The sequence below is a fragment of the Solanum verrucosum genome, unplaced genomic scaffold (assembly GCF_900185275.1).
Source record: "Solanum verrucosum unplaced genomic scaffold, falcon-dt-bn FXZP01000198.1, whole genome shotgun sequence".
In the NCBI taxonomy this organism is placed as follows: domain Eukaryota; kingdom Viridiplantae; phylum Streptophyta; class Magnoliopsida; order Solanales; family Solanaceae; genus Solanum; species Solanum verrucosum.
The window spans coordinates 1,836,534-1,908,622 of NW_026020173.1; the positions used below are offsets into that span (position 1 = coordinate 1,836,534).

At 33.6% G+C, this 72,089-nt stretch overlaps 1 protein-coding gene across 2 annotated transcripts; it reads right to left on the reverse strand.

Moving 5' to 3' along the window:
* Nucleotides 1-21,541: 21,541 nt before the first annotated feature.
* On the reverse strand, nt 21,542-52,024 carry LOC125828809 (probable magnesium transporter NIPA3). 2 transcript variants are annotated; one of them, XM_049508135.1, is made up of 9 exons: nt 51,606-52,024; nt 50,142-50,198; nt 41,631-41,721; nt 41,349-41,509; nt 41,130-41,257; nt 40,851-40,988; nt 22,664-22,756; nt 22,104-22,209; nt 21,542-22,016 (listed from the first exon to the last, which is right to left on the reverse strand). In XM_049508135.1, the coding sequence occupies exons 1-9, from the start codon at nt 51,760-51,762 to the stop codon at nt 21,910-21,912; spliced, it is 1,038 nt and encodes a 345-aa protein (XP_049364092.1). In that variant the 5' UTR covers nt 51,763-52,024; the 3' UTR covers nt 21,542-21,909. The 2 variants fall into 2 exon arrangements, with proteins under 2 accessions (XP_049364092.1, XP_049364093.1); XM_049508136.1 differs by lacking the exon at nt 22,104-22,209 and having other exon boundaries at nt 21,957-22,066.
* Nucleotides 52,025-72,089: the final 20,065 nt, after the last annotated feature.

Sequence of the window (72,089 nt, forward strand, 5' to 3'; positions counted from 1 at the left end):
TATCATCATTTGCTAAAGTGGATCCACTATCTAGGTCATTTAAGATAGTCCTACAGGTCCACATAGTTTGGGACTAGGGGTTGTTACTAGAAACTATCCTATTTGAGACTCCCCCTTAAAGCCCTTTTGGTACTATGTCTAAATTCTAGTGTAATAGATAAAAGTCAAATATCATTTTAACACAGGAAAGTAAATGATCAATACCAATCCACAACTTTTAAGATCAAAACATAGAATAACTCCTTAAACACAATTCAACATAGATGAAAAAACCTTTCACCAATGTGAATTCATTTGTGAGAAATACCTTTCACAATGATGATCATCATAGTAAGGGAGAAATCCTTTCACAATAATGAAGAACTTAAGATACACTAAGCTCGAATAAAATATAACTGGAAGAGTCTGAGAAAATAGTTTCCAGAGAATAAGAACAACAGACTTATCTTGTATTTAGTCAGTCAATGATCTTATATAGAATTACAATTTTAATAGAGTCAACCACTAAATAAATCCACTAACCTAACTCTCCTAAACTTTAGGGAAAGCTATCTGCTACTCTAGAAAATAATAGAACACCCACGTACTAATAAAATATCAAACTAACAACTAAACTAAGAAATAACTATACTACAGAATTGGTCAAATTAAACTAGGAATGATGTTTTCAACTTTAACAAATAACACCAATGCTTTTATTTCAAAGCATCATCAATTCATTTACAATATCTTCATAAAAACATGCATATCTTCATAACTTCATTATTCATACTTCATTGGTTCATCATAGAATCATGATTGAAAAGCATAACTTAGGCATGGGTAAATGAAGTTTCAATTAAATATCATAGATTAACATCAAATAATACATTAGAAGACTTAATTGATTATAATTAACCATAATTGATCATAATTGAATAAAATCCACATTCATTGAATTGAAACCCTAACTTGATCAATTATGACTTGGAAATTGAAATACTTAGGGACCCCATGGAGGAAAGGACTACATTGGTTAATAAACACATACGTTGATCCTTTACAACCAATAAAATGGAGAATTTGGAGACTTTATTGAAACCCTATCTCTTCTTCTTCTTCGTTAGACTTAAGAGAATTTGGGAAGATGAATTTGGTTAAGTTTATAGAATTTAGGAGAATGAGTTGAAAATGGTTTTATTGGAGCTTAAAACATTTATATATGGATTAGGGTAATATGTAAAACGACATAGTATTGAGTTAAAGTAATTAGGAAAAACACCCAAAAGCCTTCTTCAAAATAATTGTCGAGCCTTACCTATGACTTAGACCAGCGGTTTGTAGATCCTTTTATGGCCTGTACTAGTCAATCGTAGATAGGTTACTGGGACCCTGAATTTAACCATCTTTTGATGGAAGCCACGTATGGCTCGTAGGATGTCCTACAGTTTTTACATAAGCAACTTTGACCTTTAAAATTTTACGAAGTTAGAGACTCACCTACAAGACCTACCTACGACTCATTAAAAGGTTGATGGACCATCCCGGTGAACCATAAAGAGGGCTACTTGGAAATGATTTTAAAAACTTATTTTCATCAATTCCTATGGTCGCCATTTATGGCCCGTAGAGGCTCCTATACATAGTCCGTAGATGGATCCCAAAAATTGCATTTTTCTCCCTTTCCAAATCCTAGGTGTTATAGAACTGCAAAATCATATATTAAATTTGTTTTGTTGAGATTTTTCAGTTGATGAGATCAGAGATGATAATTAGTCCTAAAGATTTAATGCACAAAATTTTATAAATATTATAGCATTAACAAGGGATACATGTATAATGCACAAAAGGCACACAAGATGCACGGGTGACACATAATTGATGGTAGTAAGTAAGATAATTACTCAACAAGAGTGAGGTCGGACGAACAATTCAGTGGAAAATTGATGACTTCACTAGTGGTTCTTCGTAAAATCCGAGCATGTCTAGCTCGGTCTCTAACGACTAATTCGTCAAATTTAGTGGCATGAATTGTTGGTAACAGACTCTCTAGGTGCAGTACTCCCATAGCACCTTAAAGAAAATTTCAAAAATATGCATCATAAAAACTAAGAAAGTACTTATGGAAAACTGTATAACCCTAATTGAAATGACTAGATATTACTATAAATAACAAAATCTCATCTGAAGACTAGTACTCCTCCCGTTACTTGAATATTTCATTAAACTTCAACAGAAATGAGAAATAAATTAATTATAAAAAACTAATCAATCAATGGCAAACATGCATACATACAAACTAATTATCTTACCACATCAGAAGAAGAACAAAATTGGTTACACAAGGCTAGTAGAAATAACATCCAGATCATGATCATTATTTTAATTTCTTCTAGAACGAACTACAAAACCATATATTTAACTTTATTATGTGAAAATTTTGCAGTTCATGATATCAAATACAACAATTATTCCTAAAGAATTAATGGCACACAATTTTATAAAATGCTATATAATTTACAAGAGATATACATAAAAATGTACAGAAAGCACACAAGATGCATGTGTGACACATAACTGATGATAGTAGGTAAGATAAATACTCAACGAGATTGAGATCGAAAAAATTGTTCAGTGAAAAAATGATGACTCCACTAGTGGTTGTTCAGAGAATCCGAGTGTGTCTAGCTTGGTCTTTAGCCACTAATTTGTCAATTTTAGAGAAGTGATTTGCTGGTAACAGACTCTCCAGGTGCAGTACCCTTGCAACATCTGAAAGCAAATTTCAAAAACAAACATAATAAAAACTAAGAAAGTATTTATGACAAACTCTATAGCTCTAAATGCAATGACTAGATATTACTATAAATTGTAAAAACCTCACTTGAAGAATAGTACTCCTCCTCCATCTTGAATACTTCTTTAAACTTCAACACAGATGAAAAAAATAAAGTTAATTATAAAGAACTAATTGATCAATGAAAAACATTCATGCATACTATCTAATTATCTTGCCACTTTAGAAGCATATAACTAGCTACATGAGTCTAGTAGAAACACTATCCAAATCATGATCTTTATTTTACTTTCTTCCATAACGAGCTACAAAATCATACATTAACTTTTTATGTTGAGACTAATTAATCCTACTTTATCCTTATTAACATATAAATTAAGATCATGACCCACTCATTTTTACAAATAAAAATAATCATTAGTTAAAGTTATCTTCATTCATTAAATTGAGTTATAACATAACTTCACTCATTATTCATTTCAATAAAATTATGAGTAATATAAAACTATAAGAAAACTTATCACATAATTACACCAAATTCCATAAATAAATTAAGAGAGATAAGGTTAAAGGTTCTTAAAAATTATAGTCGGCGCATTTAGTTGGATTTCCAATAGCTTCCTAAAAATGTTAAATGTTCCTTTATTATGGACAAGTGACATTTACCGTCCATGAGGATCCTCTATGCAAAATCATATTTCTTTGTTAGTTAAGTAGTCTCTCGGAGAAGGATAAAGATTTATTATGTATTTTTCCCTTTAGATTCCTCCTCCATTTCGACTATTGTAAAGATCAAGAGGTAAGGCTTTTTGTCCCCCTCTTATGTACAAATAACTCCTAAAACCCTATAACCATATCATAGAATTTATGGCCCTAACAGGGACCAAGACCAAAAGTAATATATGTGAAATGGAAACCCAACAAATGGCTACAAATTAAACATTGACAGATAATCCATTGGAAATCATGGTAAAGGAGGAACTGACAGAATAATAAGTGATACGACAGGTAAATGAATTGTGAGATTCATAGGTAACCTAGCCATATGAAATAACACTAAGGAAGAACTTATGACACTCTTACAGGGACTACAACTTGCCAATCAGACAACCTGGTTTCATTAGAGGCCATTATTGCGAAACAAACATTGTAGAAGATACACTTGCAAAGGAGGGTGTCAGCCTATAGATGGACAACATGTTCACCATTTTGAAAATTCCGCCCTTGTGTTTTTTTAAAAATTTGAAGTAGACAAAGCTGGGACACTTTTTGTCAGGGTAAAACGGTCAATATTTTCATCAAATAGTTGTAATAGTATTAGTATTTCCCCCTCCCATAATTGTAATAGCAGACAAGTAAATCTGTCACAATTTTGTAATGATGCATATTAGTTATTAATAAAAATAATCTCTTGTTTATAAAAAAAAAAACTACTAAAAACTTTAAAAAATAAAATTAAAAATTAAGAGATAAGGAAAAGTTGAGTGATGCAATATCTCAACCGAAGGTTGATTAGAACACACACAAACCCGAAAACTTTAAAAAGTCGCCTTTTCTCACGGTTGAAACTCGGTAAGTGATGTTTGCCAATTAGATAGGGTTTTCTGATGGATAATTTAAGATGGGGGGATCAGAAAATATCTCTAAAAAGATTAGTTGTGGATGGAACTTGGGACTGGATTGGCGTTTATCGGCTTCAAGGTGAAACTTTCGACGTTGACCCTATTGATGTCGCCATAAATATCTCGAGCTCCCTTGAAGAATTACGATGAATTTTTTTTCTCTCTCCAAATGGAGCTTTTAATCCGCAAATGATATCTCAACTAGGGTTAAAAAATGATTCTTATGACCTTATCACATTTTCTAGAAAAGTGATTTTTTTTTTTAGTTTGTTGGATTAGTAGGGACGCGGCTGGACGAGGTTTAAATTTTAGTGAATTTCACTATTATGGTACAATTACTGTTTAGATGTTTTGGATTTGGTTTCTGTAAAGTTTTGATGTTACTTGAGTTAGCTTTTTTTAGTGATGAAATAATGAGAGGCAGAGGAAGGGAAGAGCGGAGAAGAAAACTATTTGTCATTCTTTCTGTTAAATTTAACAAAAATCATTATGTTTTAGGTTTTAGGATTGAAACGATCACATTTTGCATATATGGAGGACTATTTCAGTTAAGTAGTATATATCAAGGAACATAACACTTCAAACCCCCCTACATTAAAGACCATTTTGATCATTTTCTCGGTTGTATGTAGTGGTATTTGTATGAAAATAATGAGAAAGGAAGAAAATATGTAAATATGTTGGGGACTATCAAATGGAGCTACGTGCTAGAAGATCATCCCTGACGGCAGCACTAACGGGTCGTCTGCCCTATGAGTGACCGTCAGTTGCCTCGTCAAACATGTAGTAAGCTCATGAGTGTCAGAACACTTTGATGATGATTGCGATGAGTCGTTAACCCTGTGATGAGCCTTCATCACTAGTGTCACATCAACAGGAGTTAGACTAAAGTTGCAGAAGATTTTCACGGCAACTCTAACAGACAATCACTACTATGACAGTCGTCAAGGCCTTCGTCAGACGTACCTCTAGAACTATACTTTCTATTTTTAAATTTGAGTTTTTTCGGAACTTTAATATTTTTTCTAGGGTTTTTATTTTATCATTGTGTTTTTGAGAGATTTTGGTGTTATTATTGAGTAACATAATACTTTTGATTAAGTTTTGAAGGAGATTTGAAGAGTTTATTGAAATCATTATCGTCGATTGGTCTCATCTCTGGTAAGTTTCTAATTTTCTTGAATGAATGCAATTAGTATTTTTATTTCATTAAGCATGAGCAGCTAAACTCCACAACCAAGGGTTGTGGGATCCATGACTACTAAACTTAAAACAAGGGAATTTATGGACAAAAATCTGCACTGTAAACATACATCTCGTTAACTCTTTCTTTTAAATAAGTTTCTAATGGTTGCAAACATTAAGAACTTCCCTAGGTTTGACTAGTTTGAGTATAATAGTGTAAAAATTGGGAAAAGAGTCAATGACACAATTCGGAGATTTGAACCCGTCCAATAGTTAATGTTGTAGCAAGATTACCTACATGAGTTACTGTCATCGAGTCGAGATAAATACTTTTAGTTTGAGAGAATGAAAGTGATATGCAATTGATATGGTTGAGAGACTAATAACTGTTATTGAGGTTGATTAACTGGTATATACATAGTGCGGAGTCTAGGTCTATAATTTACCCGAAAGTTGGTAAAAAAGTCAGGTTGAACACAATCCTTGTTAATTGTCAAGTGTTATTGTTAAACGTTACTGGTTATGACTCGAATTACAACTAAATCCCAAAACTTCTCCCATTTTCCATTTTGTTTCAGAAATAAGTACCTAATAGTCAAATAACCACATACGACTCTCACCTTATTTCTGGTGGGATTCGACCCCAACCTTGTTGGTTTCTATTTTTGAAAACGATTTCTTTATACTTGATCATTGAAGTGTAAATTTAGGCGTATAAGTTTTTTGAAAAAAAATAAAATAAAATGTGAGTCTTTTTTTTTTTTGTTGTGCATGAGAAAAACTTTTTTTCTCGCGTGTGTTTTCTTCTAGTAAATAAATAAATCATCAATCATATTGTTCTTGGTAATTCGATTCGAAAAGTATTTGTAGCTCATAATTTTGTAAAATAAATTATGTGATGAGTTAGCTTATAAATTGTTAAATACTAATTATCTTGTATTGCTATAAGAAACACGTTTATAATATGTCTTAAGTTTTGAGTCCCTACTGGACGGAAGATAATAAGAGTTCACTTTGTAAAATTCTATAGATTTCAGGTTACATATTTGATGTATATATACTATTTAGTGTTATGTTGTATATAAGGGTAAATAAGCTCCCTAGATTCACTTGAGGTATCTCATGTCCCAGAGAGACCATTTAGTTTTACAACAGCCCAATAATTTCTAAGTTAAGACCCAAATTAGTCTTCATTTACGTATAAGATCATGTTAGATGATTATTAAATTGTGCTTAGGTGTTAACGTCAATTAATTAGTGTGAGAATAAATTTGGAGACGAATTAAGGTCACAAGAATCTCCTAGCACAAAGTTGAGTTGAAAGCTTCTTTACCAATTAAGTTTTGATATATAATTCTACGTAGGAAATTTCAAACGATTATATCTCTTAGAATATGAAGAGGTAGGCGGCCCATATATTATAAAATTAAAGTTATTTTAGTCTTCTTTCCAACGCCACCAAGTTTGCATAATTCGAAGTTTGAAGTAGAGAGTTGCGATCATTTTACTAATCTGGTGCATGCATTGACGTTTTGGCCGACGAGAAAACACTAAAAAGAGTCAGTTTTTGTCTTTTTACCTCAGGAAAAACCCTAAAATGATTTCTTGATTCTTAAAAGGCCCTAAACAATCATATTTTCATATATTAATTTCTCATTCTCTTCTCTTTCAAACCCCAAGGCAAAATCTTAAGGAAAATCAAAGCATGCGACTTTCAAGCAAGATTCTTTCAAATATTTTTCAAGATTCTTTTTCAAGGTAAGCCCTTCTCTAAGAATTTCATAATTTCCAACTCACTTCCTTCATACAATTATGAATCATTAATAGAAATCGGAATTCTTGGTCATAGGATTTTCAAGAATTAAACAGAAGAATCTCAAGAAAGGTTTTATTGACTATTCTTCTCCACGTTAAGGTTCTTCTTCAAGATTCACTTTTAAGGCATGTAAGACTTCAATGAGAGTATTCCTTTCGCTCTCATGCCTAAATTGTTTTGATTATATGAATAATTATGTTTAAATCTAGGGTTTTACCTAATCATCTTTAACCTATGAGTTTTATGCAAAATTTAGAGTTTCTATGAAAGTTTTCTCATGCATATCAATGAATTACTATAAACTACATGTTTTATTATATGATTATGAGTCCCCAAGCATGTGTCAAGATTATTTATGAAGTTATGAAAGCTACTTTTGAGTATTTGCAGTTTATGCATGATTTCAAGTAAGTTGTCTCATGCTTAAAGTCATATACATAGAAGTAAAGATATGTTTATGAAGAGATATTTGAGCACTGCCTCACAACACTACTATTCATGATTAGTATTACAATTGGATATGTCATCAATGTTTAAAAAGTATGACATCTAGATATGTCATCAATGTTTATGCAGTATGACTTCCCGAGTTATGAATGATCAGATCACAATATGATTTTAGATATAAATTTCATGATTAAAACCTAAATACAAGTTATTTCAAGAGTTCTAAGGGAACTTAAATGCAACACCTCGTATGCTAGAAAAAATAAATTGCAGAAAATCAGAAGTTGCAGGGGCTACCAACGTGGACCACCCACGGTCCGTAGGGTGACCCACGAACCGTAGGTGGGGCCCGTGGTTCACCACCTGCAGCCCTTCCCCAAAACCCATAAAACCTCAGCCAAGTGTCGACCCACGCCAGGACCTACAGACCGTAGGTCAAACCATGGTCCGTGGTTCAGACCCTCCAGATCCCAGTCTTTGAAGCCGAACGATGGCTGACCGAGATGGACCGCAAGTCCATCCACAGGTCGTCGGTTGGCCTTGACATGTCAGGGGTTGTTTGGTATTTTTTCTATATGTTGGGCACCTAAACTACGTCGTTTAACCCTTAAACTACGTCATTTTGGTCAGTTTTAGCCTAGTAACTTAATTAGAATCTATCCTAAGCGATTCATTCACCAATATTTAGAAAACTCAGAGCAAAAGAGGAGAAAGAGCCGAACAAACCCCTCTCAAAGAACGCAAAATGTTTTTTTCAGTTCCAGCCCCGAAATCAAAAGATTTCTCCATGGAATTCATCACCGGGTATGTGGGATTTCACTAGTGGGTTCCTTTCACCCATTAGGTCCCTAGAATTTAGTTAGATTCTTGATTCCCTTCATTATGTTCAAACTTAGGGTTTCTAGAACTTTTGATTATTGTTGTGATTTAGCTGTTAGATTAATCGAAATCAGAATATTACGTTTTCGTAACTATGTTGCTTAATCCTTACATGAAATTTAGAACCCTAGTTATGTAGATACGCTTAGTTCATGAATTACACTTGCTAGGTTAGTTAATACATATATACATGCATTAGTTTTCAATTGTTTCATTATCAGTACTTAATGTTGCATTTTCAGTTAGCATGTTAGAATCTTGAGCTATCCAGTTTATTGCATTTATGTTGTATTTTATACATTCTATTGGGAGTATGATTAATACCGAGTTGGACTAGGGTCAGCACCCTCATAGTCCCAGAACTACGTGCCCCCGCAGGTAAGTCCCCTCTATGGGCATTATACTTAGTGATCACTCCAGTCATGCCTTTATACCCCTGGCAAGGTATATTGGGTTGTCTCGATGGGGAATATACATCGGAATCCACATTTAGCTCACGTGGTTTTATGTTGATTATTAGTAGCTCCCACAGTCAGATTCTAGTGCATTGACCAGGTTACCAGTTATATGTTCAGTATTCAGTTTCAGTATGTTATGAACTTGGTCATTGAATTCAGTGTAGTTCATGTTCATTATATTCAGTATATGTTTCATGTTCATCTTATATCATTGATCAGTATGCTTTATTCAATTATGTATTTATTGTTCAGCTTTATCATATATTGTATGATCAGTACCTTTCAAGTATTGATGCATACTCTGCGGTACATCTTCTCGTGATGTAGGTTCAGGTCCTTAGAATTCAGATCACGCATAGATCGGAACCCGATCTCCAGTTTACCAGTATCAGTGGTGAGTCCTCATTCTTCGAGGACGATAGACATTTTTTCTTTTACTTTCAGTCTTTCAATTTCAATTTTGCTAGAGTTAGTTGGGGGAATTTCCCAGCATCTCTAGTCAGTTAGAGGCTTTTATTCAGACATAGTTAAATTCAGTTTTAGCTTAGAGTTTGATCTTTCAGTTGTCATTAAACTCACAGTCTATATATTCAAATAGTATTGGGTATTCCCCATTTCTGTTTGTATCATGTTTTAAGCTTCTGCACTGTATTTCTCATTTCAAAAAATATTTATGTATGCTTATGATATGCCAGCAGAGTTAGCTTGGGGTCACTCGTGATCCTAAGTCCCGTGTTTATGTCAAGGGGTAGCCTCGGAGCGTGATAAACTTGATATCAGAACACTAGGTTTATGATTCCTAGGATGTCTGAAAAGCCGCACTAAGTAGAGTCTCTTTCATAAGTGTGAAGCAAACCACACTTATGAGGGGGAGGCTCCAAAGTGTTTTAGGAAAATCTTCACTTTCTTGATATTCTTATCATGTGTGAGTATGATCTTATTTCTAACTTGATGTTATGCATTTCAGATCATGTCTCCTCATAGAGCTTACGCAAGGAATGTTAATGCCCGCAACGCTAACGCATTTCCTCCAGTCCCAGATCATAAAGTTTCGAATGTTGAGTTTCAAAATGCCATTCAACTTTTGGCCCAGAGTGTAGCCAACCAAAACAATTAGCATGTTCCAGTTCTTGCAAATGCTAGTTATGGATCAGTGGCAGCTAGGATCCGTAACTTTGTTAGGATGAACCCGCCTGAGTTTCTAGGGTCGCAAGTTGGTGAAGACCCCAAGAACTTTATTGATGAGGTCAAGATCTTTTGAGTTATGCGAGTAACTGGAAATGATAGAGTAAAGTTGGCGTCCTACCAGCTCAATGATGTAGCTCACATTTGGTTCACTCAATGGAAGGAAAATAGGGGTGAGAATGTAGCTCCTGTGACTTGGGAGTGTTTGACTGGAGCTTTTCTGGACAGGTTCTTTCCCATAGAGTTGAAAGAGGCTAAAGCTCATGAATTCATAAATTTGAGACAAGGTTCTATGTCAGTCCAAGAGTATGGACATAAGTTCACCCAAATCTCCAAGTATGCTCCACATATGGTTGTCGATCCCAGGGCGCAGATGAGTAAGTTTCTATTTGGAGTATCTGACTTGGTGAAAACAAAGTGCAGAAATGCTATGTTGCTGGAAGATATGAACATCTCTAGGCTCATGACCCATGCTCAGTAGGTTGAGGGAGATAAGATTAGGGAACAAGCAAAAGATAACAAAAAGGCTAGGACAGGAAACTATGAGTACTCTCAGCAGAAATTGGGTGGTGGAAATCGCTCGCAGTTTCAGCAAAGGTCTTCAACTCCAGCACCTTCATCAGCTAGTGCTCCAACCCCCAGGTTTTGATAGGATCAGAAAGGTACCGCATCAGGCTCTAAGTCTCAGGGAAGTGTTTCAGGTACTAGAACCTACCCAACTTGTCAAAAGTGTGGTAAGAACCATCCGGGCAAGTGTCTTATAGGGAAGGATAGATGTTTTGGGTGTGGCCAGACTGGTCACAGGTTGAGGGATTGTCCTTCTACTAAACAGGGACAAGGAGGTAACACTAGTAGGGCTCAGTCTATAGCTCCAACAGCACCAGCAGGTCGCCCGACTCAGCAGGGTGCTTCATCTGGTACAGGTGGCAGTCAGCACCAGAACAAGTTGTATGCTCTCCATGCTCCCCAGGATTAGGAAGATTCTCCTAATGTGGTCACTAGTACGTTACGAGTCTTACACTTAGATTTTTATGCTTTGTTAGATCCAGGGGCTACTCTTTCCTTTGTAACTCCATATATAGCAGTAAACTTCAATGTTAGTCCAGAAATTCTCTCAGAACCCTTCTCAGTCTCTACTCCAGTTGGTGATCTAGCCATAGCTAGACGAGTATACAAAAATTGCCATGTCACAGTCTCCCAGAAAGTCACCTCAACAGACCTTGTAGAGTTAGAAATGGTAGACTTCGATATCATTCTAGGCATGGATTGGTTATATTCCTGTTATGCCTCAATTGATTGTAGAAATAGAATCGTTCGTCTTAAGTTTCCAAGCGAACCAATCTTAGAATGGAATGGTAATATCTCAGTGCCTATGGGTCGATTCATTTCTTACCTTAAGGCCAGAAAGATGATCTCTAAAGGGTATCTCTATCATCTAGTTCAGGTTAAGGATTCAAGCTCTGAAACCCCAACTCTTGAGTTAGTTCCAGTAGTTAATGAGTTCCCAGAAGTGTTTCTAGAAGATCTTCTTGGAGTTCCTCCCAAAAGGGAAATCAACTTTGCAATTGATCTCCTTCTAGATACCCAGCCTATCTCTTTTTCTACTTACAAAATGGCTCCAACTGAGCTTAAGGAATTGCAAGAGCAGTTGAAAGACCTTCTAGATAAGGGCTTCATCACACCCAGTATTTCCCCATGGGGTGCACCAGTGTTGTTCGTGAAAAAGAAAGATGGGTCCCTCAGGATGTGCATTGACTATCGGCAGTTGAACAAAGTCACAATCAAGAATAAGCACCTTATCCCCAGGATTGATGACTTGTTCGATCGACTTCGGGTGCTAGTCATTTTGAAAAGATAGACCTCAGATCTGGTTATCATCAGCTCAGAGTCAGAAATAGTGACATTTCAAAAATAGCCTTCAAAAATTGGTATCGTCATTATGAATTTGTAGTTATGTCATTTGGACTAACCAATGCTCTTGCAGTTTTCATGGACTTGATGAACAGGGTGTTCAAGCAGTATTTGGACTTGTTCATTATCGTCTTTATTGATGATATCCTCGTTTACTTTAGGAATGAGAAAGAACATGCGACTCATTTGAGGGTTGTCCTGCAAACTCTCAAAGATCACCAGTTATTCGCTAAGTTTAGCAAATTGTGAGGTTTGTTTGCAATCAGTTGCTTTCATTGGGCATATTGTGTCTACCAAAGGGATCCGAGTAGATTCTCATAAAATAGAGGCAGTGAAACAATGGCCCATACCTACCTCTCCTACAGATATCAGAAGTTTCTTAGGTTTGGCTGGTTATTACAGAAGGTTCGTGGAAGGATTTTCATCTATCGCTTCACCATTGACTAAGTTGACTCAGAAAAAGGTTAAATTTCAGTGGTTAGACGAGTGTGAGAAGAGCTTGGCAAAATTGAAAACTAGGTTGACTACAGCTCATGTTTTGACTCTACCAAAGGGTTTAGACGGTTATGTGATCTATTGTGATGCATCCAGAGTCGGCCTAGGTTGTGTGTTGATGCAGCGAGGTAAGGTTATAGCTTATGCTTCTAGAAAGCTTAAGGTACATGAGAAGAACTATCCAACTCATGACCTCGAGCTTGCAGCAATAATATTTTCCCTAAAGATTTGGAGACATTACTTGTATGGTGTTCACGTAGATGTGTTCATAGACCATAAGAGCCTTCAATATGTGTTCACCTAGAAAGAGTTGAATCTTTGCCAGAGGAGATGGCTTGAGTTCCTTAAAGACTATGATATAAATGTGCTTTACCATCTTGGTATGGCCAATGTAGCAGTTGATGCTCTTAGCAGACTATCTATGGGTAGTGTAGCACATGTTGAGGAAAAAAAGAAGGAATTAGCAAAAGATGTTCACCGGCTTGCTCGCTTAGGAGTTTGCCTTATGAACATATCAGATGATGGTGTGATAGTTCAGAATGGGTCAGAATCTTCATTGGTAGCGGAAGTTAAGGAAAAACAAGACAGTGATCCTATATTGCTTCAATTGAAGGGTGCAATTCATCAGCATAAAGTTGAGGTATTCTCCCAAGGGGGAGATGGTGTACATCACTATCAGGATCGTTTATTTGTTCCTAAGGTGGGTGAGTTGAGACAGCAGATCCTTACAGAAGCCCATAACTCCAGGTATTATATCCATCATGGTGCCACTAAGATGTATCGTGATCTGCGGGAAGTCTTTTGGTGGAATGGCATGAAAAGAGATATAGCAGATTTTGTGGCTAAGTGCCCTAATTGTCAGCAGGTGTAGGTAGAACATCAGAAACCAAGAGGTATGACTCAAGAGATTAACATTCCTACATGGAAGTGTGAAGTGATAAACATGGTTTTCATTACAGGTTTACCTCATACTCGCAAACAACATGACTCCATTTGGGTGATAATAGACAGAGGTACTAAGATTGCTCGTTTCTTGGATGTTAAGACTACAGATTCGGCGGAGGACTATGCCAAGCTTTACATTAATGGGATAGTCAAGTTCTATGGGGTTCCATTGTCTATCATCTCAGATAGAGGTCCTCAGTTTACCTCTCATTTCTGGAAGTCATTTCAGAAAGGTCTTGGTACTCAGGTTAACCTCGGCACAGCATTTTATCCACAGACGGATGATCAGGCATAGCGTACCATTCAGACCTTGGAGGACATGTTGAGAGCTTGTGTGATCGACTTCAAGGGAAGTTGGGATGATCACCTTCCTCTTATAGAGTTCACCTACAATAATAGCTACCACTACAGTATTCAGATGGCCCCTTATGAGGCATTGTATGGGCGTAGATGTAGATCTCCAATTGGTTGGTTTGAAGTAGGTGAAGCAGCCCTAATAGGACCAGATTTGGCTCATGAAGCTATGGAAAAAGTTTAGCTCATCAGAGATAGACTTAAGACAACCTAGAGTCGTTAGAAGTCCTTTGCAGATGTAAGGAGAAGGGACTTAGAGTTCCAAATTAATGATTGGGTTTTCCTGAAAGTGTCACCTATGAAGGGGGTGATGAGATTTGGCAAGAAAGGGAAGCTCAATCCTAGATATGTATTCCCTTACAGGATCTTCAAAAGAGTTGGAAAAGTGGCTTATGAGTTAGAGTAACCAGTAAAACTAGCAGCAGTGCATCCGGTCTTTCACGTTTCGTTGTTGAAAAAGTGTGTGGGTGATACAGCATTCACAGTACTATTGAAAAGTGTGGTTGTGAAGGACAGTCTCACTTTTGAGGATGTGCTAGTTGAAATTCTTGATCGTCAGGTTCGAAGGTTGAGAAACAAAGAGGTCGCTTCAGTTAAGGTTTTGTGGAGAAGTCAGCCCATGGATGGAGCTACTTGGGAACCAGAAGCTGCAATGAAGGGCAAGTATCCTCATCTCTTTCCTTCCAATTCCATTCCAGCTTGAGGTAATAGTTTATCTCTAGTCTTTCAGCTACTCATGTGTAAATTCAGTCTTAGTATCATGTTCCCTCAGTTATACTTACATTTTCAGCATATTTGCATGTCTTGGAACTTAGTTCAGTCAGATTTCAGTTTCAAGTACTTAGTGGTAGGGACTGCAACTCTTTTCCTCTATATTCAGCTAGTTTAGTCTTTATTCAAGGACGAATAATCCCAAGGGGGAGATAATGTAACACCCCGTATGCTAGAAAGACCAAATTGCAGAAAATGAGAAGTTGCAGGTGCTACCAACGGGGACCACCCACAGACCGTAGGTAAGGCCCATGGTTCACCACCTGCAGCCCCTTCCCAAAAACCTAGAAAACCTCAGCCAAAGGTCGACTCACGCCAAGACCTCAGGACCATAGGTCAGACCACAGTCCGTGGTCCAGGCCGTGGTTCAGACCCTCTAGATCCCAGTCTCTGAAGTCGAACGACGGCTAACCAGGACGGGCCGTAGGTCCATCCACGGTCCGTCGGTCAGGCCCGTCAGTTGGCCCCTACAGCTTTTAAGTCAGGGGTCGTTTGGTCTTTTCCCTATGCATTAGGCACCTAAACTACGTCGTTTAACCCCTAAACTACATTGTTTTGGTTAGTTTTAGCCTAGTAACTTAATCAGAATCTACCCTAAGAGATTCATTCACCAAAATTTAGAAAACTCAGAGGAAAAGAGAAGAAAGAGTCGACCAAACCCCTTTCACAGAACGCAATGGGTTTTCTTCAGTTCCAGCCCCAAAATCGAAAGATTTATCCATGGAATTCGTCACCAGGTATGTGGGATTTCACTAGTGGGTTCCTTTCACCCATTAAGTCCCTAGAATTCAGTCAGATACTTGATTCCCTTCATTATGTTTAGACTTAGGGTTTCTAGAACTTCAGATTATTATTGTGATATAACTGTTAGATTAATCCAAATAAGAATATTATGTTTTCGTAACTATGTTGCTTAATCCTTGCCTGAAATTCAGAATCCTAGTTGTGTAGATTCATTTAGTTCATGAATTACACTTTCTAGGTCAGTTTATACAGATATACATGCATCAGTTTTAAAATGTTTCTTTATTAGTACTTAATGTTGCATTTTCAATTAGCATGTCAGAATCTCGAGCTATCCAGTTTATTTCATTTATGTTGTATTTTATACATTCTATTGGGAGTAGGCTTAATACCGAGTTGGACTAGGGTCAGTCACCCTCATAGTCCCAGAACTACGTGCCTCCATAGGTAAGTCCCATCTATGGGCATTATACTTAGTGATCACGCTAGTCATGCCTTTAAACCCCTGGCAAGGTATATTGGGTCATCTCGATAGGGCGTATACATTGGACTCCACGTTTATCTCACATGGTTTTGTGTCGGTTATTAGTAGCTTCCAAAATCAGATTCTAGTGCATTGACCAGGTTACCAGTTATATGTTCAGTATTCAGTTTCAGTAGGTTATGAACTTGGTCATTGCATTCAGTTTAGTATATGTTTCATGTTCATCTTAAATTATTGATCAATATGCTTTATTCAGTTATTTATATAATGTTCAGATTTATCCTATCATGCATGCTCAGTACCTTTCAAGTACTGACGCATACTCTGCGCTACATCTTCTCATGATGTAGGTTCAGGTCGTCGGCATTCAGATCACGCATAGATCGGTTCTCGATCTCCAGTTCAGCAGTATCAATGGTAGTCCTCATTCTTCGAGGACGATAGACGTGTTTTCTTTTACTTTCAGTCTTTAAGTATCAGTTTTGCTAGAGTTAGTTGGGGGCATGTCCCAGCATCTCTAGTCAGTTTGAGGCTTTTATTCAGACATAGTTAGATTCAGTTTTATCTTGGTGTTTGATCTTTCAGTTGTCATTAAACTCACAATCTATATATTCAGATAGTATTGGGTATTCCCCATTTCGGTTTATATAATGATTTAAGCTTTTGCACAGTATTTCTCATTTCATAAAATCTTTAATTATGCTTATGATATGCCAGCAGGGTTAGCTTGGGGTCAATCGTGATTCTAAGTCCCGTGTTTACGTCAAGGGGTAGCCTCGGGGCGTGACATTAAATGATCCCAAATGTATTATTTTCACATTGAAAAAGAGAGTACTATTTTTAGAAAAGAATAAAAAGTTTTCAGACAGATTTAGTTACCTCTTAAAGAGATCCTTTTGAATAATTATCTCAAACTAGTAAGTATTTTACATGAGCATAAAATTATATATTTTGGGAGTAGTACCGAGCACTGATTTGGGTGAGAGTTCAGATAACTTATAACCCTATAAACCACGTAGTTAGTGTGGGATGAAGGCCTATTAGATGGATTCATGAGTTAAAGTTGTGTATCAAACCCTGGCAAGGTATAGGACGTCTCTAGCAATGTGGGTAAGACGTTGTATCATCACGAGGCTCATAGTGATGGTTGTCAGTTAGAGAAACTCCCAATAAAGTAAAGTTAAGTAAGATCTTAAATGATTTTAGCATCATGATTTATACTATATTTTAGTTGAGTTACGATCATTCTTTTCAGTTCAGTTATTTTTTATTCATCTATATTACATACTCGTACATTCTATGTATTGATTCATTTGATCTGCATCTTTTTATGATGCAGATTTAGGTATTCAGGATCCTCAACAGGAGTTCTGTTGAGATCAATTCATTCGCGCGTGAGTTTTTTAGTGAGCGTCCTTTCTTCTAGAAGACTCTAGTTTTTATGAGTTGTTAGTAGGAGCATTTTGAGGTGTTGTGGCTCTTGTCCCGGCCTTTATTTTTATATATTAGAGGCATCGTAGATAGACAGTTTTGGAGGGTCTTTCAGTTTCACATATCTTATTCAAAACTTATGTGTTATATTCATTATATTCATAGAGTTTTGAGATTCAGTAAACTGTTGTTAAATGTTTCTTTCAGTTTAATGTTTGTGTATGCTTGAGTTAGTCTTCTGCTTATAGTCAACCAGGATGAGGGTTCGCTTGGGGACCAATAATGGTTCTTGAGTGCTGGCCACATCTAGGATGTAGGCTCGGGCCATGACAAACTTGGTATCATAGCACAAGGTTCAAGTGTCCTAGGGCGTCTATGAAGTCGTGTCATTGGAATCTTATTTATGGTTGTGAGAGTCCCACTTCTATAAATAGGGGACAACAAACATTTAAGAAAATTTTCCCTTTCTTTCGTACTCTAGATCGTGCAATAGAACGGTGCCATAAGAAACTTGTTCAGAGTCATGCATTTCTAAAATTTATTCAACTACCCCTCATACTCAAGATTGTTGAAATATCAAAATGCAAATCATTATCGATGAGTTACTCTTAGAAAAAGTCGTCAAAAAGTAAAGAGATTGCATAGGGCTTGAGAGGAGCCTATTATAGAATGATCCCTTCATCATATGAATCCTAAGTACAAGCTAAAAGTAAGATGTGTTATCAAATTCTCTTCTCTAAACCTTGTTTCAGGTGAGACCCTTAAGAGGAAAGTGTGTTTTAGAACTTTGGCAGTATTGTTGCTTGAATGATAGTGTGATTTGCATTATTATAAGCCAGTAGTAGTAGAAGTGACCAGAGTTAGAAGTATACATTTATAAGTGTAGTAACATAAGGGATGGGGATAATTATTGAGTAAAGTATGTGGTTGCAGTCATGCACCCAGAAAGTCATTAATGAGGAGTTTTCTCTTATATATAGGCTGAGGAGTAAAAATGTTGTGTGAATTTCATGATAGAAGGTAGATAAATAGTTACAGGTTAGGATGAGTTAGAGTATACTTGAACTAAAATTGAGTTTATGTTGACGTGTCATTGTGTTAGTGAAGACCAAGTATAGGTGTTGAATAGAAGAATATAGTATTTATGAGGTGATAGATCTAAGCTAGGCTTATTATTTTTTATGGAGAACCCCATTATATTTAGAGGTTTATAGAGCTGATTAGGCAATGATGCATAGTGAATGGGTAAATGGTACTTAAGTTGTGAAAGGGAATGTGATGGTAATTTGTAAATAGGCTGACTGGGAGATAAAGATTGACCTACATGTCATGTGGTTTTGGTAGGTGAGTGTTTCTTAATTCTAGCTAGTAGTCAGAAGTTAGTATAGTATGTGATAAATTATATTGTTATCTGTGTTTAGTACTATAGACACTAAGATTGAATTTAAGATAAGTGGTGTGATAAAAATGATAGCAACATAAGGGTGATGATACTAGTTTTGAGGTTTGATCTAGTAGATTTGACATAAAGTAGGTGAGGATTCAAGAACTACTAATCAACAAATCAATCAATTACTAGTTGAAGATTGGTTTTAGGAATTACGAGAATGAACTAGAATCAAGAAAAACACTAAGAAATTATAACTTGAGATAGGTCAAAGATATACGAACTCACAATATCTTGGAATGCCTTGGATCGACAAACTTCAATGAGGTCAGAGGTGACTTTGGTGATGTTATCTCCCTTCGCCAAATTTAACAGATTATCAACTTAAGTTTGGAGATGTTGTGTCACTTTGGCGATATGCCAAAGTGCTCGCCAAACTTGATAGTTTGTGCACCTGAAGACCTCAAATATTGTGCCTTTGTGGTCCCACTTATACTCATTCCCTTATTCCCTTCTTTGATATTTTTCCTTGTGTACTAAAACTAATTCACCTTATCTTTCTTCTTCGTTTGGATTAAAAACCTTTTGAAAATTTGAATATCATCCAAGAACTCTATGAACAAGATGAATATCCAAAAATCAGACCCTTGTCATTTTTGGCTCTGAATATCACAAAATTTGAGATCTAAGTTCACTTTGATAAAGGAAAAAATTTCCAATACTTTTTATACTTCAATTCATTTAGAAATCCTTGATATTCAAGACCCATTTCTATTCCCTTCAAGCTTCTTCAATCAACAATGGTGCCAAATCTCATAATCCGCTCAAAAAATACTATAGAAAACAAATCTAGTAATAAAAACTTCAAATAAGACTCAAATCAACAAAAATATATTTGATATTTTCTCGAAACATTTTGGACTCTATTTGTTTTTATAGTAACAAATCCAAGACTAGACTCATTGGGACAAATCTAAGCATGACTCTCATACCAAATGATTTAATTCAAACCACCAACAAGAACACAAATGCAAAAATTAAAGACAAGTAATCATAAATAGATAGACACAAAAGGAGGAAATAGAAAGCAACCAAAAGGTATATTTAACCTTAAGACATCAATCCGACAATCCTACAAGATACACCTAACTCTTACAATAACCTCAAGAGAAATCGATTCACCTCACGACTAATGTTTCTAAACCAGTTTCAACCAAAAGCTTGTACCAAGCTCACAAACACTCTCTCAAGAGGTTCACAATATCAATATTCAATATCAAAGCAATTTAAACTCAACTGAGAACTAAACTAGCTATTTATAGTTTTAGGCTAATTACTACACAATGCCCTGACTCACGAAATGTAGTTTTGCCAAACACTTTGGCGGATCAAAAGGGATAGGCCTCCGCCTAGCCCTCAACCATCAATAGTTAAATTGGGTAAGTAGTTTGGCATGTCGCCAAAAGTTACAATGGTGACGACAAACTTGACAGCTTCTTCCATCGCCTTCCCTTCATCCATTCAAGCGATATTTAAGACATGGAATCCCTTCTGTCATTTAAACAAGCTCAAGGACCTCTAGCTTCATGAATTATCCATGCATTCTTTGAAGGTCCCAAGCTTGGTTTTGAATGAACAACCTTCCGGCAATCCATATTGCATCATGTCATCTATTAAACTAAAGTCCTTGATTTCGACAAGTTTACAATCATCTTCAAAATCACTCATTTAATGTATCAATCTCTTCTCTAACTTCCTCTCCTATAGTTTAACCTTTATTTTATAGCTCAAGCTTGTAGGAACTACAAAATTATTGATCTCCTTCACAGTTACATAAAGCACATAATCAGTAAAAATTGTTTTTTTTTCTTCTTCAATTGAATATAAACCTGAACACCAATATCATTATGGATTAAGATGTGCGTCAAAACATCCTTTAGAAGTAACTTAATTCATAATGCATTCAACTGACTATCAATTCCGATTTGTTTTAAACCAAATTTTCAAAATTGCATGTAAACTCAATAACAACACAATCAACAACAAATTTGACAAAATTGTTGTCATTATCTGATTGACCACTATGAAGAAGATATACATAATAATTCTCCATTGAGAAGATGAATTGCAGCAAGAAAAAAATAAACTGATACCTAGAACTGCAGGAAAAAAAATGAAAATAATTGCTAATTTTTTTCACCGCAATTGAAGTTCTCGAAGCTGATTGGATCTGATATTGCATGAATATGTATGTATATGAAGTTTCGAAAGAAGAATAAAGTTATGAATTGGCAATATAAAAGAACACAGATCACTGAAAATAAGCGATATAGCAGGTAAAGAAATCACAGATTCTTAAATAACAGAACTAAGGTTAGTTATTGGTGATGGCCATATTCTGTTTGGACTAAAGAATCGCAGTGCAACTTTAGGACCATAATTTTGCAATGTAAGTTAGCTGGTTGTATTGTTATTAAATTTTCCCAACAAGTAATGCTTGCTTATTCTACGTGTATGAGACGCATAATACTAGTTTTTCCTGCTCCATACAAAAGTGAACTACTAATACAAATGTCAAACAACTAGCCCAATTGATACCTGTTACACGAAGTAAGACAAAGCTATCATATCAATGGTTGATGGAGCGTACAAAAATCCAACTGATTTAGTTATTGTTAAACAATCAAATATACTAGTTATTTTTACAGGTATGTCAAGATAGTGCGCCTGAAACCAATCTGCTCAGAAATACATTAGGAACTGAGCTTCTGTAACTAGACAACAGGCTTTGCAATCACATGAACAAGTTTCTGATGATTCTATCAATACAAGATGGGCGAGAAAGCGCCTTCATTTCTCTCGCTGAATATGACAAAAGAGTCCCCCAATTGTATACAATCTGAGTGTGGTCTCTCTGAGAAGTAAATACTATGAGAATGGACTGGTGCAGCTGAATTGGGCAGTTAAATAGTTGGACAGGTTGGTGGGGAATAGGAAAGGAAAATAAAAGAATCATACATTATGGTAATCTCAACGAATCTTGCCGCCTCAAGGGGATACCCTCTTGCCCAAAACCATTCTCATCATCGCCATGCTTGGGAAGTCGCACAGGCAGCATGGCAGGACCTGTATTAGATTCCATTAAAAGACGCTTTGAGAAATTGGCTAGACCAGTCCTGTTCACTCAAACAAAAGAAAAACAACAGAACATACCATCAACCATGTCTTTGGTTTTGTGAAGAAGAAAAGTTCCAGAAAGAATAGTCACAAATCCACACATTTCTGTTACTATTTGAGTTGGGTTTTGCCTATCCCAGTCCTGTTCACTCAAACACAATGAGTAGAATAAGATACCTTGAAGCTACCATGAAAAATAATAAATATGGATGCTCAAAAAGCTTCACACTGTCCTAAAGACATGTAACAAATTGCCTTCAAGGATTAATTTCAAAAAATAAAAAAAATAAAAAAAATTGCCTTCAAGGATTCACCACTCAAGACCTCAATATGTTGTTAAATGGCCTGCTAGTTGAATATGCCGAACTTCATGCATGTCCCTGTTTATTGTGTTCAAATGGACTGAAAGAAGAAAATCATATTTGGGCACCCCCCCCCCCCTAAACTGGCCAGAACAGAGACCAATTATATAATGAAACAACCAGGAGAAGGCTTTGGCAAACTTGATGTGTCACCGAGTTCAGTTGCAGCACATCACGTATTTACTATTCACAAAGCAAAACTGAACATTAAAATGTCTAAGATCAAAGAATCACCTTGAACATGATTATACTGGCTAAGATAGTCAAAGAGGTAAACATGACATAGTATATAGGAGAGACAACTGCTGTATTGAATGTATCCAGGGCCTGCATTGAAGATTCATCAAAGAAAGTCAGGGATTAGATAAAATAGTGACTAAAGAGCATCCAAGGAAAACATCAGTCTTTCCTTCGAGAATATATCCTTAGTCAAGCAAAGCTTAAACCTTACTAAGTTTTGCTCAGGTTGATTCCACCATGGTTAACTATGGGAATTTAAGCCTAACAGTAAATTATCCTGTACTAATAAAGGTCTCCTCCTTGTACTGTTCCTCTGTTTTTCCAACTTGTTCTTTTTACTGTATAATGTTTCTTTTTTTTGGTTCCACCTTATATTTACTTTTTCTTTTGTTGATTCCATCTTAGGCCTCATTTGTTTGCTTAATGGAGATCTGAACCAGTCCATTAAGTGTGTTTGTTTTTTAGGTTTGAATTCTAATCGTTCAGATGAATATCATTAAGTCTATTTGTTTCCCTTTTTTTAAAAAGCTTCTTAATGGATCTGAATGAATCAGATTTATAGGAGAGTCTTAACAATATTCAGATTTATTTAATAAGCAACAAAATAATCATGTTGTCTCTCTCTTTGCGGGCAGCTTTTCCTCTCTCTTGCTATCGACTTTCTTCCTCTCTTTTCTCAATCAAAAACCATTTTTTTCCTCTTGAACTAGTAAATTTTTGTAATCTTTTTACAAGTATTATGTTTGATATTTTTTTTATATTAACAATTTTTTTTGGGGGTGTATTGATGTTTGTCAAGAATTATTGTTGCAGTAAATTTTTTCTGGGTGTACGATGTTTATCAAGAACTAAAGATTTTTGAGTGAAAAAATACTCATCATGATTAAAAACAATAATTATGTATATACTTGAGGTCTCTTATTAAAAGTTTTGATTTAGGCCACTAATTTTATTGAGATTTTTGAACATCAAACGTGTTTGTATGATCAAACCCACCACTAAACATATTATTATTGTTGAATTTTGTTTTAGGCTACTAATTTTATTTAACTCTTTGATCATCAAACCTGCTTGTGAAATTATACTAAATATATTATTGTTGTTGAAATATGTATATACTTGAGATATCTTGTAAAAATTTTGTTGTTGGATAAATTTTTTTATTAAAAGATGTGTATATGTTGAATTCTTAAAAAGAATCATGCTACAATAATTTTTAAATTGATATATAATTCATATGCACATTCAAATATTGAAAACAAATAGTTTTAACAATCATATTAGAGACCACATCTTAATATTCAGATGTTTATTCAGATTCAGAGGTTTCGATCTTAATGGAAACAAATGAGGCCTTAACCTATATCAGAATTTTTAGAGAGTGTCAAAAACACACCTAAACTGTCTCTTTTATTTTTTGTAATATAACTTTTAACTAATACTAATAGTTTATTTAATTTGTCAAGGTGAAATGTTTTATACATGTGGAATGTCATGTGACAAGGTTTTTTTAAAATAAAAGTGTGTTACACACACCACTGAGTAGGGGTGTTCACGGGTCGGTTTGGATCGATTATTCGTCAAAACCAAAACCAAACAAACTTAATCGGTTTTAAAATTATCAAAACCAAACCAAACCAAATATAATATACACTTATCAGTTTGGTGGTTATCGATTTCGATTTGGTTTGGTTCGGTTCGATTATTCGGTTATTAACCATACACAAAAATAAAAGAAACAATTCATTCAAAATGTTAAAAAAGTGACAACAATCAATTCAAAACGAAAAATAGTTAGAATGACTTATATTATTGAACTTTCGATCACTAAATTTACTATCAATAAAGCTTTAAAATTTACTATATTGGCCTAGAAGGAAGAGACAATAACATTTTCAGTCCCACAAAGAATTGTCATAGACACTCATATACATGAAATCAATAAGATAAATATTTCATCTTGGGCATTTTTGCTTTCAATAAGTAAATTATAAAGAAATTTTCATGAAAATATGTATGAGATCTTTAAAATTGTTTATAAAAACAATATATTAAGTATGTTTATTTATTAAATATATGTATATAATTCATCGGTTCGGTTCGGTTATTTTTTTATATTTTCGAATAAAACCATAACCAAACCAAATACTATCGGTTTTCAAAAATCTAAAACCAAACCAAACCAAACCAAACCCAAATAAAATCGGTTTTATTTTATCGGTTTGGTCCGGTTTTTCGATTTGAATCGGTTTTTATCCAAACCGTGAACATCCCTACCACTGAGGTGTGTTTCTCAAACTAATGAGTGATAGTTTAGGTATGAAACTTAAAAAAGAAGAAGGTTTACATGTGTTTTTGATACTTCACTCAGATTTTTATGATTTGACTCTCATATCTTCTATATATATATATATATATATATATATATATAAAAAAAAAATAAAGGAGAGTAGTTTGCAATGTGGTTAAGCAAAGTGATAAGCTATTGAAAAGCCCATTGGCAATTTTTAGGATAATTTTTAATTGTTAAATTTGAATTAAAAATATAAATTTACATATTAGAGATAGTAATTATCATGGTAAAAGAGTTCTAAGTGATCTCTTATTATAGTCTAACTATCCTATCAAGACACCTATTCCATCAAACTTAACATAAGTTCAGGAAAGTAGTTTTCCTCCTAATAATATGATAGTTATCTCTATTCACGCATGAATCATGTAATTTTTTGGAATTCTGTATTTAAATTTTAAAATTTGAGATAAACATAAGAAAATTTAATTAAATAAATATTCTGAATTTAATTGAAAGTGGTTAAGTTAATTTATTTTAAAAACTCAGAAATCACGATCCATTATCACTAAATTAATTTGTACATTATAAAAATTAAAGATAAAATTTTTAAATTAAAAATAAAAGATAAGTTCAATGCAATATTAGTCTAGCTATTTATCAAAATTTGTTATGCACACACGTACCTCCATTCCTCATTTTTGAAACGGAAAAGGGCCAAAAATATCACTGAACTATAGGAAAAGATTTAAAAATACCCTTCATCCACCTTTTGATCTAAAAATACCCTTCTACTCATCTTTTTGGTATAAAAATACCCTTCCATTCACCGACTTGACTCACTTGTACCTTTGAAACTAACAACTCTCTCTTTATTTTGCTTTTTTATAAATATTTATTATGTGTCATTTTTTTGTTGGATGAATTATAAACCCCACCTCTACTAGATTTTTTTTTACATAATTTATCCAAACCAAAATAATATACCTCTTCAGGACCCCCAAAAAAAGTTCTAAGAAAATCTTGTAGTTTTTAGTACTGAAAATTTCAGAAATAGCAAAAATAATAAACATAATAAGGTTGTATAACACTATAGTTTCGATAATTGTGCTCCATAGCGATAGTTTCGTTCGCTATGCAGGCTACAATTTGTACATTTGGTGCGTTTCTATATTTTGCTTGCCCATTTGTATATTTCGCAAGAAATGGGGCAAGTATATACAAATGTTGTGTTTATACATTTAGGATTTTTTCAGATCTCCGTTTATATATTTCGCATGCCAATATATAAATAAGGTATTTTATTGTGAATTTTCACAAATCATATACAAATAACTAGGGTAAGCATATACGAATTCTGGATTCATAAAATCAGAAACTGAATTACACAAAATTCTGATTTAGACAATCAGGCGAATTATATAATTTACGTGAATTATACAAATTAAACAAATAGCCAGATTTAAGGAAACTATGGTTGCGAATCACAATTTTCCAAAACATAGCATTTAATATCATTTAAATTTTTGTTATTCTGCACAATTTTCCCTTTTCAATATTAGTTGTACCTTTTTTTTTAAAACGGAGAAGGGTCTAAATAGACCCCTCAACTATTTGAATTGGTACAAAATTACCCCCAATCCATCTTTCGGCCTTCAATTACCCCTGACGTTAACCTTTTGGATCAAAAATATCCTCCATGTAAACCTTTGGCTCATATTTGCCCTTATTTTTAACAACCCCTCTAAAATAAAATTATTAAATATTTATTTATTTTGTTGCCTAATCTGATTGGTCTAAATCTAATCCCTTCTCAAATAAATAATGAAAACTACATATGATTCATATTTTGACCCAATAAGCTTGAAAATAATATTCAAAAAAATATTAATTTCATGATATCTTCCTATTAATCTATTTTAAATCAACCCCCAATTTATTATAACCCAATTCATAACTAGAGATCTAACTAAAAGCGATACTCGCCCTGTTTGATTGTCAATCTAAAAAAAGATTAACATTGTTTATTAATATATAATTTTTCTATCAATTATCCAATTGTCTTGTTCATTTCCCTCTTTTTATTCTTTTTCATAATCTCTTATTTTTAATTAAGATATCAAGGATTCAAACTTGAAATGAACTTACATGTACATATTCTTTTAATTTGTATTATTTTCATGTTGTTTGGGATAGCAAAAAAGGTTATTTTCGTTCTTTTATTTTGAATCTGGATACACGCAAAAGAAAATTACAGTATACGAACATAGTTGATTAATTAAAATTTAAAATGGTGGACAAGATCCAAGAAGAAAAAAAGTGGGGAGAGGAAGTGATTTGGGGGGGGGGGGGGGGGGGGGGGTATATAGATAGTAGAGAAATTTTTTTTAAAGAAAATTACAATGGAACCCAAAATTAGGCCAAGCATACGAGCTCATATATTAAGTAATTCAAAATTATTTTTACGGTAAAGGGGCTAAAATGCCCTTAAACTATGAGATTTGGTATAAATTTACCCTCCATCCACCTTATGAGGGTGGGCATTTAGAAATAAGAGTATTTTTTAGCCAAAAGGTTGACGTCAGGGGTATTTGGAGACTGAAAGGGGGATGGATGGTAATTTTGTACCATTTTCAAATAGTTATGAGGCATTTTAGGCCCTTCTCTGTTTTTATAATGTTTTGGGGTCATAAAGAAGGATATTGTTTTGACTTGGATAGATTATGGGGGGAAATCTAAAAAAAATGAAAAATATGTATTTGTTGTGGCTCCTTTTTTTTTTTTTTTTTTGTTTTTGGGGATCATGAAGCAGGTATATTGTTTTGGCTCGGATAAATTATGGGGAAATCTAAAAGAAAAACTTCTAAAAAATATCTCAAGTTATAACAATACATATTTCGAAAATTAAAAAAAAAAATGTTGCACATACTTTGTATATTCCATTTAGACCAAAAAATTAATGTTGTAAGGATTAAAGTGATTTGATAATATTGTATTAGCTTTCTTTAATTTTTTATTTAATGAAATTTGAATAGTTTTCTTTATTTTTACTATAATATTAAAAAAAAAAAAAACTTACCTTTTGGATAAAGTTGCAACAAATACAGAAAAGGAAACTAACGTTTTGTCCTTGTATTATTATATTATTCCTATTTAGTCCTCGTGATATTCGATCAAGCGCACCTTCAATTAAGCAATGTATGTGATTTTAGTCCTTTAACCAACCGACATCAAATAAAATAATGATTTTTTACATTGCAGAGGGGCAAATCAGGTATTTATATTTCTAATATGGTTATACTCCATTAATTCTTTCTTATAAAATATATTCTAGTGGGTTATTTAAAGATCCATCTCTAGATCATGTACAATCTTTTTTCTTTGCCGATTTGATTTTCTTTTTGTTGTGTAAAGCAAAACATGTTTCTTATTAATCTCAAATTTCTCTATATTAGTGTCTTCCAAATTTGTTAAAATTAGAACAAAAAAAGATCAGAGTGGTGGGGCAGGTTTACACAGTGTATAAGGGTTGGTATCATGGAAGCCATAGCACCAACCTTCTATGCAAGATCCAAAAGAAAGAGAAGAAGAAACGGAGATTAGCCCCACTTGCAGATAAAGAAGAAATCATTAACAAATGGCTAAAGATTGTCGCCATTCAAAATTAATTATACCTAAAAAATTGAATGAGAAGAATTTAAAAAAATATCACAAACAACAAACATTTGCTCTTTCTTGAGAAAGAATGCCAGAAAGAAAATGATTGATGAAGGGAAAATATTATTGAGGAAGACAATGAGAATTAGAAATACGGGAGAAACAAAACGAAGGCCTTTTTAAGTGTATGCAATTAAAGTAACATGAAATACCTAACTTGCCCCTCCGCAATTTAACAGGCAGTTATTTTATTTGATGTCGGTAGTTGAAGGACTAAAATCCTACACATTGCTTAATTGAAGGTTAAATGAGCTTAACCAAATATCACGAGGACTAAATTAGGATTAATACAATAACACAAGCCAAAATAATATATCTCTTCAAGACCCAGAAAAGAAGTTTTACAAAAATCTAGTAGATTTTAGTATTTGTTGTACCCTTTCTTTTAAATTTATTTTTAAGTTTGTTTTGGGGTCATGAAATAGGATATTCTTTTGACTTGGATAAATTATGGGGGGAAATCTAAAAAGCTTTTGAAAAAATTAGTAGTTTTATGTATTTGTTGTGGCTCTTCTTTTTTTTTAGTTTTTTTGGGGGTCATAAAGGAGGAATATTGTTTTGGCTCAGACAAGGTGATCCCTTGTAACCTTTTTTTGTTCCTGATCACTATGGAGGGTTTAAGCAAAATGATAAAAATTGCTAACTTGAGAGGGTGTTAAGGGGTTTTCATGTGGCCAGAGAAGGTGCTGAGAGACTAAGGGTCTGTTTGGAAGGGTGGACACCCTGGTAATTGGATTTGGTGTAATTACACTATCTGTCCTGTTTGGTTGTACATGTAATTACTTGGTCAGCAGATAATTGGTGTAATTGGCAGGGAGTAATTACACTCTACAATTCACAAGCATAGGCTGTGAATTGCTGGTATTAACCTAGTTACTTTTTAATTTCTTTTTTTTTTTTAATTCTATTTTTATTTTTTTGTTTTAAAATTTTTTTTACTTCTATTATTTTAAGTTCTATTTTTATTTTTATTATTCTAAAATTTTCTAAAAGTTTATTTTTTATTTTATATTATTATATTTCATTTTCTTCTCGTTCTCAACCTTACTTCACGTGATTCTATGTAATTTTTTCATATTATCTATTTCTTTATGTCATGCTTATTTTCTCATTAGCATAATTTTATTAGTATTCTAATTTTTAAATTAAAATAGAATTTATTGTTAAGTAAGGTTACAGAATTACGTTTTCTTTTTTTTTTTTAAAAATCATATTTATGTATGCTATGTTGAAATTTGCTATAAGATTATTATGTTAAATTTTTTGTTTTGAATTTATAACTTATATTATATTTTCAGTTTCATTTGTTTTAGTAATATTGAATTCACATTGCAAGTCATTTTTTTAATTAGACTTGATAGATTATCTTTTTGTCGAACATTTAATAATTTATGACATTTTATTTATATATTAATATGTTTATCAAACATGGATTTCACAATGTTCGTAGAAACTTCATTCTTTTAGTTTTTATGATCAATTCAATTGAAATATATGAATTTGAAAAAATATAAATCAATATTTCTTTCATACTATTAGTTAAGAACATATGTTTATTAATTAATATAGTTTTTAAAAATAATATATATCTTAAATATTTAATTTAATATCATTTATAAAGTTTCTTATTTATCTAGTATAAATTTTAAATAATTGATTTTTATTTTTAAAATTTAATATAATTTTATGATTGCAATTGTGCATCCAAACACGTGTAATTACAATGTGGCATCCAAACAGGGCATGTGTAATTACAATGTAATTACATTGTGGCAACCACACAGGTCAGTGAATTACTAGACTGTGTAATTACTAGGCTGGTAATTACTACCCTAATAATTACACCGATTCCAATTACTAGGTGGGCTTTCCAAACAGACCCTAGAAGTGACACATTTGCAATATGCAGATGATACCCTGATTTTTTGTGATGTTGAGGAGGAACAACTGAAGTATCTAAGAGTGATTCTGGTCTTATTTGAAGGTATTTCTGATTTGCATATACATTGGAGGAAGCATGTGATGTATCCTATTAATGAAGTAAACAACATGAGTTGTTTAGCATCAATCCTGGGTGGTGAAATAGGGGTTTTGCCTAATACATATTTGGGAATGCCTTTGGGGTAAATCCAAGTCCATAGACATATGGAATAGTGTGATTGAGAAGTGAGAGAAGAAATTGGCCAAGTGGAAGTCTCAGTACTAATCAAAGGGGGTAGGTTGACCCTATTAACCAAGTACTTGATGTTTTGCCACCCTATATGATGTCCCTATTTCCTATCCCATCAGGGGTCATTAAGAGGTTGGATAGTGTCAGAGGAATTTTTTGTGGCAAGGCAACAAAGAAAAGAAAAGCTTCCATTTGGTTAAATGGGAGGAAGTCATGACAAGCAAGAAAAATGGAGGGTTGGCAATAAAGAATCTTAAATTGCAAAGCAAAGCTCTTAATATGAAGTGGTTGTGAAAGTATGCAAACAAAAACCAGATGCTATAGAGGAAAGTAATTGGAGCTAAATTTGAAGAAGAGGACAATTGGACAACTAAAGAAGTAACCACTCCTTATGGGGTTAGCCTCTGGAGGTCCATCAGAAGCTTGTGAAATGAAGTTAAAAGTAACTCAAAGGCAAAAGTAATGGATGGGAGCAAGACCAAATTTTGGAAGGACATTTGGCATTAGAAAGGCAACATGGAAGATCTCTTTCCAGACATCTACAACCTAATCATGTTTCAATAAAGCACTATAGCAGATCTATGGTCATCACAAGGATGGAATTTCACGTGCAGAAGACAATTTAATGCTTGGAAAATAGTGAGAGTTGCTAAATTTTAAACATTGTGGACACTTCCACTAGACTACAGATAGGAGAGGATAAATTTTGGTGGATAGGAGCTGACAAAGGAGTGTTCAAAGTCAACAAAGCCGACAAGTTGATGGATCAGACAGATCAACAGTGGCCTTGGAAGCAAATATGGAAACGCAGAATCCCTCACAAAATCTCTTTTTTGTCTGGTTAATGGCTAAGGAAGCAGTCCTTACACAGGACAATGTTATGAAGAGGGGGGCTCCAGGTGTTTCCTATGTGGTGAAACATCTAAGATGGTTAAACATCTATTTTTACATTGCAAGTACACCCATCATCTTTGAAGAATATTCCTAAGCCTCAAAGGCATCTCCTGGACAATGCCCAGGAAGGTGCCTGAGACATTACTATGCTAGAAGGAAGTAGGTGTACATGCTAAGGACAGAGGTAGATGGAGAGTTATCCCGGGGGCTATCTGGTGGGCTGTTTGAAGAAAGGAATTCAAGATGCTTTGAGCGCATAGAGAACAATATGCAGAAAGTTAAACTAAACTGCATTTTACTTTTTATTTTTTGGGTATAATCAGTTATACTCTAATGAGTATAAAACATCAATTATACAGACAGTTTCATTTGAGTATAACTGGTTACACCAAAAACATAACACAATGCAGTTTAGTTTAACCTTATGCACACTATTCTCTATGCTCTCAAAACACCTAGAATTCCCCTCTTTCCAGGTTGACCATCATAGAGTAGCAGGGATAATTCTCCATCTATCTCTGTTTTTAGCATGTACTCATGCTTTCTCCCACCTCGCCTCTGAGACTTTACTAGACATGGTCCAAAGATGCCTTTGAGACTTAGAAATATTCTCCATAGCTTCAAAGTGTAAGAGCAGTGTAGAAACATATGGTTCACTGTCTCATATGTTTCCTTACAAAGAAAACATCTTGAGCACAAAGTTATCCCTCTCTTCATCACATTGTCTTGAGCCAAAGTTGCTTCTTTGGCCAATAACAAGATGAAATAAGATATTTTGTAAGGTATCCTATTTTTCTAAATTTGCTTCCATTGCCAGTTTAGATTATGATTACTAGGCTTCCATCATCTTGTAAGCTTTGTGAAGTTCAAATGAGTTAGGAACCTTTACTTGAAGCCTTACTTTTCCCCCTTTCTCTTTCTTGTCTAGAGCAGAAAAAAAGATGGTTTCGCTGATGGCGCAATCAGACCACAAGTTGCTTAGGTCAGCTGTTCCCCCTCAAGGTCTCTCTTCAGAGCAGGAAAAAACTACCTTATTTACCCAGCAGGATAGAATCGAATTCCTTTTGTTACCCCTACACCATAATATATCCTCCCTAAGCTGAAGCTCATCAAACTCTCATAATTTCCCAGTCATTTAGCCGTCTCCTAAAGGCAAAGTCTCACCCTTGTGGTGTCCATAAGACTGTTATGGATCTTTGTTGGAATAAAGCTAGATTGAAAATATCTGGGATAAAGCTTCCAAATTGCCTTTTTCATGCCATTCATCCTTTCAAAACATGGTCTTTCTTCCATTCACCACTTATTTTTTTGAGTTCTTCACCTCATCCCACATGTCTCTTATAGATCTCCATAAACTGACCCCATATGTATTAGTCACCACCTTTGTCATCCAACTGTCTTCCAGTTCATATACAGCACCAATGACCCTGCTCCACAACAACTGATTGTCATTGGCATCTCTCCATAACCACTTCTTTTCCTCAAAGCTTTGCTTTGAAATTCCAGATTCTTCACCCCCAAGCCCTCATTCTTCTTAGTGGTCATCACAGATTTCCCTTTTACCAAGTGGTACCCTTTCTTTTCTTTGTTTCCCTACCACAAAAACTCTCTCCTAATGTTGTCCAACCTTTTGATAACCCCAGGTGGGATGGGAAATATAGACATCATATAAGTTAATAAATCATCAAGGACTGAATTGATGAGAGTCGGTCTTCCTCCAAAGGAGAGGTATTGAGTTTTCCACCTAGCTAGCTTTTCTTCACACTTCTCTATCACACTATCCCATATTTCTATAGTTTTAGATTTAGCCCCAAAAGTAGTCCCTGGCCTGTTGGCAGGCTGCCAACTTCTCCACCAAGTATAGTAGCTAGCCAGTTTATGTTGGTGACTTCATTTATAGGGTACATTAGGCTCCTTCTCCTGTTGATAAGCAAACCAGATATTCCTTCAAACAACACAATAATTACCCTTAAATACTTCAGTTGCTCTTCCCCATCCCCAGCACCACAAAAAATAAGAGTATCATCTGCATATTGAAGGTGTGTCGCTTCCATGTTGTCACTTGGCAACTTCTAACTGTCTGATCCATCCTCTTAGGTTGGTTGTCTTGATCATTATGTTTAGTCCCTCCATTGCTAATAGGAATAGAAAAGGTGACAGAGGATCACCTTGTCTAAGCCCTCTCTGCGTTAGAAAGCAACATGTTGGGGAACCATTCACAAGTACTGAAAAACTCACTGTTGAGATGCAATAATTTATCCTCTTCGGTCATTTCTGTCCAAAACCCATCATTTCTAGAAGATTTAGAAGGTAACTCTAGCACACATGGTCATAGGCTTTCTCAATGTCCAATTTACAAAGAATACCAAGCTTCTTTTGCGTAAGTCTTGAATCTACAACTTCATTAGAAACCAGGGCAGCATCCATGATTTGTCTCCCCTTTATGAAGGACATTTGTTGGGAATCTACTAGTTTGTTCACCACTCCTTTCAATCTCTCAGTCAAGACTTTGGAAATCAGTTTGTAGATACTGCCAATCAAGCTTATAGGCCTAAAATCTCTTAGCTCTTTTGCTCCTTTCTTCTTAGGGATTAGTGCTATGAATGTTGCATTATAGCTCTTCTAAAAAAATTCCTTGATCATAGAAGTTTTGAAAATTATCCATGATGTCCTACTTTTTTTTTTTTTTTTTTTTTTTTTTTTTTTTAACCAAACAAGTCATACAACCCTAATTGGTTGCATAATTTAACACTAACATAAGAATGCGTCAGTGACAGCTTTTTACAGAATAAACGTGTACCACCTTGGGGTTACATATAAGATTACTTTGTGTACCACCAGCCACTGGGACACAACTGGTGTAAAACTCACCACCAGTCTCTGACGCAATGCAACACTGAAGTAACAACTTCTCAATACAATAAATTAACTATTGTACATCTACTTAGTATACAAATTATACAAATACTCTCATAAAACCCCGGGGTCGGATGATATGATAAGGCATCAATTATGACGGGATTCACTTGAACCATGATGTCCTACTTTACCACCTCCTAGCATTTCACGAAAAATCCCATAGTGAACCCATCAGGGCAGGAGCTTTATCTACTGCACATAATTTTAGGGCTCTTAAAACAACTTCTTCATCAAAACTATTGTGACATTTTGCCCTCTTCTATTAGGATTGGGAGTTGCATATTTTGGCAAATAGGTCTCCACTGATTGGTTTCCGTATACAAACTTTTATAATAATCAACAATTTCATTTTGAATTCTATGTGGATCTTGAGTGATTGCTCCATGAATCATGAGATAGTCTATGTTGTTATACCTTCTGTGAGCATTAGCCATCTTGTTAAAAAACTTTGTATTCTTGTCCCCTTCCTTCAACCAAAGAGCTCTTGACTTTTGTCTCCAAGATATCACTTCCTTCTTTAACAGTTCTTCATATTTAATAAGCAATTGAGCCTTTTTGGTCGATTCCTCTTCATTGAGAGTTCTATCTGCCCTATATGCATCTAAAATTGCCAGTAGATCCAACAATCTCTTCCTCTTATTACCAAGTTCCCACTTCCCCCCTTTTGCCATTCCTTGAGTTTAAATTTAAGAGCTTTTAGCTTACACACCAAGATGTAGTTTGGTTTGCTTGTGTAGTTGAAAGAGCTCCACCATCATGTGACTTTGTCATGAACCCTTCTAACTCTAACCACCAATTTTCGAATTTGAAATAATTATTTTTCCTCTCCCAAGAACCTCCTATTAGGGCTATTGGAATATGATTCGGCTCAGTCTTTAAAAGTGGGATTTGTTTCAAATTATTGAAACTGTCATCCCACTCCTTGGACAATAAGAATCTATCAATTTTGGATGCTATTCCTTGTTGATCACCTTTGAACCAAGTGTATGTAGCATCATCCAATTGTAAATTAATTAAATCCATGTCTTCAATGAAATCTAAGAATTCCTTCATAACCCCTTGTTCTCCTTATGTAATTCTTTTTTCTGAGTGAAATCTTGAGACATTAAAGACCCCACAGATGGCCCATGATCCTTCTAGTAAGCCCTTCACAGAGCCCAGTTCTTCCCATACCAATCTCCTTTCTTTGTAGCAGTTTGGTACGTACACATTTGTTATGTGACAATTAAAATTTTGGAGTTGTGATTCAAACTTGCATGTGATAGAGTATGTGCCAATTTCAAGCACCTCACCCTTCCAAGCCCTTTCATCCCACAATAAGATGATCCCCCTCTTGTTCCGTTTGCTTCCAATGCAGCTTGTCTAATCCATCTCCCTCCCCAAACTTGTTTAACCACCTCAACAACATTCCCTTCCAATTTTGTCTCTTGCAGACATATAATATCCGCCTTCCATCCCATTATAAGATTGTTTACTAATCTCCTCTTATCTCTATTATTCAACCCCACATAACATTCCAAGACATTAGTTTGAAATTCATCAAGCACTAGAGCTAGTGAGCCTCCCCATGTTCCTCTTCCCAGAACTCTTGAATTTAACATCAAAAGCTACAAGATTCTTTAATTGTTGTGCACCCTTGATCTTTATCTTCTTAATTTCCACATCCAGCTCCATTCTCCTTACTTGTCTACAACTATCAATCTGCATTAGTAGTTCAGTAGCCTCCTCTTCGTACCCTTGGAAATCAATCCCAAAAATTCTCCCTAGTGTGATCAAATTTTGTTGAACACAGTTGAAAGTGTCTCTTTCATTTTCCTATGTGATATGATGTTGTTGCATCACTATAGGATCCACCTCCTCCACCCCCAAATTCACAATTGTTGTGTCCGTGCACTATGATGTTATTCCACTACTACTTGTGTCTGCTCTAAGAAGCTCGCAATTTCTCTCTTCTTGCTGATCTTTTTTCCTCACCTGTTTCCATCGAGGGTTCCCCATTGGTGTTAACCATAATCCACAAAACTGTCTCTGCCTAAGAATTTATCTGTTCTTCAATGGGCACTGCTGCATGTAGAGACATGTGCGTTGATATGTCATCTCCAAAGAGATTCACCTTCTGGCTTTGGTTTCTCCTTCTTTTTCTCTTTGGAAATTATTTGTTATAACAAGCCCAGCCAGATCTGGGCCTTTTAGCATTTTTATTGGTTGTTTCCCATTAGGCCTGTGTACATGGCCCATGTCAGATAATTCCTTTAACTATAATTCCTTTAACTGACTCATGTGCCCCCTTCACATATGATGTGAGAATTGGCTCTCCCAATTGTCGCTAGCTTGCTGTCCACGTGCCTACTCCAATCAAAATCCCTAAATTGAGGGGATTCCCATACATCATCACAGGAAGATCTGCCGGTTAATACCCATCTCATGGTAGAAAGACGCTTCTTCTCCGGCGGCTGTAATTTCTTTTTACAATGACAATTCGAACATAGGTTTTCATTCCACCCAGATCAGAAAGTGGAAGATAACTCCTTTATGTGCCACCACTACTTCCTTTAATATGCTTCTCCCATTATTTCCCACCAGAGTTTGAGCCCACTTCATATGATTCTTGAGTTCTATTTCCTTCTCCTTAGTAATCCAACCCCCATAGACCTCGCCTATTTCTTGAAATATTGACCAAAGGTGTCATGGAATTCCCACAACCCTAATCCAGGTTTCCTTAACTTCAGAAACTACAAGTGTACATCTTGTAGTTGGCTTCCACCATTCAAATTAGAATTTGTAGTTCTTCCATCTCCACTGGCCTTATCTTGTCTGTTCTGTCATGAATCTGTTTGGGAATTCAAACAATAACATCTCGCTGCTCAATTCATATATATTGACTCCAAAAGCCTTGTCCAATTTGAAGATGACCACCTTCAAATATCAACCAGAGTTGGTCTTCCCTTTGTCTCCTCTCCGTGCAAAAACCAACTAAGCATCTCTCGAGCAACTCATTATCATATAGTTGTATTATAACAGTATCTCAATCTTTCCTTCCTTGTAACTGACCTCAGCATCACATAGGTTCCTTGACTGCCATTTACTCTCTTGTAGAGCCCTCGCATAAGGGTAGTCGGCAGACGTCACCCTAGAGAGTGAAATTTCCTTCTTCTTCTAGCATTTAATGAACTTATCAAATCTTAAAAGCAATATCCAACCACCCAGCATTTAGTGCTTGTTCGGGGATGATTAGGCATGTACAACCTCCTCCATTTAGAGATATGATGCTTATAAATCTCCCATATTGTTTTTCCTCGTGCAAAAAAGCTCAGCTTTGCGTTCTGCCAACTTCCATCTTCTACTTTCCTTCTTATTGTCCTTTGATGCTTCCTTTAGACAGAAACATAGCCACTCCATTGCCTTCCTACTCAATGATGACCTACACATCATCTTCCTACTCTACCCACTTGTACCACTACCACTTCACAGCATCCCATCTGGTGATGTCGAAAGACTTGAAACCAGCATTAAAGTAAATTATATTTTCCACAATCTTAGAATTTCAAGGGTGTTTGAACTATAACCACAGTGGGTGGCTATTAGTGGCTTATAAGAAAAGGGCAGACTCAGACTAAGGTTGTCGGAGAGGAGGGCTTCTACTCTCCTAGGAAGTAGGAGAGAGAATGGTCGATGGGAATCATGCCTAGGAGAAATTTGAATTTTGGTTAATAGTTAGCATACTTCTAAGTTCCACACACACACACCTTTAGTGACATATAAGAGATGTAAGTTTTTTTTTTCTTCTTCTCTTTTTATGTTTAATTATTTTCAGATTTAGAGTTTTCTTATCTTGAAAGAACTTTTTTGTGATAGTTCATTCACAAAGGTATTTGATTAATCTTTCTTTAAATGCATTGTACTATTTTTGTCGTAACATTTGGTGTAGCATAGTGGCTAAAAAATTTCATTCAATATCTTGGAAGCACTGCGCATCTAAAAGATTGTCTTGTGTTATGTTATTTTGTTATTTATTTTTTTTCTTTTTCCTTTGGTATACTAACTTATGTGGCTATTATGATTGCATGTATATTTTATTTATTTTATATCTATCTATATATACAGTATTTTATTATTTGATGTACTCATTCACTCATACTTTATTTACTTACAAAATTATTGAAATGATAGTTCTTAACGAAATTGAACGGCAAGTTCCACCTCGGAAGAGTTCTAATAAGTAGTATTTTATTTAAAAGTGTCTTATTTTTATATATCCATCAATAGTATCAATCTGGTCTAATTAGAAATCATATTGAAATTAAATTATTATCACAAAAGTAATCATTTTACTGAATTTAAATAATCGGGTAAATGATTATTTAAGTTAATTCTTCTATTTAATATAAAACAGGCCACCACAATGTTTTTAGAATTTAAAAGGAATGAAATAAAGAATTTGAATAGAAATTAAAAAAAAAAATAACTTATATTTAAATGGAAAGAGTATATTATGGAATTGATAAAAACAAAATTTGAATAAAAAGATAGACTTTTTGAATAAACATAAAAATTCGAATTTAAAATAGAACTAAAAGATAAAATATTTGAATTTCGAATCAATATATTTCCTAAGAATCTAAAAGTTGGACTACACTATAAGAAATATATTTCCTAAAGATAGCTTAGATGTTTGATATAATATTATCCCCGTTAGATATAATATTATCCCCTTTTTATTGTCTTATCTGAAATTGGTTTAAAAATAAATTATCTTGAATGATGTTAACTTTTTTATAGGACTATCTAGATAGGTATGCTCATGATAAGAAAAGGATAAATAGGATTTAGAATTTTGATTTTTGAAATATATATTATTTTTTAAGAATATATTATTGACTTGATTTTCAATTTTGTGTTTAATTGAAATTTGAATTGGAATAATGAGCTCCATCCTTTTGTTAAGTACAATTAATAGTATTTGTTATAGAATTTTAAACCATAACCACTTCTAGTAGACTAGATTATATTGGAGTCTTCTTCTAATATATATTTCATTTTATCATCTTTGTTATGCATAACAAAACTTATCAATTTTAATTTCACGTTATACAAAATTTATCTATAATAAAATGTAAGTAAATAAAAAACTAACCAATATCTCTATTTATATTTTGCAATTATACGAAATTAATTTAAAATAAATAGCCAACTAACAACTCTATTTATATTTTGTAATGACACCAAGTTATAATTAAAATAAAATATGATAGATAAATCTATATAATGGGGAAATTTTGAGCAATGGAATAAAAGTTTTGAAATAAATCTTATTTCCTGAAAATATGAAAAATACATATTTAATTATATTATATTAAAAACAAACAATAAGTAAGGAGTTTAGGGTTTTTTTTTTAAACGGGTAACATTAAGTAAGGATTTTAGGTAAAGTGGCAAGCTATTGAAAAGTTACACAATAGTTAGATAATATACAAATTATTGTCCATAATTAAATTGAAGAGATGTGAACATAAAATAAAAATTAATAACTCACTAGTAAACAAAATAAATATATTTGTTTTATATTAATAAGAAGAGCATTTGATAATTATAGTAAGTCAAGTGATAAGCTAATACATTATCAAGAAAAAAAATTCCTTATCAAAAAAGTGATAAGCTAATAAAAACCAATACTAACAATCTAATAATTTTAAATGGTAAATAATATAATAAAGAAAAATATGAAATGTAAAGTTATTTGACAATCACATGATTCATTGTCTCTGATTATATAGAATTGGTTATGGGGATGGGGAGCAGGGGAAGGAGGGAAATAGATTTAATCAACGAACAATACAATAATTGGACTTCTGTAAGGTCTTATGATTTAACATGCTCAAATACGATATCGCAATCTAAAATGATTAGAAATAATATTTTAATAATATCCATGCATACATATACTAGTTGCACAAAGTAACAACTATTTTTTCTCGTTCTCCCATGATATTTTAAATATAAAAAGGATATTTTCAAGAAACAGAGGAAGTTTGAGCCTTGAACAAGTTTTGGCATAATAGTAGCAAGATATGCACAAATTTATTAAGCAAACTGCAGATTAATTGGAAGAACGTAGAGCACAAATTCATTAAGCAGATAGCAAATATGTTGGAAGAACATAGGAAGAAAATAAGGATATAAGGAGGACACACCTTATTTAAGTAATTCATTTGGGTAAGAACACACACAATGACAATCAAAGTAAAAGCCCAAGTCTCTGGATATATTAGCTGATTTGTTCCTGATAATGTCAATTTCAAAGCAATTCCAAGTGCTTTGACACTCATAACCTGTCACAGCAAAGCTGAAATCTCAATAAAAAAAATACATGTAGGAAATAGGACAAACACAAATACACAATTCTTTTTTTAGAAAGATACAAATACGCAATTAATTGGAAGAACCAAAGCAGGAAAGGAACAGTTACATACCGATAAAGAACCCATTAGTGAGCACACTCCTATATAAAACATAATGTGTGTTTGCCCATATTGGGGAAGATAGTGGAATATAAGAATTAGGACAGCTATTATCACCACCACTGCGTAGAGGAGAAAAGCTGCAGCAGATTTGAAAAATGTTAAGCTTGAGAGATCAGGTAGAAAAGGAGAAGGAACAAACACCATCAACAATATGAACAAAGAAACTACCTGGTTCAGTAGCAAGATCCCACACTTCCTTCACAGATTGAATCTCACGTTCTTGTGGAGCATGCAGCACTATTGTGGTGGACCCAACAACACATAAAGCACAACCTAAAATTCCAAAGGTGTGTAGCTTCTCTCTCAAAATAATACGTGCAAGCACAGCACTGTGGTTTACACACAAACTCGTCAATAATCAAACCATAAAGTTAGAACTCTGAATGAGTTAAAACTTTTCCCATACCTGATAATAATACTGAGTGCACCAAGAGGAGTGACTAACCATACCTGATAATAATACTGAGTGCACCAAGAGGAGTGACTAAAATAGCAGGGGCAAATGCATAAGCAGCAAAATTAGCAACCTCTCCAACAATCACTGTTGCAATGCAGCAAGCAGTCAGAGTTCTATCTTCAAGAATCAGACCCCAGCAAAATATTCATATCTAGACACACTTGCCGGAAAACAAAATAATCAGATCCAAGTACAATGAGAAAGAGAAAGAAATGATTGAATAATTTAAATATGAAGCAATTTTTTATTGGAGACTGTATACATCATATGTCCACAAAATGTCACAAGAGATAAAGTCAAACACAGTTTATCTTCAGTCTTACACTTGTATAGATACTTCAATTATAAGTCAAGAGTTTTGACAGATACTAGGTACACATAGGAAACATGTCGATCTTGTATAAAAGACCTACTCTCCCAAATAAGTACTAACAAGTAGCAGCATCTTCTTTCGGAACTCAATTCTCCTTTTAACTAGGTACACCAAATAATGTCAACTTTACCATTCTATGTTTTGTTTCTTTCTAGTAAGAAATACAAGAGAAATGGTACCAGATTTTGGTCAACCAAACTTCAAGTCATGTCAATGGAACCATTACTTTCTGAAAGAAACAGTTGAATTCCAAGTCCATGCTGATCTTGTCAACGTTAACAGAAAAGTCAAGCGGCATTAACATGATGTTTAGGGGAAGAAAGAATTTTCACGAGTTTAATGGGAGAAAAAGGAATTAACATAATTTATTAAGGTTAAGAAGAGATCAAATGGGCAGCCGTAATGCCTCATCTACTGACTGCCTCTCTCCAACTTGTCCACTATAAGCCATGCCAAATCGCCAACCCTTTTGCGCCTTCCTTCTTATTCTCTGCTAGGAGCCCTCTTTCCGAAAGCAGCATTGTGATTCCCCCTCGCATCACCTCATATTAGGAAAGGAAGAAACATGGAGCAGCACAGAATAGGATAATTTCACTTTATCATCAAAGAAATAAGCAAATTGAAGGTCTTAGACAGTGTAGGAATCTCTTCATGAACTAGAGAACAAGTCTTATGACAAAGGGGTAAATTACATGGACAAGAGAACCCTTGAATAGTAACTTTCATGGCATAGGATAGTCAGATTTTTATGGCAAGACATGGAATATTTTTCTTTTTATGACAAAGGAACACTTGAATAGTAACTTGCATGGCATAGGATAGTGGTATTTCTTGGCAAGATACGGGTAGACAAAAGATGGTGGCCTTAAAAGAAGAAATTGGATTTTAATGGTAAATTATGGTGAGGTAAAATGTCTAGAAGGCTTAATGTGTACAAAAACAATTCTTTTTCTTATGGGAAATTATGGTGATGTAAAATGGTTAGAAGGTTTAATGATTTGTGCAAATTTTTGTTTTCTCTAATCTACAACTATTCATTATACTTGTTTTTGAACCTATTTTTCCGTCTCCTATTTTCTGCTCTTGTGAAATATCTTTTGCTATGTGGTGATTCTTCTTCAATATGACCTTCTCTTTTCCTATGATGACCCAATCGCACGTTTTGAGTTCTATAACCCTTTCCCCCAATTTGAGACTACCCATCCGAATTTGAGACATCTCGTAGGTTCATTTAGTGACTTATGACTTGCCGGTATGAGTAACACGGGTCTCGAGGGGATCAGATGCGTTTTGGAACACTTGAACCTAAACTAGTGACTTGAAGTTCTTAGTTGACCTATGTTGCTCAGACTCTTAAAAAATATCAACGGGTGCATGTCGGATCCTCCAAAGGTAGTGCACTTTTGAAGAATACGATACGGGTGCGGCAACATTTTTGGAGGGTCCAAGCAACATAGGAGTTGACCAAAGTCAACATTATGAGAAATACGCTTGGATTTTTTATTTGAAGATTTTAATAGGTTGTTATGATGATTTTGAACTTGTGGTATGTTTGAATTGGGGCCCGAGAGGCCCAGGTGAGGTTTGATGATATGGCATGAGAATTTGGCGTTTATTGTGATGACCCGCCATGTCATCGCGCCACATAGGCACCCTGTGGCATAAAATTGTCCATGTAGCTTACATGAAGGCTATTTCATAGTAGAAGGTTCTAGAGATATGTGGAGAATTCATTTGAAAGACCTTAGAATTCCATGCATTTACATGGAAAGTCCTTAGAACATTCTACTAGTGTACAATATTCTAGAATGGGGGCTTATTTGTATATATGTAGGGACATTCTAGTTGTAAATGTTTGGCATAAAACATTAAAAAAAAAGTAGCGTCAACAATCCGAACTGTAATACACTTTTGCATTGTCAAAGACCATGTGAATTCAGAACAAACCATAAATCCACAAAAATGATTTCAAGATTTGGGAATGAAGATTATAACTTACAAAAATTGAGGGTCAGGAACAAAGTCACAAGGACATTGGGCATGACCATTCGTTCTCTGAATTTATTCAAGACATGGGTCTTATTGATCTCCCCTTGCATGGTGCAACTTATACATGGACAAGGGGAGAGGACTTTCTGCAGGCTTCCAGAATTGATAGGTTCTTAATTTCCGCTGAATGGAATGAATTCTTTGGAGTTGTGAAGCAGGTGGCCCTACCAAGGGTTCTCTCTGACCACAGTCCCTTAGCCCTAGAGAGTGGCGATTGGACTTCTGATCCTTCCTACTTCAAATTCGAGAACATGTGGCTGCAGCATGAAGGTTTTCATGATATGGTAAAAAAATGGTGGCAAGGTTATATAGTAAATGGCTCTCCAGACTTTATACTCTCCCAGAAATTAAATTTTTTGAAGAAAGACCTTGTTACCTGGAACAAGGAGGTCTTTGGTAAGCTAAATTCCAGAATCAGTAAAGCCATGGATGATCTTCTGCTGACAGAACAAGCAACTGAAGGAAGGGTCCGGTCTCAAGTTGAAAAGAACAAAATATTGCAATTACAACTAGAGATTCAACAATTAGCAAAGGCAGAGGAAACCTCTTGGAGACAAATATCGCGGTGTCTATGGTTAAAAGAGGGGGATAGGAAAACAAAATACTTTCAAAGAATAGCCAACTCCCACAGGAGATACAACCACATTGACAGATTGCAGGTAGGAGATGACCTCATTGAAGGAAAAGAGCAGGTGAAAGAGGTAATTCTTGACTTCTACCAAGAGTTATACTCTGAAAACGAATCATGGAGGCCTACTGCTTCTTTTGAGGACCTGGGCAGTTTGAGTTCTGAAGAGAAGAATGCTTTGGAGCAGGCCGTTGAAGAAGAAGAAATATTGAGTGCAATCAACTCATGTGCCCCAGACAAAAGTCCAGGGCCAGATGGCTTCTCTATGGGGTTTTATCAGAAGTGCTGGGGAATTCTCAAGCAAGATATTTTGGGTGCGCTCAATCACTTTCACAACAATTGCCACATGGTGAAATCTTTTAATGCCTCTTTTATTGCACTTGTCCCTAAAAAGAAAGGTGCGATAGAACTTAAGGATTTTAGGCCTACCAGTCTTATTGGTAGTGTGTACAAAATTTTAGCCAAAGTGCTCTCAGAAAGGCTAAAGCAGGTGATTGGGAATCTAGTCTCTGGTTTTCAGAATGCTTTTGTTCGGGGAAGGCAAATCACTGATGCAACACTTAATGCCAATGAAGTTCTAGATTGGAAGCAGAAAAGTGGTACTCCAGGACTGCTTTTTAAACTTGATATTGAGAAGGCGTTTGATAAATTGAGTTGGTCCTTCCTTATTTCAATCCTAAGGCAAATGGGATTTGGAGAGAGATGGATTCGGTGGATCAAGTATAGCTTCTCCACCATAAAGTATTCTGTACTAGTGAATAGAAGTCCTGTGGGTTTTTTCTCTCCTGATAAGAGGCATCAGACAAGGGGATCCCTTATCACCCTTCCTTTTTATTCTGGCTATGGAGGGTTTGAGTAGGATGTTGGAGAAGGCTAAACAACTTCAATGGATAGAAGGCTTTGAGGTGGGCAATGGTTATGGTCCACCAGTCTCGATCTCACATCTTTTATTTGCTGATGACACCTTGGTTTTCTGTGGAGCTAAGAAATCTCAAGTGCAATATCTTAGTCTCACCCTTATGCTCTTTGAAGCATTGTCAGGTCTCCACATCAACATGTCCAAGAGCACTATATACCCTGTAAATGAGGTCCCTGATCTGGAAGATATGGCAGCTATCATGTGTTGCCCTACTGGCTCCTTTCCCACCACTTACTTGGGTGTGCCTTTGGGTGCTATGAATAGATCATCTCAAGTTTGGAATGTGATTGTGGAAAAGTTTGAGAGAAGGTTAGCCTCCTGGCAACAACAATACCTCTCTCTAGGGGGGAGATTAACACTCATCAATAGTGTATTGGACAGCATTCCCACCTATTTTATGTCCTTACTCCTTATGCCAACTAAGGTGAAACAGCGACTTGACAAAATCAGGAGAGACTTTCTCTGGGAAAGCAACAACAAGGACCACAAAATTCACCTTGTTAAATGGGCCAAAGTCACTTTGCCAAAACAATATGGAGGATTGGGGATAAAAAACTTGGCCTTACATAACAAGTGCTTGCTATTGAAGTGGCACTGGAGATACAATCAAGAGGCGGCTGGCTTGTGGAAGGAAGTGATCCAAGCAAAGTATGGTAGTGATAGTCATTGGTGCTCAAATAAAGTCAGTACCTCTTATGGCACGGGGGTCTGGAGAGATATAAGGAAACTGTGGGAAATATTCTTCAGTGATGCCTCACTTATGGTGGGAAATGGGGAACATATTCAGTTTTGGAAAGAGATTTGGCTAGTAGACACTCCTCTAATGAATGTTTTTCCAAGCATTTTCCAGATTGCATCTCATCCAGACTCAACCATCTCGCAGTACAGGGAAGACAATGTGTGGAATCTGATCCTAAGGAGAAATCTTAATGACTGGGAGTTGGAAGAGGTTTTTAGCCTTATGGCCACCATTCAGACTAGTGCAATCAACAGTCAACGCAGGGACAAACTTATCTGGAGACATAGCAGGGATGGATCCTACACAGTTAAAGCATGCTACCTTCAACAAAGCTCCAAGAAGACCGTAATTGATCAATGGCCATGGAAATTAATCTGGAGAACTAAGTTACCACCTAAAGTTATTTGTTTCAGTTGGATTACTCTTAAAGACTCTTGCTTGACTCCGAATAATCTCATGAGGAGGAAATTCCAAATAGTCAACAGATGCTACATGTGCTTGTGCAACTCAGAATTTATTAATCACTTGTTCCTTCATTGCACAGTTGCAACAGGCCTATGGAACATGTTCTTCTCACTTTTTGGACTCACTTGGGTCATGCCAAGATCATTGAGAGAGGCTTTTGTGTGTTGGAGTTCTTGGAAAGTTGGGAAGTCCGTCAAGCAGATCTGGTCTTTGGTTCCAGCCTGTATTTTGTGGTGCTTATGGACGGAGAGGAACAAAAGATGTTTTGATGGCACCCCAACTCCCATCTCTACCTTTAAAGCAAGATGTTTGATTACTCTTTTTGGTTGGGTTAATCTCTCTCCTGTACTTAGTGTCGATTCTTTCCTAGAATTTATCAGCTCCATAGATCTCTGCTGTTAGCTGTTTAGATAGCTTTTTTTGCCTTTTTGGGAGCTGATATTTCTTTCTTTTGTAATCTGTGCATCTGCTTGATGCTTTGTTAATGACATTCTTCTTACTTCATCAGAAAAAGAAAAAAAAAAAAAATATATATATATATATTTTATGTAGTTTCTTAGGAAAATTCAAAAAGGGTAAATTCTTTATGAAAAGAGATGTCGCATCTAAAGACAGTTGTTTTTCCGATCTATATGGTTATCATTTGTTAATGCACTGCATAATGACATATTGGAGAAGAAAGCAAAGATTACTAAATCTCTATATTCTATTTTTATTACTCTTTTTGTTAAAATTTGAATGTGATTTTGATTATCATATATATTAGTTGCAAATGCCAGATGATCATTCATTGACGTCCCAAAGCAGATCACAATACTAAGGTTCAACTCTTCATTTTCGATTCAATTTTTTATGTATTGATTATTTCTCTTCCTACCAATTAATAATGGCTATCCTAATAAAATTTTAAAATTTAAATCTATCCTTTTATATAACTTTCAATATGACAGACCATGATAGATGCATTGAACAAAGTTAATATTTAACTTATCTGGGAAACATTTTAAGTAATATATGATCCTTCGGGGTGGCCCAGTGGTTTGGGCTTGGGACTTCCATGTTGAAGGTCTCAAGTTCGAAACCCCTAGCCAGCGAAAGCAAGGGGTTTGCCTTCTGGGTCGAGCTCGTCGCACCGGGCTTGCCTAGTGCGGGTTACCTCTCCTACATGGTTTGCGAGCTATTGCATAGGTGTGAGGGTTTTACCATATGCGCACCCAAAGAGTAGCAGTTGCGGTTTCCCTTGTCATCAAAAAAACATTTTAATGAATATGTGACTTATAGTTAAAAGGAAAAAGCCTATGATCATGTCAACTGGAGATTCTTGTTAAATACTCTCAGTCAAATGGGCTTTGGTGAGAAATGGTTGAAATGGATTGACTTCTGCATTAAAACTGTCAAGTTCTCTGTTTTGGTGAATAGTGAACCTGTAGGTTTTTTTGGTTCTGAAAGGGGTCTTAGACAAGGTGACCCTCTGTCTCCTTTCCTGTTTATACTAGCAATGGAGGGATTTGATAGCATGATGAGGATAGCATTACAAAATAGATGGATTAAAGGGTTTGAGATAGGAAATAGCAGAGGGGAAATAATGGAGGTATGTCACCTACAGTATGCAGATGACACTGTGATATTTTGTGAGCCAAAGGTTGAACAAATAGGTTACATCAGAATGATTTTGACTATTTTTGAAGCTTCTTCTGGCTTGAAAGTTAACTGGGGAAAAACCAGTTTGTTCCCGATAAAAGAGGTGCCAAATATCCAAGATCTGGCAATCATTTTAGGGTGCAAAGTTGAAAATATGCCAACTACATACCTTGGTATGCCTCTGGGCAGTGAACACAAAGCAGGGGAAATTTGGGATGGAATATTAGAGAAAACTGAAAAAAGATTGGCTAGGTGGAAGGCACAGTACATATCACTAGGTGGGAGGCTCATCCTTATCAACTCTGTTCTTGATGCACTCCCTACGTATGTAATGTCTCTATTTCCCATACCTCCCAAAGTTGTGAAAAAGTTGGACAGACTTAGGAGGGATTTTCTGTGGCATGGCTGTAAAGAGGGCAAAGGATATAAACTAGTCAATTGGCAGACAACAATGCGCAGTAGAGAACAAGGTGGCTTGGGCATCAGAAATCTAAGAGTACAGAACAATAGTTTATTGATGAAATGGCTCTGGAGATACAATAGGGAGGATCATGCATTATGGAGGGAGGTAATTAGACACAAGTTTGGTGAACTCAACCCATGGTGTACCAATGTGAGCACTGATACTTATGGGGTTGGAGTTTGGAAGACCATTAGAGCTCTATGGCCCAAACTGGAAGGGAACTTGCAGAAGAGAGTTGGAGATGGGAAAAGAATAAAGTTTTGGAAGGATGCTTGGAAGGAGCAAAGCCCATTAATGGAGATTTTTCCAGACCTGTTTATTCTAAGCAACAACCCAGATGGCACCATTTATGATATGTGGAGTGCACAGGGATGGAACTTATTCTTCAGGAGATTGCTAAATGACTGGGAGATCGATAGAGTAGCCGATTTGCTAAATAGGATTGATGATTTCAATGGCACTACTGCTGAACCAGATACATTAAGATGGAAACACAACATCGATGGGCAATTCTCTGTTAAAAGGGTTTATAAAATGGAAGAAAGGGTACAGTGTAGAGGGCAACCAAAAATATGGAGAAACTTATGGAATAGTCCAACCCCAACCAAGGTAAAATGCTTTACTTGGCTGGTGGTTAAAAGAGTATGCCTGACACAAGAAGTTTTGAAGAAGAAAGGGGCCATCATAGTTTCCAGGTGCTTCTTATGCAATGAGACAATTGAAACAAACAGTCATCTATTTTTGCACTACACCTTTACAGCACAACTTTGGTCTCTATTTCTCAACATAACAAAGACAAGTTGGACTATGCCGGAGCATACTGCAGATTTGCTTAGTTGCTGGATGAAAAGAGGAGGCAGCAAAAGTCAAAAGAAGTGGTGGAGGATCATCCCACAATGCATCTGGTGGACAGTTTGGAGAGAGAGAAATGGGAGGTGTTATGAAGATAGATCCAATTCCATCCAGAAAGTTAAATGGAATTGTATAATATCTTTCTACTTTTGGTGTAAAGAAGTAGGTTTAGAGGATATAGATCAGTTTGTAGATATATTAAGATCTCTGTAAGTATCTTGTTTTTTAGTTGTTGTTTTTTTTTTATCTAACACTTTTTGATGGTGTCCAGCATGTCCTTAATGCTGAGGAATACACATTTACCAGTTTCAAAAAAAAAAATTATACAGGGGATAAGAAGTGAATCCATTAAATGCATTGGAGTATATAACTCACTTGTTATCATGCCCACCCACCAAAGTGGCTCATTCAGGTATGAGTATCCTCCAACACCTGTAAAAATAAATTATGTCAAGTCACACAAACAATGTATCACCAAATGGTGTTTTGAAAGAAAAGCACTATAAACCATGAGGGGGATTGAAAGGGCACTTGGTAAGTATAAAAGTCCTAAAAAGCTAATGTGAATGTACATGAAAGACCAAATATCACACATTAAATTTTATAAATATAAGTTCCAAGATAAAGCATTAGGCATGCTGCCCTTAAGTGGATGATAGTTGTTAAGTAAAGAACAACCTTCCAAATAAATGTTTTAAGCAATAAACAAAAATTGAAACCGAGCAACTCTAGTACTAAGAAACAACAAATGCAAACAGGGTTAGCAATGATTTATAGATGGACTTATCAATTGACCATTTGAGGCTACATTGCATTCACCAATCTACCAAAGGATACCAATTTCAATCCAAAATACCACTTAAAACAGCAATGATCATTCTAATATTTCATATTCACTGGATTCAACAAAGTCCATATAGCATCGAAAGGACAATAAGATGAGGATCATGGCCAAGTAACAGCAAGAGCAGGGGCAGCTATCTGAAGAGTTAAGCATCATCCCCACATTCCAGTAGGAAAAGGTTAATATTAAGAAAATCCTCAGCACTGTCTGTAATTTAGACCCAACACTAGATTGTCACCGGTGACAAAGATGAGATAGCAGGCTTCTTGTAGACTAAGGGGGAAACTGGGTACTGGACCAATAAATCTAGATAAGAATTCTAGCTGATTTTCAATTCCCATGAGACAAATTCCAGACTAATATACCTGCTTATAAAATCATAAACCACAAGTTATCACCTTCAATTGGTTATATAGCACCTTATTTTTCCTTTACCTGACAACTCTTCCTACTACTTAACTGATACAACAATATTGACTGCTACTATTATGCCACAATCCCATAAGACTTTGAGCACATCTTTATTGTAATTAAAGTTCAGTTTAGAAACTGTATCAAGGAACTGAGCAACATGCAGTCTAGGCCCTTAAGCTGATCGTGTCTAAAGTGGAGTGGTCAAATAACGAAGAAAAAAAACCTTGGTTCACTTTCTAACTTTCAGTCGATAACCATATTGTAAATGAGGCCACTTGTCACATTCAGAACTTCACCAGTTGAACTCGTAACTGATAAAAGCTTATGATCTCTATGCATAGTTCATTTCAAAACTCATCTATGCACCTGTTTAGCCATAAACATTCACAAGCAGCTAGTTTCCACCATAAAAATGAATCTCACCAATAAAGATCATCATAGCCTAAGCAGCAAAAGTCGCAAAGAAATTCACAAAGACACACAAAATAAAATCAAATAAAGCAATACAGTTCAATTGGGTACAAACTTAATGAATATTGTTTATCAATTTCAAGATTTAAAAGGCAGTATAAATGTTGTACCAGCTCTGACACCAGAAGCACCAGCTTTCTTTAACCCCTTTTTCTTAATAATAAAGCTAGCACCAATGAATAAACTCGAGGACAATGCGAGAACCAATCCTTTGATATTGTCAGACGACATGCCCTTGTACACATCTTTCCAGCTTTGCGTATCCATACCATCAACCAACCACAAAAAAAAAATCCAAAACCCTATTCGTCACTCTTTCATATATACACTAGCTTTAACATACACCTGAAAAAAAAATGCTTCGTCGCAAGTAAAAGCTGCTTCTACAGAGATACCGGGGAGCAGAAAATACAAACAGGTAACTGAGAAATTGATACAAGAATTGGGTGGGTTTGGAGATCTGCGGAAGAGGGAAAGGAAGGGAATCGGCAATAGGCGTGAAGGGAGTTTGTTCTCTTTGTGTTGATAGATCGGGGTGTGGTGTGAGAAGAAAGACAGAAAAGTGGGATATGGAAGAAAATGGTTTTACCAGAATTATGACACCTCTATGACTCTCCCATGACTCAGCTTTTTCCTTTTCTTTCCAAACATCTTTTGTTAAACACAAGAAATTTAGTCCACATTTAAGATTACAATAATTTGTTTTTTTATATTTGAAGGTGAATAATTTATTTGTTTTTAAACATAATAAATATACAATTCAAAAAGAGTACTTAAAATTTTTGTTTGTTAAAAATTAATATATTTATGTTTGTGTTATAAAATATTATAGTGTGGATGTCCACTACATTAGGAAGTTACTCTCCCTAATTATATTTATTACTTCCCTTCATTATGAAGAAAACATCCCCTTTATAACCAATATTCTTGTAACTTTACATTTCTCCTCTTTTATATTCATGATTAATGTCATGTTTATGACTAACCTTTTGTATGCCTATGTAACACTATAATAGAGAGATAGGAGTTCATATTATATACACTTGAATACTTGGAAAAATAAGAAAAACTCTAATTTCTTCTCTCCCTATTTCTATTGCTCTCGTCTTATATATTTCTTGCTTATATTATCACTCTTTTAACTTAATTTTACAACACGTTATCAGCACGAAATTCTAATCAATTTATCATTTTAAAATTGTGTTAGATTTTCTCTCATAAGCAAGGTAAATAACTAGTACAGCTACTATGCACTCTTTTCTTCTTTGATACTTTCACTTCAACCAGGTAAGACCTCACTAACTTATGGTCTTTTATAAACTAGTATGTCATGAAAAAATATATAGCAATTAGCTAAGGTTGCCTTTCTAAAGCAAAATCTTCTTTGATTGCATCTGCTTTTTCTTTATCTCTCACAATTTCAATGTTATTAATTATTTGTTAAATTATTATAATATATTATTTATGCTAATAGAATCAATTTGTAGTTTATTTATTAAGTAGCACTTTGTGGTATTTGAATTAAAGTTAGACTAGCTATCAAGCTTGTCCATATATATTGATTTATCCATTTAAATCATATTACACAATTATTCTTTTATTACTGTTACTTTAATTATTGCTTGTCAGTACATAAAATTGGTTGATCTATTATGTCAATGCCTGAGAATAAGACGATGAATTCAAGTTTTATCGCATCAAAAGGTTAAGACATTGGGTTAGAGTCTTGATGCACCATGATGATAAGGTATTGGGTTTGAGTCCCACCAAATTATGGCCTAAACACATATATATGGGTAAGACGTTGGGTTTAAGTCTTAATGCACCATAGTGATGATATAATGATGACTAACACAAAGTAATATATTTTTGACTAAAAGTCATGAAGTCCGTCCAATTAATTTTCTCCATTCTCTTATGTGAATATGGTAGCAACGCATAACATGTATGAAAGATGACAGGTGATTGAACGTATACAAACATGAGCATTACAAAGTACAAAACAATAATCATCATCATTGTGGTCAAAATGAAAAATACTATGGGTTCTCCAAATAGTCCTTCAAAATGTGAAGGTAATTCTTGTCATCAAAATGACATGAAAGGTCATTGAACACATGGTTGTTGTCTTACCAAATAATTTGATAAATTTATAAATCCTCCATCAAAAGGAAGGAAATGAAGTGGTGGTACTCAGAGGCGAACCCAGGATTTGAAGATAAGGGGGGGGGGGGGGGGGGGGAGGGCACCATTAAGAGTGGCTCAAGGGTAAGGCTAGGAGTGACTTAAGGGTAAGGTTAGCAGAGCATCCTGCTTAGGTCTCCGAAAATTTTGAGGCCCCAATAAATTTTAATAGTGAATTTTATTATTTTATTTCACTTTAATCAATATTGAACATTATAATTAAAAAAATAAAAAATTAAAACCAATTTTCGTGAAAAAATCATTTGCATTTCCCTTTACATTGTAGCGACCCTTTCGAAAGGATACTACCACTTAAACAAGAAATCTAATTAAATACTTGCGACATTTAAAAGAGATTAATGATGGCCACATTGATTATAATTTAGTAGAGGGATTAGGTTCATAAAGAAAAAAAAAGGAATAGTTAAGTATGTGCATCCTGCCCATTTAAACATTTATTTGATGTCAAATTGATATTGCGCAGAATTTTAACTTATGGCGGACAAACCCTTCCAAAATAATCTAAGCAAATAACTTCCGAGATTTTCATGCATTTATTATCCTCTCACTTAAAAATGATATAAAAAAAATATTACCAACTTTCGAGTACCAAATTTAACCGGTTCATGCTTCACACAAACATCCAAACCAATAGTAAATTTAGTATATTACAAGACTTGGGTTAAAACACCCCCAGAAAGAACAAAACATATAGTCACACTTATATTACAACCCATAGTGACATGATCAAATTAGCCTTCAAAGCTCATGTAAATGTACAATACATAGATCATGTACAAGTCCCAAGGATTATACAAAATATAGATGCCTATATGCAAATGTGATCTTCCTTAAGGCTCTCAAAATCTCCATCTCCAATTGTCAGCTTCAAGCCTCCTCTCGATTATTCCCTACAATAGAAACAACTATCACCCTCAGATTCACAAAGCTACCTTTCTCTAGTCATAGGCAGCACAATTGAAACATAACAAATAAACAATATATAAAGAGTATCAAGTTTGATATTTAGAGATCTAAATGTCAAGAACACTCATAGCATCATTTCCCAAGAGATTCAACAACAAGGCTCACGTCGTCACACCAAGCACAAGCAGGTATCAAGAAGTGGGCCAACGCCCTGTATCAAGAAGGGTCAAAACCCAATAATCAAGAGAACCAAGAACCATATTAAAAATGGCTTTGTAGTTCGTACTTAAAATGGACAACTTCCATTCTTAAGACGGACTAAAAATCCAGAGTCAAGATGGCAAATGATCTGAATCAAGAGGCATGACAATAGTGACAAAGTCACAGCCACAAGAAGGACAAGGTCCCAACAAGAGTACCAAGTGATCAAACAATCCGTACAAGTGGGCGAGTTACACAAGCGTCTTTAATGTCTTAAAGGATACCAACACGACAATGCAAAGTGACAAGGGGTAACCAAGGTACCAAGATAAACTTTCAGATATACCAGCAGGTAAAAAGAGTACAAGTACAAGTTTATACACAAACCTCAGTGCTTAGCTTAGAAACAGTCCAACACAACTTCAAGAGTTCAAACCGTAGACCAACCAACGTATCAAGGTCCTCAACTTATTCACGAGTATATACAACCTTAAAATAAAATTAAATAACTTCTTTAATTCCTAGTAGCTCAATAATGTTGATGTAAAACAGGATTATCATCACAAGTAAGCTTCGCCTATACAAATACGACTATGCTCCCAAAACAGTGATCCTGGCAAGTCTAGTACATCATGTAGCAACTTAGATTTGAAAAGGAAAAATGCAAAACTGGACTTCATAGCCTTCATGAAAGATGTAGGTACATCTCTTAAGGTTGCAAATAACCAAAAATCATCGCAAAATATATTATGTACAAAAAGATATATTCAAAACACTAACAGTTGTTCATACAGGATTTCAAATTCCGAAATCTGGACAGAACTTGTCCTATGTTGCGTCCCATATTTCGAATCCATAACAGCTAAATTAGAGTTTTACATAAACGTAAGAGTTGTAGATATACAAATTAGCTTTCCAAATAATATTTATTCACTATAAACGAAGTTCTAGAGATCCAGATATGCATAAAATACCAAACACTATCCAGCTTAGAAACATAGATTATCACTTACCAAAGAGAAGGGTGTGTCTCGAATTCCAGCCAAAAGGATCAAGTTTTTCTCTTGTGATTTTGAAGAACAAATGGTTAGATAAAGTTCTAAGGTTCTTAGACTTCAGGGGAAACGAATTTCACTAGAGGAGGTGTCAAAATATAGTCTCAAGAGTGATGTTTATCACATGAACAACTGTCTCCAAAAGGTGGCTGCCCAAAAAAAGGTTGGCTGCCCAAAATGCGTACATATATACCTATATGTATAACCCTCACCTCCTTTTCAAGTTATACATAACTAGGAAACTTATCCGCGCTTCGCGCGGTTAAAAAGATGATAAGATGTCAATAAGTTTATGAAAATGTAATATAATATAGATAGAAGAAATATTTATAATATGTGCATATATATTATATATATTCAGACGTATAAGTGATTTGATAAAGAGAAATGTTTGATCAGTAATTATATGACTTCCAACAAAGTCATAAGTTGTTACTTTGGACCAAAAAAATTTATAAACTTACGATAATAAAAAATCGTATAAAACAAAAAAAATGGAGAGAATATAAATAAAAAAATAATGCAACATCATTCTTATGATCTTAATTATTAAGAAAAAGAAAAAAAACGAAATTAATGCACAATTTTTCAAACTCTAATGTGATCATTTCTAAAAAGTCTTACAATGTCTTTATTTATATACATTTAGATTTTTACAATAAAGAATAAAATTGAATGCAAAAATAGTAATTAAAAAAATTCTTTTTATTATTATAATAATAATAACAATATTTTTGGTGAAAGAGAGGTTTCGATTTTATTCATTCATTGTTGTTGTTTTTCCTCTTATTTTCATCATTATCAAAATAAATATTCATATTTTTAATATTGCCTCTATCCTTTATTGTAGTATTTATTTTATATTTTAATTTATTATTTTTTCTTCTTTTTCTCTTTTCCTTCCTCTATCCTACTCAATAATAACTTTTTGTAGTAACAAAAACACATCTTCCTTAGAATTTTAATCATAAGAAACATAAATGGTTCTTTGTATTGTAAAAAAATATTATAAAAAATCATATTTCAATAATTGATATATATTCAAATTTTCTAATCTATCAATAATAGTGTCTGAACCTTGATAATAATTAGCATAAGACAAAGTTACAGTAATTAATTTTCGTCTAACGAAGTACAAACAAAATGCTCTTACCTTCCAAACTTAAGAAATTACATAGAAAGAACACAATGCACATACCTTCATTAGGGCCTTAATCATAAGAAAATAGATTAAAAAATATTAATGAATCAATGCACAATTTTGAGCGCTTGCCAACACTCCCTCTGACTAATTGATCAACATCTAAAAGTCCTCTTTATTGAGTTTATCTTTACTACAATAGCAAAACATGGAAAGCACAACTTCAAATATGAAATAAAAAGAATAATCTTGAGTAGGAGTTTCATAAAATAAAAAAAAATTGATTTTATATGGATAAAATAGAGGAATCTTAAAAAAAAAACATAAATAGTTTTTTGTACAATAATATTGTTGAACATTGGTTAGTAATTAATTTTATTACACACAAAGTTACAATGACTAATTTGCATCTAAACAAAATACAAATTTGGAATAATGAAAAATTATACAAATTCAAACTAAAGAAGTTACATGGAGAAAACACAAACACACATCTTACTTATCTTATCATAAGAAAATAGATAAAAATAAGAATACAAAATAAGTGCCCACTTATTTGAGCTCTTGGCCGACACTTTTTTGGTCGAATTAATCAACATTCAAGAGTCTTCTTTATCGTGTCAAGTTAATACATGGATTTGATAATAGAGTACTACTACAAAGAACAATGAAATATAAAAAAAATAATCTTGAGTATAAATTTCATGAAACAAAAAACTTGTGAATTTATATTGACAAAAAATGGAGAAATATCATAAAGTGTCTTAAATTTTATAATTTAATAGTTGGGGGTTATGAATATGAAAACTTTAAAGTTATGAAATTAATTATATTATTAAGAATAGAACTTTAAGGGTCGTTTGGTACAAAGATCAATAGTGCAGGGATTAATAATGCATAGATTAGTAATGCAGGGATTGATAATTTGTGTGGGGTTTAAAACTCTACAAAAAAAACTTCTTTCCAATTATACCCTTGAGTTATTATGAGATTTTTTATTTCATGTAATTGGGTCAAGGTAGATAATTGACGAACAATTTTTTTTTATAGCCTTTATCACCATGTTCACTATTTTCTCACTTAAATTATTTGAGGGTAAATAATTGTCATCTTAATAAATTGAAGTTAATATCTCAAAAGGTCACACAACTATAAGAACTTATAGAAAAAAGGTATTGAACATTGTTTTACATCAATAAAATCATTCAACTTAGGACTTTTATCATACAAAATCGGTCTTTATCATAAAATAAAAAAATAGCAAAATAAATTAAACTATTTTTATACTCAAGATGTTTTTAAATAGCAAAAATAGCTCTTAAATTCATACATCAACATTAGCATATTAGTACGATTATAATATTTTATATTAATAATAATTAGATTAAATAACTCATATTTTAGCTACAAATAACTCTATTTAAATAATAAAGTTTGTAAGCTAATCGATTTAAATAAATTTATTAGTACAAATATAAAACATAAAACCAAGAAAATAAACAAAATGAAAGGATTTGAGGGGATATTTTTGTCTTTACATATATTAATCCCATGATATTAGATCCATGTATTACTAATACCACCAAATGGAAGGTATTAGTTATACACCCTATAATACCATGGAGGGTGTATAACTAATCCATGGATTAGTTATACATGGGCCCAAAATTCCTACCAAACATAATACTACATAATACCACACGTAATACAAGGACTATTTCTCCTAATACTCCCTACCAAACGACCCCTTATAGATATAAGTTATGGAGGTGAGACTTTAAAAGTAAATAAAGAAGAAAAAAAATAAAAGAAAAAAAGATAAAAGAAATACCTTTATACTAAATAGAGATATAAATTTCTTGAAATACATAAATAAATAAAAAAGTAAAAAATAATAAGGAAAGGAAGAGAAGTGACTTATGAAAATGTTATAAATGTCATAAATGATGAGATTTAGGGAACAAAATTGCAAATTGTTTTTTGAAAAAATACTTTAAACTATATAGAAATATAAGTTTCTTGAATTGGATAAATTAAAAAAAAGAAAGTAAAACGGAACTAAAAAGGGGGAATATGATTTAAAGAAATGATATAAATATCATTAGGGTAGAAATTAAAATACTAAAAAGAAGAAATGAGAAATATTAAGGAAAAGAAACTAATTGTAATGATAAAATAAATTAAATATGACTATTAATAAAGAAATAATTAAATGTGACTATCTTTAATATTTAAGTGATTTTTTTGTATTTAAATTTTTTAAAAATGGCTAAAAAATCACAAAAAGAAAAATAACTTTCTTGCCCTTAGAAGCATGCCACATAAGCATGTCTAACATTCTCCTTTATAAACTTAGCCGCGTTATGTGCGGTGTCTTTTTAATCTTCAATTCCAAATAAATTAGATGATAAGTTTTAGCAGTTAGATGTGTAATTTTAACATGATTCGTGGATTTGATTTTATCCAGATATAAAAAATTTCTTAAATTATGACCATCTAATACCTATTCTTTAATAATTGCATCTAGCTTCCTAGGTATTTAAATAAAATATTTGATAATGTAAATAAATCAATAAAGAAGATATATATACACATACCTCTGATTCTCTCATTCAAAATATTAAACAATCAAGAATAATATTTTTAATAAAGAAAAGTCAAGGCAACAACACATTTAAAGAATAATATATTACCACAATCATCTATGATAACCACTCTTGATCCCTTTTAATTTGGGTTAATAAAAGAAAATTGTTAAATTGCAATAGACAAAAAAAGGGGTTAAATTTGTTGAGCGTCGTGCTTATTGTGAATTTGGATAACAATTCTTTTTTTCTTAAATACTGATCATGTATTTGAATTGAATTCAATTCATACACTAACATTTTTTTTATTCACAAAGGATTCAAAGAGAATTCCATTTGAAATGTAAAATTGAAATAAAATAATATAAATTTTATCTCTCTTTTTTTAGAAATCACTATAAAATTTTGCAGCTGTTATATATAGGTGCACTATATACATATGATGATGTCAAATTAAGACCCGATCATTTTCCTACGAAAGAGGAAACACCATTCTTTCTTATTGGCATTAGGAAAAGGTCTATTTTTTAATCTCATAGATACATCCATTTCTATAAATTTCATCTTAAAACTATTTATTATCATACAAATAAAAGTATGTAAATAATGTTATTTATAAAAATTTAAATAAGTAAAATATAAACTTCATTTACCATATTAAAAATATATTATGATTGAAATGTGGAGAAAATCTTGCCATAAACAATAGTTAAACAAAACAACAAGAATTTTTTTTAGTTTCTCATTTTTTCTCACGATTGATCATGTCTTAGAAGAATTTTTGTGCTATGGCAAGTGTATTCTTAATCAATTTCATCTCTTATGATTATTCATCACAAATTAAAATTTTCTTAATCTATTGGAGAGATTATATCAAGATCAACATTTACAAATATCACCTCTAATAAATTGAACTTTCATTTAGTACAATAAGAAAAAAAGAATAACACAATCTATATACTACTATATTTAATCATAGATGAGATTTTTATGAAATTCTTACAATTTTACAGTATAGACGATTCTAATGCTAATACTATTTACAAAAAATCAAAGTTATTTTTTTTCTATTTTTGTTTGCTTGATTTAATTGAGCAAAATTTCATCAAAAACAAAAAATAGAGAAGAATTTTTTTCTTGTTTTACGTCAATCAAATGTTCATTCTTCTTTCTTAAAATTCTTTTGCGAAATATTTGTTCTTCTTGTAGGTTTGTCAAATTCCGAAAACTTGTCCTTGATCATATTTTCTATCACTCCAATAGCAATTACGTTTTCTGTAGAAAAAACACACAAAATTAAATTGATAGAAGTGAGATGAAGAGATAATGAAAAAAACCTTAAATGAACCAAAGAAACAAAAGTAGCAAATAAATTAAATATGAATCAGTATATGTTAAAAGGAAAAAATTGAAAGGAAAGAAAATGAAAACAGTAACGTCTACAAAATGTTTACTCAAACAAACAAACCTAAACAGGATGTTTATATATTTTTCAATGCTCATTAATGACATAAACTTTGGAAATAGAAGAGAAAGGGAGGAAAAGGCAATTAAGAGAATTAATGACAAATTAGAAACGGCAAAAGCACTAAAGGAAAATAGCCTTAAATATTATGTAACAGTCATACAAATTAATCCTCATAATAAATAAATAACTGAAATTAATATATGCAGCCGTTTATGATTCTTCAAATACCATGAATATAGTGAATTTTAATCAGAAAAATAATTTTAAAAGCCAAAAAAATTGAAAAAAAAGAAGATAAATATTAATCCTGGTCAGAGAGAGGTGCCACCTCAGCTCTTCTATATCCAACTTTATTATTATACTAGTTAACAGGTCCGCGCTTTGTGCGGTAATAAAAACTTCATCAAATATATTTTTATAAGATTAGAGTAAGGATCTTTTATAATTTTGAATATTTGAAACACTTTATCCTTTTCCAAATTTAAATGGATTAGATTAACGTACACTTAATTGAATGTGTTTATCTATTTTTGAGTTTTTATCATATTAATAAAGTAAAGGTGAGAAAAAATTAGTCTTTTAAAAAGACTATGTAAAAGAGAGAAATAAACTTGAAGAAGAATTAATGCAGTGTATATAATTTACAATAAATATCTTGTCATTGTTGAGTTATATTTTTGTACTTTTATCATTTATTTCTTAAGAATGAATAAAGCACAAATTAAACAGGATACATCTACCCTAATTTAATAAATCAAACAAAAATGTTTTTATTTTTCTTTTGTTTTCTCTATGTGTGGGAGTACAAAGCTAGGAGACACACAATACACAAGATACTAAACCACTCATCCAATTCTTTTTAGTCCGAGAATGAAATTTAGGGTGTTTTTTGACGAAGCCCAAATATGTTTAGTCAACAGAAATTGACTTTGCTCCCAAGAAATGATAATTCGACTTAGCAGAGATACATGCTGCTCCACGCATCACCGTCCTCATGATAGTCAACAATATTTTAAAAAATCAAAATCCAAAATATTTAAATTTCTTCGAGGCGCGGATATCTCGCTCTCTTTAAGCCCATTGCAACAAATGTTTTCATCGATCCAACAGTAATCTTCTTGGCTTGTCCTCTTTAAGATACAACAACTCAATTACAAAGTATAACTCAATAAATTTTGGACAAGAGTTGAATCCAAAGTTTCACAAAAAAACACCTCCCTTCAACTAATAAGAACTTTCTTTTAACTTATTTTATACACCCTATATTTTTTTGTTCTCAAAACAAAGGTAGAATAATAAATAAATAAATAATAAGATAGAGATTACAATGCTTTTAATGAAAAATAAAAGTATAAAAGCAATCTTGCCAATTAGAAGCAATCTTGCCAATTAGCCAATGTGCACTAACGTCTACAAAAAACTGAAGCAGACAAAAATATGTTGCTTACATAAGCACTAACTCTAAATGGAGTAATGCAACGTAATGACACTAATTATGCCAATATAATGAGACTCTCTAAATGAGAGTAAAGAATGACATATGATAAAAAATATTATCAAAGTGACAACGTAAAGATGCATATTGTTATAATATTAAAATAGCATACTAATACTTTACAACCCATAAGCATATGTCAAATAAAATTTAGAATATCAATTTTTTTAGACACTACAAGTCAAACACAATGATAAATTTTGAAAACATTAATTTTTTAAGAACTTACAATTCCATAAGCACAAAATGAAAAAAGAAAGGTAAATTATGAAAAAATAGTGTGACATACAGGGTGGACAAAATGGATAAAGCTAAATTTTACAAAGTTATTTTCCCTTAATTTAAGAGCACTCACTGTGTAAATCATAACTTCAAAAGTAATGTCAATAGCTTCATAATATTACTGTATCTTTAAGAAGTTAAGGACAAAAAAATTTATGGTCCATATTATTGCCTTTTCAAGTTCCAAGTTCTCAAACATTATAGGAAATTAATATATATATATATATATATATATGTCTTGATTTGAAAAGAACTCTTGAAAAATTAATTTGAATCGTAATTTTAATAATAATCGATGTTATTTATTCCCTAGTAATTAAATAATAAGAGAAAAGTTAAAAAAAAAAATAAAAAAATGAGAAGAGTGAATTGAAAAACTACAATGAGAAATAACAAATAAATAAAAATATCGGTCATTGAAATGTATCACATCACCTAATAAATTACGATTGACAATTATAACATATATAACTTAATTCAAATTTTGGGGAAAAGGAAAAAGTAAATAAATAAAATTATCGATCATTGAAATGTATCACATCACCTAATAAATTACGATTGACAATTATAACATATATAACTTAATTCAAATTTTGGGGAAAAGGAAAAAATAAATAAATAAAATTATCGATCATTGAAATGTATCACATCACCTAATAAATTACGATTGACAATTATAACATATATAACTTAATTCAAATTTTGGGGAAAAGGAAAAAAAAGAAAAGAAAAAAACATGTGAAATGCATAAATCTATATACATCTAAATGGGAGTTTTTTTTTTAATATATGATTTGCACCTCAATTTTTAAAATGTGACGGCTCATCAAATAATAGAAGATAAAAAAACTAAGCATAAGCAAAGGGGGGAAAACTTACCCTCTGAAGAAATTAACCTCTATAATTCAGGTTCTGAAAAGGAAAAAAATACGTCATTTAAAATGTTAGTGACAAGTGACAACAGAGAAATTTCAAATCCGAACTTACATTGCTCATCAAGTAATAGAAGATAAAAAAAACCAAGAGCATAAACAAATGGGGAAAAACTTACACTCTGAAGAAACCTAAAAATCAAGTTCTGAAAGAAGAAGAAAAATGTTAGCTTCGGATGACAACATAAAATTTATAAATCGATTATCCAAAGGAGGAACAAACTTACATGAATGGTAACAGTTTGTAGGAATTCTTAATGTGATATATGAAAGATTAATATCGTGTCATTCCATAAATGTGGAATTGAACAGGTTGTAACGTCTTTGACAATAATTTTTCTATTAATGTGTGGATATTATTATATTAAATTATTGATTAAGAAAGTAATTAAAATAGCCAAAAAAATCACAAAAAAGATAAATACAATCTTTGAGCTATGAGAGGTGCCACATTACTATATTTTTATCCACCTTTATATATATATATATAGATTCTAATTGGAATATTACGTAAATACCCCAATACAATCTCTTAAATGACTGTCTCAATTTATGTTAAGCAAGTTTGCAAATATGACAAAATTTCTAGTTCCCAAAACGAGAATAAAACATATTGTAGTAATTAAGCAACGGTAAATCGACATGCGACTCTTGGTTAGTATTTCGGGGTGTTACATACATAGTCATTTTTAAATAAATAGCAACATAAGCAAAACACAACATCTTTCTTCATACTATATTCCAACCATCTAGAATATGAACCCCTAAACCATGCCTTACAAAATCGACGCATTTTCGTTCCGAATCTAGTTTGAGGTTATTCATTATCATTAATATCCGGTTGACAAGGACCTTGTTGAATATAGTGTCTTCTCACTTCATCTCGTATTCTAGGGCAATATTTATCAATGGATATTCTTTCTCCAGGATCTAGTTTAAGTTATAAAATGCGAAGAATTGTCTCTAAAATTAGAACTTGGTTGAGAATAATTATGTTTTGTCAAAAATCTATCCATTTCAAATCACAAGAATCGACAGTAAATTCTTACAAAAAAAAATACGTTTATAAAGAAGAACTTACCAATTTATGCCAGATAATTGGTGTAGGACTTTAATTATGCAGTGAAGAATACTTGTAAGCGGTAGATTTTCTAGAAGTCTTATATTTTGTTTAGAATTGTTCTAGGAAAAGTTAGTCTTATATTTTGGTTAGAATTGTGCTTAGGGCTTTTATTTGTTTTTAAATTCAATTAAGAAAGGAATGGGACAAAAGGTTTTTTTTTAAGAGAAAAAGCTGAATTTAAAGTAAAAAAAAAGTTACATTCGGCAGGAATCGATAATGGGACAATTTTTTTTTTTAAAAGAGAAAAAAACTGAATTTTAAGTAAAAAAAAAAGGTTACCTTCGTTGGGATTCGATCTCGCGCGGTCGTGCTTTAAATAGGCGACTTCGACCAGTGCACCCGCAACAACTTTTAGTTGTTAGGGTGCACAATTAAATATATATTCGTTTTATCAACAGTCTATATATATATATATATGATTTTTTTTAAAAAGTTACCGGGTGCATGTGGATCCGCCCCTAGTGGTACCCTTGACCTTCAATGTAATGTTGAGGTGGGTCATATTTGTATGATAAATGTCAAGGTATGAGATAAAGTGGTTGTACACTTGACCTTCAAATTGATGTTGAGGTGGGTCAAATAAATTTGATAATTCCAAAGAATGACAGTATGAGTTTCTAATAAAAACTTATGGAGCATGTACAAATGATTATAGTCCATTTCTTGAAGAGAATGTGACTTTGAGTTTGCATGTATAAGAACATGTTCATTTATGATTAGATATATGTCATATCTCACCTCTACGGAAAGTTTGAGAGATTGAAAATAAATATTTTGATATAAATGATCATTTGGTCATATACTTTGAGTACATCACAAATATTTTGGTATGTTTTATTATGAATTATTGAAGGACAAAAGAAAGAAATAATTCTTTCCTATAAAGGTTGTGGTCATGATCAAAATAAATATTATTGTGTGCCAATACAAATTTGTCATAGGATATCAAGAAACAAGTCTTATTTGTAATAAGTTTAACCATGACAATAAAAATAATTTTCTCTTTGAAAGAGATGGCCACCATACGAATGGTGTTGTGAAATTTGTGGTAGTACATAAAATTAATTGAGAGCTCCGAAAAAAACTAATTTGTTACTATTCAAATAAATGAAATTGTTCATAATATTGGGATTGTAGTAAATCTCAAAAAAAACTTTTTAGTTTTGAAGGAATTGAAAAAATTGTATTGAGACTATAAAATATGAAAAGGTTTAAGATATTCATATAACTACAATCAAAGAGGGTTATAAATATTTATGTAAAATATTACTCGTCTTTTCATGTTGTTTGTAGTACATAAAAATGGGCATGATAACGAAATCACATGCGAAAGTAAATTAAATGTTTACAAAGGAGATATCAAATGCATGAGCGGTTGACCATTTCGAGTCAAATTTGATGTGAAAATAATTGAGATTTCATATGGTTATACATTGATGAAATAGAAAGTTCTTCACGAATTCTCTTGTGTTGCTTGTTCTCGTGATAAATTGATTACACCAACTAAGATTGAGATTGTATTTTGTGATTTTTTTGAAACATATGAAAAGGTGAATATGAGCCCGTTCACATGCCATGTGAATCGTTTACTATTATATAATTTAATAGATGCAATCATTGTATGGTCACATGTGTATTTGTTATCAACTTGCAATTTCGTTTTTGCAAGATTGTTTGCTTTAATTGTTTAGGAGCACAATTTCAAATTATAAAATTATGTTGATAATGCTGGTTGGTTTAACATAAATTGTATGCCCCCAATTATAGCTAGACCATTAATTATGAGAACAAAACTCTCAAATAAAATTTGATATGAGATGAGTTTGTTTAACAAGTATGCATCAAGCCAACAACGTTAGCCATCATAATTGGTTTAGGATCAGGAACTAAATAATTTGCATCTAAGAATTTGAATGTGTGGTATCTCATTGTATTGCTCCATCACGCACAAAAATGGATTCCCAAATGAGGTTGGGGTGAATGTTAGATTTCCTAATATTAAGGGGAGATATGATTAAGAGCTAAATATTATGTGTTGGATGAATTATCAAGATTCCCGTAAAAAAAGTGAAAAGATAATTCATTTGCAAAATGTTGCAAATCAACTACCTGGTGTATTCGCCGGCCATATAAATTAATTAAGTTGCAAATGTTTCAATAAATGGTCCTTGAATGACAGGGTCTATGCCATACCAGAAGCATGATAAATCAATCGATTCCAAATACAAAACTCCTTGAGGAAGGAGAGGATCAAATTATCAAAATGGTCATGATGATGGAGCAAGTTCTTTTAAAGAGCATATGAAATAATATCTCATAAAACCTTGAGAAAGGTTCGGTACCTGAAAAAGGTGAAAATGAATCTCGATAATTATGTCGTATTGGAATCAATATCAAAATAACCGTCTACGATATCTTTGATATAATGTGGCGCTCAACATTACAAATGGTAATGAGGATCTTGAGTTTAAATTTGTCAAATAATATGAACAGATAAATAATTAACCAGTAAAATACGCAATTCAAGTATATTTTATTTCACTTGAAAGTGTCGTATTAGGTTATGATTGTTGTTTGTAACTTTCAGGCTTATGGGGATCTAGTTAAGTTATTATTTGACTATATTATGTTCTATGCTATTGTTTACTTGATAGCTAATAAGCTTTGACTTTAGAATTGCAGTTATGGGTCCTACAGACCCTGGGTGATGTAACACACCGAAAATTTCTAAGTTAAGACCCAAACCATTCTTTAATTGCATGTAAAATTGTAGAGGGTGATTCTTAAATTGCTCATATGTGTAAAGTTCAATTCTTTAGTGTTGGAAAGGTTTTGGATATGAATTAAGGTCACAAAGATCCCCTAGCACAAAGTGAGTTGAAAGCTTCCTTACCGATTAAGTTTTGACATAATATTCTATGTAGGTCAACTTCAAACTATCATATCTCACATATCATAATGAATTAGGTGGCCCATGGCCTATCAAATTGAAGGTCTTTGAGTCCTCTTTCGAACTCCCCTGAGTTAGCCTCATTTCGAGTTTAGAGTAAAAAGTTATGACCATTTTACCAGAGATTGTCATATTAGAAAAAAGTTAACGGCAACCCTGACGGGCAGTCAACTACTTGACGGTCCATCAGCTGGCCTGTCAACTTTGTAGAAAGTCATGGGTGTTTTGACGATGATAGTTGACTGGCAATTATCCTGGTGATGGGCTGTCAGGACCTCCATTAGGCGCGACTGGGGTTTTGCACTTTCTATTAATTAAGGGTATTTCAGACTTTTCTCATCCATTCTAACACTTCAAATCATTAGAGCAAGGTTTCAAGAGAAGAAAAATCTAGGGTTTCAAGCGTTCTTTAAGTTTCCATCAATTTTGCCTAGAACTTTGGTCTTCCCAGGTATGTAAGGCTATCATAGTATTGGACTAGTTCGTTTGCACTCCCTACATATGTCAAAATTCAAAGAAAGAGTAATCTAGGGTTTTTATCCTTGATTTTGAGTATTCTTAAGATGAGTAGTATAGTTGAATTCTGAATTTCTATTCTTAATTGTTGAGTTGTTGTATATCATGTATTGAGATTATTGAATTGATTGTTCATGTCTATTTTCCAGCATGAACCTTATTATTGAGTTATTTATTGAGAAATCCTTTTAACCAATCATTGTCTTGAATTGATTTCTGGGAAAAGTAAAGAAGAGTATTAGGTAGAATTTGAAGAGATGTTTTGAGAGAGCGTATAAGGGAACTAAGTATTTCCCAAAGATATCATTTTAAAGTGAGAAGAGAGAAATTTTGATTTCTGAATGATTTTATGAGCTCAGAGATATTTCAGAGCATTACCTCTTTTAAGATGATAGTTTGAGCAATTATCTCAAATCAGAGAAAAAGTATGTTTTATACATTTGAGAATGAGTATATATATATATATATATATTGGGACTAGTATTGAACACCGATATGAGGATGAGTTTAGACAACTCAAAATCCTCATAAACCATATCTTGCCAACATGGGTACATGATCATACTTTTTAGATGAATCCTTATTGATGAGTGGATTCACTTAGTTGAGAGGTTCTATAACACAATATAGGAAAGTTATGGTAGCATGAACAAGACGTTGTATCATCACATAGCTTATAGTCATGGTTGTCATTTAGAGAATCTCTCAAATAGAGTAAAAAATATATTGTTATTACGGAAAAGAGTCAAAACTACCCTTAAACTATCCGAAATAGCTTAAATATACCCTTAAACTATATTTCGGCTAAAAATACCCTTCCCGTCAAACTATTGGGTCACACATACCCTTCTAGTTAACGGAAGTATCCATTTGTGTGTTAAATGCCACATGGACGCCATGTGGATGCCACATGTGCACGTCAAACAACCCCCACCTCCACACAGACGACTACGGAAAAGAGTCAAAACTACTCTTAAACTATTCGAAATAACTTAAATATACCCTTAAACTATATTTCGGCTAAAAAATGCCCTTCCCGTCTAACTACTGACCACACTAGCCCTTCTGTTTAACAAAAACATCCATGTGTGTGCTAAAATGCTACATGGACTCCACATGTGCACGCCAAAAACACACCCCACCTCCACATAGACGACTTAAAGCCCTAATTTCACTCTTTTCCCCCTCATTTCATCATTTCCTTATTTGAGTATATCTCTATGAATATACAATATACATTGACTCAATTCAGTTTTATTTTATTCCGATACTAATATGTTGTACTTTGAAGATCACAACTTAAACAAAATTCAAATTGATTCTGCTATCTAATCCTTAAATCATCTATTATATTGAATGTTTCTTTAACTTTTCATAAAATCTAAAACTTCCTTAACAATCATTTAGAGCATCTTTTGGATTAGGGACCACAAAAGCTCAAAACTTGAACAAAAATAAGGTAATTGGTTAAAAAAAAATTAAATTAAGAAATCTATAATGACTTACTAGGTCTTCGTTGACGTAGTAGAAATCGAAGGTGTCATCCCATCTGTTCGTCAAGTTTTCCTCATTAGCGAAATCACTGACGTTGATGTGGCGGAGCTCAATCACCACCACCAGGGAAGTCGTCGTAGTCGACTTCCTATGCCTGGAGCTTTGGTGATAAGTATATTAGGTCTCTAATGACAACTGGTATTTTGCGCTATGGCCGTGAGTTGAATCAACAAGAAAGTTTTGCTAAGATTTGTTTAACCAAAATTAATTTATTAAGAGAAATTAAAATGATAAATTAGTGTTAATTGATCAATTAAAATGAGTGTGTTTATATTATACCTTAGATCGTTTCTTTTATTATATTTGAAATGGTCATCAAATTGCAATTTCTCAACTTCATTCGGTTAGGTATACAAGTTTCTGCAAATGTTTTTTTCTTTTTTGGTTCAATATATACTTTTCAGGATGAAATGAGGGGGGAAAAGAGTGAAATTAAGGCTTTAAGTTGTCTATGTAGAGGTGGGGTGTGTTTGGCGTGCACATGTGGAGTTCATGTGGCATTTTAGCACACACATGTATGTTTTTGTTAAACAGAAGGACAAGTGTGGTCTAATAGTTAGACGATAAGGACATTTTTTAGCCGAAATATAGTTTAAGGGTATATTTAAGCTATTTAGAATAGTTTAAGGGTAGTTTTGACCCTTTTTCGTAGTCGTCTATATGGAGGTGGGGTCTGTTTGGTGTGAACATGTGGTGTCCATGTGGCATTTAACACACACATAGATACTTCCATTAAATAGAAGGGTAGGTGTACCCCAATAGTTTGACGGAAAGGGTATTTTTTCAGCCGAAATATAGTTTGAGGGTATATTTAAGCTATTTCGGATAGTTTTAGGGTAGTTCTGACCCTTTTCCATTTTTATTATATCACTTAATATGTTGAGTTTAGAGATGAGTAAGTATTTTTGTAAAGTTTTAATGATTTCCCTCATTTATTTCTTTACATTCAGTTGAGTATATATATCTATATATATTGTAGTCCTTTCATTCAATTATTTGTTATTCAGCTATATTGCATACTCGTACATATAATGTATTGATGTCATTAGACATGTATATTTTAATGATACAGATACATGTTCTTATAATCCTCAACAAGAGTCCGTTGAGATCACTTCATCCGCTTGTCAGATTTTGAGTGAGACATCATTGCTTCTGGAGGACTCCAGTTTTATGAGTTGTTAATAGTAGTTCTCTTGAGGAGTCATAGGAATTGTCCCGACACTTATCTTTGCACAGTAGAGGCTTCATAGAAAGACAGTTTTGGAGAGTCTTTGAGTTTAAGATGTTTTATTTAAAACTTATATTTCATACTCAATATATTCAAAGAGTTTTGAGAATTATTACACTGTTGATTTAGCATTTCTTTCAGTTTGATGTTTGTGTATGCATGAGTTAGTATTCCGCTTGTAGTTAGCCATGATGAGGGTTCACTTGGGGGCCAACAATGGTTCTCGAGTGTTGGCCACGTTCAGGGTGTAGACTCAGGTCATGACAAACTTGGTATCAGAGAGTAAAGTTCAAGTGTCCTGGGTGTCTATGAAGCCGTGTCTAGTAGAGTCTTGCTTATAGGTGTGTTGTGCACCACACTTATAATCAGGAGGCTACATTACATTTAGGATATATTTCCCATTCTTTCATACTCTAAATCATGTAATAGAATTGTGTCATAAGGAAAATAATCAGACTCGTGCGTTTCTCAAATTCATTCGACCATCCCTCATACTAAAGGTAGTTGAAATAACAGAACCTAGATCCTTATCAATGAGTTACTCTCACATAAAAACTTTGGTAAGTCAAGATACTGTATAAGGGCTTGAGAGAAACCCGTGAGTGAGCTTAAGTGTTTGGATTCAAAAGAATGCACCTTTATTCCAATGAATCGTGCGTTCAAGCTAAAAGCGAGATATAGTCTCAGACTTTCTTCTCTAAACCTTGTTTCAAGTGACACCCTTATGAGAGAAGTGTTTTTGCTTGGGTAGTATTTCCACCTGAAAGCTAGTGTGATTTGAGATATTATGAGCCACTAGTATTAGAAGCGTCCAGAGTTAGAAGAATGCATGCATATGTATAGTTAGGGGTGTACATTGATGAGTCCACAAATTGGACTCATTTAGGGCTATATTTTAAAAGAAATTGTGTCCTCAAATTCTCATTTTATCTTAATATTTGATGAAAACT

What these genes read in the sequence shown, in the direction of transcription:
- LOC125828809 (XM_049508135.1), bottom strand. Translation starts at nt 51,762, where the DNA reads ATGGATACGCAAAGCTGGAAAGATGTGTACAAGGGCATGTCGTCTGAC. An exon ending in GCACTCAGTATTATTATCAG is followed by an intron (nt 41,510 to 41,630) that starts GTATGGTTAGTC and finishes TGTAAACCACAG; the next exon opens with TGCTGTGCTTGCACGTATTA. An exon ending in AAATGAATTACTTAAATAAG is followed by an intron (nt 22,757 to 40,850) that starts GTGTGTCCTCCT and finishes TCTTCAATGCAG; the next exon opens with GCCCTGGATACATTCAATAC.